Here is a 72,089-nt window from a genome sequence, read left to right as displayed (position 1 = left end):
AACAACTAAGGTTTGTCAAAACGCCAACTAGCAGCAACATAAACATTAAGAATAAAAAAGTAGTGTGTAAACTTCCTCTCAAGGCGGCTTAATTTTGTGAACAGGCTATAGTCAAAGATATTGGAGTTTCTCTACGTCTCTGTCACATGGGTTGAGCCAATAAAGTACTACAAAATGAACCAAACTGATTAGTGACACCACCAGGACGTAAACACTGGACATTGCTGCCCCTAATTTGTACAACTGGTCGCACTGCCGGCTGAGACAACATATTGACAAAAGGACCTTAAATCAAAACAAAACCAAACATTGCTTTGGTGTTTTTGAGTATAATTTTGAAATAAAAAAAAATTGTGGCTATCAAGGAAATAAAATTCAACAATAGGTATATAAAATGCAACTTTAATAAAAATAAACAGTATCAGCAATCTGACACATTCTTTCTCCGACTAGCTTGTCAACAACCCTTATGGCACATGGGTAAGTGGTGAGAGTAACTTTGATAATTTATGGGGAAAATCACAAAAGTTGTAATAACTTTAAAGCCGTAATTTTTACAGCAATAGGGGTAGCCATTTTGTTTGGAGTTAAAAGGAACATACAAAATTTTAATCAAAATCAGTCAAGTTACTTTTTCTGACAATCCGATTTTCTGTTATTTATAACCGTAATTTTTACAGCAATGTGGGTTTGTTTGGAGTCAAAATAACAATAAAATACAACATTTTTGTCAAAATCATTCAGGACATTTTTGACAAAATTCAATTTTTCTGGGAAAATCACCATTACAAATCAAATTTTCAAGTAAATAAAAACCTGGAGACACCATAGATAAGTCCCCAAATATGAAATATCATCAAATCAGACCACGGGTGTGGTCTGTGTCATCACCCAAAACTCAAATTCAACAATTTTGGCAAAAAAACAATAATTTCTTCATATACATCGTATAGGAAAGAAAGTATTGAAAGTAAGAAAATGGAATTTTTACATGAAGATTTTGAATTCTGCCCTGTGTCTAATGGGAGATTGATTCTAAGCTGGGGTTTCTAGGCGCGGAAGCGGAGAGCGGAATAGAGATTAACATGGTGATCCGCTCCGCTTCTAGGAAAACAGTAACATTAAATTACCTAAGACAAGTGGAGTCCGCTCTCCGTGTTCCTCTCTCCGCTCTCCACTTCCGCGCCTAGGAAAACCCGGCTTTATAAAGGGTTAGCACTCATTCATAAAACTTAGACTTTAAAATCCATTGTAGCTTTTGAATTGAAGAACACTAATAATAATATGGCACTTTTATAGTGAGTGGTTTATATTATCTGTACAACTGTCTAAAATGATCCTTTGTAGTTTACGACTACAGCTGTTTCATGCTTCGGACGGAGCAAACCTCAGGTCAGGATGTCAAGATGTGATTAAATATTCCTCATGATAGAGTTTGTCAAAAGTTCAGTACGGTACTATATAAATGACATGGTACATAACTTGGTTGATACACGAAACGAAACATTAAATGATTAATTACTGGTCAACTAGACGGTAACAATTCTCATGATACAGCACCAGCAGAAATATTATACTACAAAATATGGAACAATACAAATATATTGTTGATGAAACAAAATCATTGATCGTTTGAAAAAAAACTTGACATATTGTTCAAAGATATACAAGCTAAAGTACAATGTTACATTTTTACATAGCATAGTATGAAGTATTTCATAAAATAAACTACAAAAACCAAGTAATTACAGTGCCTACATTACAAAGCCCACTACTCATAATATTAAACTTAATTCAAATGTACAAGAAATCAATATATTATTCTAGTAAAAAGTTTTTGTCTTTTTCCTAGCAGCTTACATCCTTTCGAGAAATGATGCATTTTATGGTAAAAAATTACAAAAATACTCTGCTATAAAAATAAGTATATTTTTGTTTGTTTTAACCACTTGAGGTCCAAAGGTCAAAATACTATACATCAAATGCTAGATTGTATATGTGAGCACAACTCAATAATTAAAACATGGGAAACATGGGTGTCTGACATGAGTTTGTGGCATGAGAAGCAACCTCAAACTTCTTCCGTCGGACTTGTGTTTACCAGTATTGCAATTACGTCTTATCAGTTCTAATCATGGTTGACTGATAACACATCTTCATGGACCAGCTGTAGCCTATATTATTAAAAAGGAACATAGTTTAACAAGCCACTACTGAAATTCTATTTTCACCCTTAGATTTTGATAGTGATGGTTTCATGTGATGTAAATATATTCAGTTTACTATCATTCATTTCAGATTCGTTGAGCAGTAAAATTTGGAGCATTTGAAAGAAATCAGTAATTGAAGTGGTATACTACTAAACTACCCATAGATTTTGTTCCTGATAGTGTATGTTATATAACAATGCCAGTTAAAAACTAATAAGTCATTTCAGATTGGCTCAATAAAAATTTGGCAAAGTAATATATCAATTGGCATCAAAGCACTTTGTTGGTTAAACTCAATTATGTTAATTTTTATTCTACTGGCTATAACTTATCATGGGATGGAATGTCTATTCCTAGCCTATCCATAGTATGTCTAGTTCAAATTTAGTTGTTGTCTGGTGTGCAACTCATGAGTTCACCAGTTGACTAAGGCCGTCGACACACGGGAAGACTGTTTTCCAACTGAAATCGGCAACTAGTTGGACAAACTAGTTGCCTGCGTCCCGACCAATGTAGTTAGGTGGGACAGTGCACACGGTGCGACTGCGATGCGACCAGTTGAGGACCAGTCGGCGATCAGTCGTTAAGCAACCGGACCTGCCGGTTGCTAGGTGATTTCAGTCGCCTGGTTTGAACAACTTTTCCAGTATTTTTGTGAATATTGTAAGTATTGACATCCTGTACATAGACTGAAATTATGCATCCGTTTCTTGTAATGCAGCAGCAGCTACAAACAGCCTACAATGAATATTTGTTTCAACATAAGGAATGACCCAATATCTTCTGCGTCCTCTAAGCTTTCTTGATTGTCTATAAAACACCAGGGCTTTATCACCACTACACATTTTAAACACCATACACAGTGCACAGTATCGTTATAACAAAATTTGAACTCATTCACTGTCTCAACTCAACTACAATTATTTCAGTCGCGCCCGTGTGCAGATTTAACCAACGCAACTGCAATCGTAATCGCGTCAAAAAATAGTTGGTTCAACTATAGTTGGGTTTCAGTCTTCCCGTGTGTCGACCGCCTTAATGAACTATTCCTGGAGCCCAAAGAGTCAACCATAGTCTTCCTCTTATGTCTGTATGAGGCCATTTATTATTTTGTCACATATCACACCGCAGAGAAGGCGAACCTTGAGAGTTGCGGCAGCGTGGTCGCCACCTCCGGCTCTTGCTCTTCCTGACTATTTCCGCTGCTCAGGTTTATCTCACTGGAGGCTATCGATTCCTCGTAATCTTCAGAATCAGAAGATTCCAACTCCATGTTATGATTCTGACCCGTCTTCAACACCACATATGTATACATCTGAAATCAACATTTTGGATTGAGAGAGTGATATGACTAAGATGACTAAGTTTTTTCAAAATAGTACAAGTTACAAAAGTCATAGGAAGGTTTAACATATTTTTTAAAACATTGATACATAAAGGTTTATGTTACCAGTCAAATCTCCTTGGGGGCACTCTATAATGCCCCAGCAGATACTAATTGCTGCAGCACAAAACAGCTGCAGTTGATTTCTAATCCAATAGATAGTTACATCAGAAACGAAAGTAACCTAACCTAAATGGTAGTACGCTTTCAATCCCACAAAATAGGTCCAGTTGAAAATCTTGCTTATTATTTCTTATTTGATATAGTTATGATTTGTTTTATATTTTCATTAAAGGAAGGATTTGCATGAACATACTTTACTATTTAAAATACAGTCAAACCTTGTTAGTATGAACCTCCCCGTGAAACTTTCATAAAGGTCAATGCTAAAAAAACCTCCATACAACGTAGTAATTAGGTTAAAAACCACCTAAGGCGAAATCATTTGTGACATGAGCTAGGACTGATTGACCTCTATACAACATATAGCACAAAACCTCTACAAAAAGAATGCGACCTCTATAAGACGAATTTCTCATGATCTTAACCTCGATAGTACGTAGTTTTCAAAACAAACAGAAGCAAGTCTCAACATGAAACCCCTACCCATCCCTCTTCCTTCCTCAGCCATTATTTGGCACGTGCCTTGGGTTTTGAGAAACCTCTATAAGACAAATAATGGCAGTATTAAACCTCGATAAAACGAACCTCTTTATTAAGAATACCTCGATAATATGAATTTTTCCCATGCCCCTTGAAATTTGTCTTAGAGATTCAACTGTTTATAAATAGATGGTAATATTAAAATGAAATGTTTATTGAAAAAAATGTCTACATCTGGTTTTAGACTTATGGTGACAAATAGTCCTGAGCGAAGACTTTTGGCAAGTGAACACTTTCTTGCCTCTACATAATTAACCCATAATTTGCGTTTACACGAGTCCAGTAGTAGAGTAGGCAGGTTATTTGCCTCTGGTGTATTTCAAGTTACTTGAGGCAGGTAAGCTGCTTGTTAACTGGCTTTGTGTAAACATAAACACAGCTCTAGAGAAACTCCATTAGCCACAAGGAGTGAAAAGTGAACATATGCATGATGTACCGTCAAGCAGACTTCGATCGGTGTGATTATAGTTAGTACGCTCAATGTATTCCTTTTTGAACTTAATTTTTTATTTAGATGGTGAATGTGGTCGGATCAACTTAATTTTAAATCTAAATTAAAACAAGGAGTGAACATATGCATGATATACCGTCAAGCAGACTTCGATCGGTGTGATTATAGTTAGTACGCTCAATGTATTCCTTGCTGAACTTAGTTTTTTATTTAGATGGTGAATGTGGTCGGATCAACTTAATTTTAAATATAATTTAAAACCCAAAAACTTTAGATAAAAAACTTGGTATTGTGTTTGTCTCAATGTTAAATTTATTAATATCATGGAGTTTACCTTGCGGTTTATATCTGTTGTCACTGGGTTACCTCGAAGGTCCAAACGTTTCAGATGTTTCAGCTGCTGCAGCATGACTTCACTAACGGCTGCTATGAGGTTGCTGCACATGAAGCAAAACTGAAGACCCTTGAAACAAAGAATGGCTGTAAAACATACCAACGACTATGTTTTTGGAGAATTTTTGTTTAATGCATTTGACATATTTATAGTCGGGGCAGTTTTTTAAACTAGGTCAAGAAAGTGGAACTCAGAACAAATATTTGACTGAGGGAGGGCGAGTTCTAAACTCTTTAAATGACACTTCAGTAATACTTACTAACGAAACCATGATAATGAAACACATGGAAACTAAAACAATTATGGAACCGAACACATTGGTTACCTTAATCCATATTATAATTATAAATAGTTTAAGACTGAACCATAATTTTAAACAAATGAAGAGAATAGTTTCAGCACCCAGATAAGCTCAGATAATAAAGATTATCTGAGCTTATCTGGGTGCCTAGCAAAGGCTAGGCCCTAGTTCAAAACAATACCTTAATATGCACCAAGACTGGTGGTATTTCTTCAAACAAGTTCATGGATAAATTCAAATGTTTGAGGCTCTTGAGATTTTGAAACTCTTCAGGTAACTGTCTCAGTTGGTTTCTCTCTAATGTCAGCCACCTGAAACAAGGGGAACAATGTCAATGTAGTACACATTATAGATAAGCATCTAGACTGCCAGTGCAACTCCTAGGATCGTAGGATCGTGGATCAGATCGAAAAACCCCCCACCACCGCTCAGTGCCGATGGCGTGACGTCAACCATTACTGCAACGATACGGAACTGAGTCATGAGCCTTTGTGGTGTAGTGGATAGCGTGTAGGGCTGATAATCTGAAGGAGCCGGATGCCGGGTTCGAATCCCACCGGGAGCACTAACTTTTTGTCAACAATTTTTTTCATATCAGCAAGTTTGGTTGGTTTGGTTAGGTTATGACAGTTTAATTTTATAATTAAAAGATTGTAAAATTGAATTTGAGACATTTATAATTTTATTTTTAGAACAGAGCTATTTTTCGATTAGTAAACCTTCATTCGAGTTAATCATTATCAGCAAGTTTGGTTAGTTTGGTTAGGTTATGATAGTTTAATTATATTTAATTCAAATTTAATCTACAAATTATACGTTTTGACAGCGACAGTGATACAGATAACAATTTTCCGCGAACAGTTAGATAAGCTATGCTGATGCGCCGGTATGATTCGGAAGCGTACGACATGGTGCGGTGGTGGGGGGTGATCTACTGATCTGATCCACGATCCTCGGGCTCGGAGTTGCACTGGCAGTCTAGACGCTAGTCACATTATAGGGGTGGGAAAATATAGCATTAATTATTGATAAATCACATGTAATAGTTAATAAACATTCACTGGTTAGAAACAGAACATATCAATGTGACCCATATTAACACTAAAAAAGTGTTCTACAGCTATAAAACCATGGATGTTGCCATGATTTGACAAATATTGTCAAACAATGAAACAGGCAAATGAATGAAATAAATGTCTCTAATAATAATGAGTGGTAAACAATTCTTTTTAACCCTAGATTACTAACCACTTGTAAATTTTACGAGAACTGACAAACAATATGGCAAATCGGACAAACCAAGCATGCCCCTCCTCCCTTGTCAGCCTACCCTCAACGTCACTGTAATCAGTGATGGTCAGGCAAGCCGGGAGTGAACATATGTGTGTCTGTGCAGTTACTAGTACCATCGTGAAAAATACAAATGGTTATTAACTGTAATTAAAACTGCTCAAGCACACACCGTGTATATTGGATACCGTGTAATGTACAGTACCTTATACTGAACTAGTGTACACGTTTTGTACATTATTAAGTGTACTGTACTGTATTTGCGATTTACAATTTTTAACTTAGTATATAGTAGTATTTTACTTATATATTTAGTAACTTTATTTAAATTATGTTTTTTTTACCTACATGCACCGCGGATAACCTGCAAAGCGGATAAACCGCCCGTGGAAAGTAGAGAGTTTACTGTTCATGATTTTTTGATAACAACTACCAATATTTTTTTAACTTGATTTATTTTTTATCCTCTTACTAACTGAGTTGGAAACCTCAAATACGCATTTAATTCAATCATGATTATCAAGTACAGTAGTTTGACAAATAATTTTACTAAACACTTATGACCAGACAACCTGTAAATATAAATGTCTACATACCTCAAGTTTACGAAGGAGCAGAGCTGTGCTGGGTAGTTGGAGATGGCGTTTCCTCTTGCTCCTAATGTTGTCAAGTTCTTGAGGCTCTGAAGACTGCTGGGAAGTTCTTTCAGCTCGGTAGTGTTAAGCCAAAGGGAATCTAGACTCTCCAGGGTGGATATATGAGCGGGGACGGATCCCAGAGGGTTGTGGCTCACATTCAAGTGGAGCAGGTTCCGCATCACACCCAAGCACGTAGGTAGACTCTTCAGATGGTTGTGATCAACTGTGAGCACATGAAGGTTATCCAGATTGGACAAACAATCTGGCAATTCGTGCAGATGGTTTTCATCAAGATAAAGTTTTTTCAAAACCGTCATGTCAAACACAGCACTTGGCACTGTCTCGACGTGGTAGCAGCTGAGGTTGAGCGTTGTGCTCTGGTTTTCCTGCGCTGTCTCGATGGTAGCAATAAGATTTTGATCACGCAGGAAATCTAGGCAGTATGAATGGATTTTGGCCATCCCTGGAATCCTGTGAAACAATAAAACAACTAAAGAAGCAAGGAGAATTTGAGGTAAGTAAGTAGTTCACACAAAAGAGCCTCACATAGTTAAAATTAAAATGTTATCATTGAGAGGCATGGTGGAAGGAAAAAACATAGGTGTGCTATTCCCATCATATTCTGACGTCACTCGAATTGCAAACAAAAGATCACTAATTGTAACTGTCAAATTAGTATGTATTTGTTTTGATTCGATTGTTATTGTTTTTTTTTATAAAAACACACATTATAAAAACAATAGCAACCAAATCAAAACAAATATATATACTAATTTACAGTCACACTGACAGTTACAGTCAGGTGATCTTTTGTTTGCAATCCGAGTGACGTCAGAATATGATGGGAATAGCACACCTATTCAGTAACGAAACTATAAAACAAACGTTTCTTATTTTACCCCTGCATAATGATAAGAATAAACCCCCAAAATTTCAAGTCTCTAGGGATTAAAGTTGAATTAGTGTGGTAATCCACATAGGCTGTTCGTCGATCAGTCAGTCAGGGAACATCCCCCTTTATATATTTAGATAAGCAAAAGTTATTGTAAAATATTTAGGTAGAAGCCATTCAAGGAAAATAAGTTGTAGTTTGAAAGACAAAGATTTACCTATGTTTTGTTTTCTATAAAAGAAAAGAGTTTTCTTAATATTTTTATTTATTAAGTTTAAGGCCAGAGGTTGTCAGAGGAACTGAAGGTGTGCAGCAACCTGTTATTGAACTTCAAGTTTTATCTATTCATGTTAAAAACAATTCTGAAGCTTCAAAACAAGTCGGCATCAGCCATAACGTTCAATGTGAACAAATATTAAGAGAATACAAAGATAGTAGAAGGTCTGAAAGATGATTATTCGTTTTAAGACCATAGTTTGGGAACGAGATTAGTCATAAAACAAAGTAAATAAGGCTTATAATAGCCTAAATTAGTTTTAAGCTAGAAAGAGGCAATACTAGACACTTAGATGACCAACTAATGGGGATTATAATGTATGTAGTTGACGTATGGATAATAATTCAATACCTGAATTTAATAGGCTACATGAAAACAGGAGTAAAAACTACATCAGAAATCTTTATAATGTAAAATGTATGCAGCCACTGGGGGTGGGGGGCATTTCCCTATGAGTAAACAATCAATAGAAAAATTAATTAAGGTTTTAATTAAGGTATAAGGTTTATACAACTTAATGGGTTTGGTTCAAAATATATCCCTTAGTTGCCATTAGTTGTAAGGGCTATTAATTAACAGCTGTGTCTAAGGAACATGTTGGCCTTAGTCACTAACAAGACTACAAGATCGCTCCACTCATACTAGACTCATATTTGGGTTAAAATACGCACATAGTGGCGTTCCCATCTTAAATAATTAATATTGATTGATATATCTGTGTTTCACATACGTAAATTAAGTATGCTACAAAAAAAAACAAAGATGGCCTTTTCCCCAAGGCACCAATAGCAAAAAAGGCCATGCTGCAGCGCAAAATCTGACAAAAAGCCAGCTTATTTACCTAAAACATATGCGATATGGCAGTGAATCTATGCACAAGTGTGATGTCATGGTTCCTGCAGAATGGCCTGTTTTTCTAGTGGGGCCTTGCTTTTTGCGGTCAAGATAACAGTCTGTCCCCTTAAACAAGTTTCTAGGGCGAGTGCACTTGTAGAAATAAAAAACAAATTACTTACAGCACAGCTTACTAAATGTATTTTTATGACATTAAATCCAATTGTATTGAATTTGTATTGTTTTTGTATTGCACACCACAATAATAAAACAAAAACAAAAACACTCACTGACCAACTCATTATTGTGTGTTTTGACATAAATCCATGAAATTTCAAAGAGGTTTACTCACCAGGGTAAGCAAACTATCTTATATGCAAATAAATGCTAATATGCAAACACAAAGACCATGGCGTTACAGCCACAAAAGAAGTGTTTTAACTGACTCACAAGTGAATGAAAACTGCCAAACCTAAAGATGGCAAATTGCCAAGTCTCTTTGCCAGCTTGTCGCTACATTTAGCGTTCAAAAATTCAAAATCTACAGCTTTGTGCAAAATTTGGCACTTGTGAATTGTTGTGCAGGCAAAATCAAACTAAAATAATTACAAAAACTTTCAATGTTTTGAAAAATGAAACATGCAGGTCTACTTGTTACAGCTGTAATGAGAACACATCTCATTGTTTTCATAATACCTTCTAGTTCATAATCCTCAAGTGATGTTAGACACCAATTGTTTTCTTAATCTCCTTGGATTTCACATCTCACATACCAGTGTCGGGTGACACATTACAGTCACTTTGCAATCAATCAATCAATTATTTAAGATGGGGATGCCACTATGTGCGTATTACAGATGTTGAAAAAACGCTGCCCTATCCTGGAAGTAAACAAAACGTCTTCCTTATACTTGACCACTCACCTGACACTAATTGACTTAGTGGGGCCGTGTGCATAGGAAGTTAAGGTCAGGGGTGTAAGGGGGATCTCAGGTAGCTAGCGACTTAGTGACAAACCAATGTTTTTGGAAAGACATAATTTCCCGCCATTATCGACCCTTTCCTCTATCACCAGGCACAAGTACCTTCTTAGGGTTGTTTGACTGTGGCTATTGTGCTTACTCAATTGAACCATTGAATCCGGTAGACTCAGAGAGAGGGACGCCCTAGATAGAACGAAACGCACAAACATATTTCCCTACACCATCTACTGGGATCATCGGGTATTCCTGGTAAAGGGATTAACCTTTCACGGACGGGTGACAGATATATCTGCCTAAGTCTTTGGCGATAAAGGACGGGTGGCGGATATATTTGCTTATGGTTTTTGATGTTTCGGACGGGAAGCGGATATATCCGCCTTCTCTTCAGACAGACAGTGGTGCTTGAGCAGTAACCAGATGTTTCACGGTACCAAGGCGCCACTTTCCTGCTCTCTCCATAGCTGCGCTCTCTCACGCACTCCCCCTTCTCTCCCATGCCTACCTCTCTCCTGCGCCTCCCCCTCTCCTGCGCACCACCCACCTCTCCTACGCTCCTCCCTCGACGTTTCGCGCTCAACAATACGTTGTCTGTATTTATTGTTTAAATATTGTTCTTTATTAATTATTGCCTAACGTTGTCATGGTCATATCTTCAAAAACGGGTGGCGGATATATCCACGGCTTTTCTACTCATCCGCGGACGGGTAGCAGATAATATATCCCATCCGCATAGTTTAAAACAAGTAAAAAATTATTTTGAAAGTATGAAGTGTCCGATTGTGTTTATTTTATGTATACTTGTATAACAAAACACAAATAAGGAAAATTAATTTAAATTTTTTTCTATAATCTTTTCCCGTTCTATGTCACGATTTCGCCTGTCCGAGAAGGGTTAAATCTTTATTACTTACCGTGGTATAAAAACGGCCGTAATTTAAGCTACAAAACACTGAGCTAAATATACAAAGGTAAAAACCTATTATTTAATTATATCGCAGCCCAGGGGCTAAAACATTGATTTTAATTTAAGTGCTTCTTTAAAACAATTGATGACTTTGGAATACCCTTCTTCTGGTATAGGATATATTGCTAAAAAAAAACCTGTCACAGTAGAATTCTATAGTTAATTTAAAAGGTTGGTGGTATGTCAACCCAAAAGGTATAACTAAATAAAAGTGAACTAATAATGTCCATGTTCCTAAATGTTTTCACAATCAGGCTTGCAGTTTTCATATGCGACTTGCTATGGACTCGAGAGATAATTACGCCCCACACCACCAATCTTGAGGGGGAATTTTTCTTTTTGTTGCGTCCCCAACAGACATGAAACCCCTTGCGCCCATGGGCCCGGGCTCAGGGGGCCCATTTATTAAAGAGGCCCTGATCACAATAATACATGTTCTGTGTATTGATTCCACTTGCGCTCACTGTATTTAGATTAGAAACATTTATTTTTACCGATAAGCATATAAAAAGAATACTACTAGCATAACAGTTACAAGAATTGTATGAACATGATGTAAGTGTAACAGACCAGACAAGACTATGACACTGTAAGGTAATTTTCAACTACAATATTTAAAACAACAAAACCTTCAACAAAAATACATGCCCTTTTACATTAGGAACCATTAAAAAAAAGTGTCTCCAAACCAATACACTAGTCTATCTAGTCTATTTGTTCACTGAAACAAAAACTATACTTTCCTTAACATTTTATATCTAAAGAAACTGACCATTGATTGGAAAATCACCTTTATTATCAAGAAGGGGATAAGTGATGTCAGAGTGAACGCCTGGGTAGTCCTTAAAACACGAGTAGCCACATCACCAACTCAACCAGCTTATCAGCAAACTTGCTACTCAGACGGACCACACCTGCAAACCAGTGACTCATCTGCAAGCTCAGCAATCCTGACATAGGCACTCTTAGCCTATACAAAACATCTTCTTACATTGAGTCTCAGTCATCTAGCGCTACTAATTACGTTTGAGGTTTAAAAAATAACTTGTTCAACCTGAGAAAGAAAAATGTAAATACTATAAGCCTGTAACAAATAAATAGGTCTATGAATGTAAACAGTTTATAATTTTAATTTAATTTAGAATTGGAACATTTAGGATTTAGAAAGAGCTCAATAGACAAAAAAGATAAAAAATCAGCCACGTTTAGCCACTTTTTTACTATATTAGTATATTTTTGATTTCTTTTTTAATTGTTTGCTATCTCAGTTTTAAGAAATTAAATTAGGCTCTTTATTAGATTTACCTTTGTTGTTGTTGCCTAAATTCTTGTAGGCAAGATGATTGTATCACTCTATGCATTTTACCAGCCTTTTGTAGCATCTTCAGGGACCTTCTTGTGATTTCATCTTTCTCAATAACCCTATATATTTATGTATATATACAGTGTGATCCACACAGTTGTACATCCATAGGTTGGAATTCCCCAGAATAGAATTACCGAGTACAGGCTTCAGTCTCCCATACAACACAAACCCTGCTACATATTGGATGTAAAAGTAATAAATGCACTGCCAAACAACCAGAAGAATGAAACAGGGAACTTACTGTAACATTACTTGGCCTGGCGGGTCGAATGACCCTCTTTTTGACCAACTATAAAGATTTTTACCTTTTTAAAGCAATAATCCATGGTGGAAGGAAAAAACATAGGTGTGCTATTCCCACATATTCTGACGTCACTCGGATTGCAAACAAAAGATCATCTGATTGTAACTGTCAAATTTAGTATGTATTTGTTTTTATTTGATTGTTATTGTTTTCATAATAATAAAAACAATAACAGCCAAATCAAAACAAATACATATACTGATTTGACAGTTATAATCAGATGATCTTTTGTTTGCAATCCGAGTGACGTCAGAATATGTGGGAATAGCACACCTATGTTTTTTCCTTCCACCATGGCAATAATCCCCTATAATTTTGTGACACCAATGTAGCTGTATTCCTTTAAGAAATGACAAAAATACAGCTGATTGTCTATAACACCTCATTTTACAAAAGCAAATTTCACAAAGGAAATTTCTAAAAAGGTTAATTCAATAACTAGGGCATAGCATTATGAATACAAAACCCTTTCATAAGTGAAATGCTTATGGAGAATAGTCAGAATGGAATTTTGATGCCGAAATGAGCTTCGTGCAGCCGCCACTAGGATCGCCTGCGCTACTCTATGTCTCACTATCTCTCTCTCCCTCTAAGCCGACTTCTTTGTCTCACTCTCTCTCACTTGGTTGTCAGCTGTCTTGGCCAGGCGCTCGGGATAGTCTACCTAGCGGCCACCGCGGGTACTAATTATTAAACTAACCAATTATTACCAACCAATTATTACTAACCAAAATTCAATGGCGGACTGAATTTTTAACAAAGGCTTTTTAACAAGGGCTTCTAAAAGGGTTTGTACACATTGATACCGGTAAGATACTAGGGTGTGATAAACTGTGAATAAAATGAAATGCATTCTAAAAAAGTGAAATCAAGAGCTTTCTTTAGTTTTAACGAATATTGTCTAAGCCAATAAAATTCTCTACGATGTTGACATTGAGTAATTGCTGGATGCAGATATCATCTTAGAATATATCTGTAATCTTTTAAGAACATCCAAATGTTTAACCCCATTACAAAATGTCAAACCAATTAAATTTGGCTTTTAACCTTCTGTTTAACATTGAATAAGCATGCCTATTAAGTTTTGATATTCAATTATTCATCTTGTTTGGTTTACCAACACTATTCTATTATAGCTTTTAAACTCAACTAGAAAAAGGAAACTGAAAGATAGAACATACACTTGCCTCAATTAATCATACTTTATTTAACAACGTGTGCCTCATTCAGTAGGATCTCAAACAATACACAACACATAACAAAATAACCGTCTTTGAGCTCAGAGTTATTGCGCCTTTGAATCATTAATGTAAAAAAAGAAAAACATACCTGGAAGAAGACATCTTTTGCCAATCTAAAAGCCGACATCACCCTAAACGAGAGCTACACTACACTATACAACTATACGAGATAACAATTATGACTTTTGTTGTCCTTGCATTCGCTGCATAAAGTCTGCATCCTTCATAGAGAGCTCGGTAAGTTTCTTGCCGACACGTTCATGGACGTCCATGTACTTGGCCACACAGCGGTCTATACACACTGCTTCACCCTTGGCGAGTTCACCCTCCCGGTACTGAGGAGGGATGCACTTCTTATGACATGCAGCTGTCATCCGGTTGTACATATCTGCCATCATCTCCAACTCCAACTCTTGGACCAGCTGTAGACTCGCCAACTCTGCTTGTTGCATTGACATTGTGGCAATGTTATTTCCCTCGTATATTAAAATGCTTCCTCCAAATCTATTCTTTCTTCTTCAGCTCAGGAACTTCAGGTAATTTAAAATTCCTCTCAGGTATATAATCTGCTTGATTTGCTAACCTCAACTTCTCTCTAATTTTCATACTTTCATATCTTGTTTTGTCTATTTGTTGCTTAGACAGGTAAAATCCGTAGAGTCCTCCAGTTATAGCTACAAACCTGGAATCAAAACAATGAAATCATTTTTTAGACAAAAGGGGGGAGTACTCTAAAAGGAAAACTTACTGAACATAATTCTTCGCTACAGTATTTAAAAACATAAAAAAACACAGGAAAAGATATTTAAAAATATGATTAACTTGCATGAAAAATAATTCAATGTGAGTATGTTTTAATTTAACACCTGACAGATCGGTTCTTTGGAAAATGCTTTTGTGTGAACAATTACATAGCCTAGCTTAGGTCTAACCTAAATTTAAATTCAGCCTTCATTTCCCCCATTATCATCATTATTAAAAGTGTTGTAAAATAAAGGGTAATCTTGAGCTACAAGGGACAAAATAGCAGAGCTACACAAACAATCAACAAGCACAAGCAAGTGCGAGCATCTGCTCAATGTGCGGTGCACCCGTTAAAAATGTGCATTACAAAATCAGCGGCGATTCACCTGCACCTTGCCTTGTCCCAATATGTGAGTTGGCATTAGGCCTACTTCTTGGACACGTCCAAACCACCATCAGAACCACTCTTATTTTGACATTGAATTTATTAAATTTGCTTTTATTCATACACTTAGGGCATAATAAAACAGACTCCCTTAGCATAGGCCTATTTGTTATTTTTATGGAACAGCTGAAGCCAATTTTATTGTTAGTTCTGTACGTCCAATTGTGTTTTGTTTACAATTTGTTTCTTGTTATTTCAGTCATTTAAAACCTCATTTAAAAATCACAAAGCATGAAAATAACCCTAAAATAATAAAAACAAAATTTTGTCCACCCCAGCCATCCAGTGGCGTAACGTAACAGAAGGGCCCGCAGGGCCTGCAATGCGGGGGGGGGGGGGGGGGCCGGGAGCTTAGGGGGCCCACGAACCAGTGAGCAGGAAACGGTGAGCAGAGGGGCTTGTGAGACGAGTGGGGCCGAAAAATTGGAACTCATTCTTATTTAAATGTATTATCAATCATTCAATAATTGCATTGAACAAGTAATTACATTAGCCTAATGTCATTAATAATATGTTGTTATCAGTTATCATTTAATTTCGTTAGGCCTCTTCAGTGATAACGAACTAGGGTAACAAATTTAACGTGTTATAACGTGGGTCTTTGATTATTATGCAATCTTACTTTCGTCACCGAGAAAATTTTACTTCTCGGTGATTTTGTACACTGCTGCTTAAAATGTCGTCTGCAAATATTTTGTTACTTTGGATCCGGGAGTCATGAACGTTGGCTGGGGCTTTTAATATTGTATTTTTTTATATTTTAGTTTTGCCCTAATATTGAATGTATTTGGTCAAATACAATATACTGCTACTCTACTGGCTGTGCTTGGCCCATATCTTATTTTACCTCACAATTAACCAATACTAAAGACATTTGTTTTAAGTTAAACACATGAAATCCATACAAAGATAAAATTAAAAAATGAAATAGGCTATTTTAGCCTGTGATAAAAGTATGTCAACGTCAACCTATTAAATCAACCAACTTTTAGTGTATGAGTTCATTTATAACCAAAGGTTAAACTAACCTAATAAATTAATACTTTAATACTTTATTTTGAAATGGTGACCATACCAATGTAGGTATTTTAAGCCAAGAATTAATGGAGATGAGTGTAGGATGAGTGGCCCAACCTTTTAGTTTTGAAAGGGACTAAGGCCGACTATTCCTTAGACACAGCTGTTAATTAATTGCCAACTAGTTAAACGCCCGTGCTCCGCCACGGGAATATTGTCAGCAATAACAGACATAATAATTAACAAATACTGTTTATCTTTGTTTTTATTTAGGCCTAGGGGCAGCTTGTTTTTTTTATACGAAATAGAACTAATAGTTGGCCTGTATAAACTATTTATAAATACAATATTTATTAATAAAACCCATTTATTACTTTTAACCAAATGAATGTTTCATATTAACTCCAGTTTCATTTGAAAAATTAATAATGTACGAACTGCGCAATGCTGATAACCTTATAAGCTGCTTTATTCTATGGAGATAATTTGTTCATGTATACATTATTCCTACATTCGTAGGCCTACTATTTAAAAAATGCAAGCATTTTTGAAAAAATAATTTGAAGTGTTTTTCTCAGGATTTTAATTTTACAAAAACAGTCTGCAGGCAACATAAACTAACAACTCGATACATTATAACCTAAACTTTAACTGGCTGCACTTTACTTGACGTCCTACACTCATTCGAATGAAAATATCGATCGATATATCGATTAATCGATTGCTTCATTCGATATATCGTTTGGTTAGTTAAAAAAACCAATCGAATGAGTGTAGGACGTCAAGTAAAGTGCAGCCCTTTACCTTCCTAATCTAACCTAACTTCAAAACACTTAATGCAGCCACCAATTCACATAGGCCTACAGCACGCGACCTACCACCCTGACATGCCTAAATAAGAACTAGGCCTAAGTTACATGTAACTTAATTAGTCCACCAGTCCATCTATATCTCAATAATGTGAGGAAATTCCTATTATAGAGAACATTAAGTTATTTGACTACAGAATCACTTGAAATGTTATCCATCCTATCTTGTTTATTGTAATGTTAAGTATGTTTTTACGACGATATCTTGAGAAATATTCATCAGCGGTGAAAAATAATGGTATAGCCTATTTGGATTCAGGAGGTAAAAAACTATAGGCCTAAAGTAAGATATCAAAATTAAAAATTCGTTTGGAGGCACCTATACGGAATAAATACCAAACGATATATCGAATGAAACAATTGAACAAACGATATTTTCATTCGAATGAGTGTAGGACCTAAAGTAAAGTGCAGCCTTTTTTAACCCTCCAAAGGTCCAGGTCCAAAGGTTAGTTTAGGCCTTAATGTCCACCTATTTTTGGCGCATTTGCAAGGTTTTATTAAAACGGATCTGAGAAGCTTAAACAATGTTAATTCTAATGTTCTATACCTATACCATTTTGTTTGGAAAATCATGGGCTTCAATATTATATATAAAACATAAGGAACATTTTTTCAAAAAAAAATTTTTAGGTAAAAAAAATATAATTTCGAAAATTTTCAAAAAAAAAAAAATAAGTTCGCGCTCAATGAAATTGTATAAATTATAGGCCTATAAATATTTGAAAATAGCCACTTTGTTCTAAATTTAATGAGGATTACAAATATATAATCATATAGCGAGGTAAGTTATCAAATAAATAAGTTGATAAATAAGTGAGCGAAAAACGGATTTCAGTACATAGCGTTTAGCTAAGAATGCATAGCCTAACCATAGCTAGGAATCTGGCTGATAATTTACATCAATATCACTACCTACTTCTTCAGGATCATCAACCAGCACTTCAAAACCACTTAAATCTTCTTATAATGCACCACGTATATCACTACTTTTGATTTTTAACACTAAAACAATGATAAACATAATAAAACACATCAGTCATCGGTCCGAGTTTACCTGTTTACTGTTTACTAATATGCACGTCAGCTGTCTGCTACAAAATTACGATCGGCTCAGAGAACAAACAGCGCTTAGAAACAGACCTTTAGAAAGCTTAGAATCTAATGAAAAGAACGATACCTAACTCGATCCAGTTCAATCCGATTCAGTCAGTCATAGAGCCTTCGCCGTAAACGATGTTTGTGCGTCTAAAAATAGACGCGTGACACTACACAAAGTGTGTTGTGCGTCTATTTTTAGAAGCGTGACCTTCGGAGGGTTAAATGTAGGCCTAGCCTATATTGACTTAGCCAATGCATTAATGGGCTGTTAGGTCCTACACTCATTCGAATGAAAATATTGATTTCTTGATTGTTTCGTTCGATATAGGCCTATCATTAGGTTAGTTAGGTTAGGTTAGCCTTACGATAACCAAACGATATATCGAATGAAACATTCGATTAATCGATATTTCAATTGATATTTTCATTCGAATGAGTGTAGGACCTAAAGTAAAGTGCAGCCCATTAATGTAAATCTGGCCAAATAAATGAAAAGAAAAGAAATCCCTATCTTATAGGCATTCCAGTCAGTAAGTTAGCCTAAGCTAGCCAGCCTTGTCAGTCAAACACTACCTAGAAAATACTTAGCTTACCAACCAATTCCAATTTTCACAGTGGTAGGTAATTTTGATAGTTGCATACTCTGTAACACACTGCTTCTTACTTAAATAAACAAACTTTTTGTTTAGGTACCGGTTTCAAGCAACTTACGACATACCATGCATAAAATAATTCGTCTCATTGAGTTGAGTTGAGTTGAGGTTAAATTATAAAATCCATCCATATCTCAGAGAAAAAAAAGAAAAGGGATTAGAATGATCACATGTCTTGGTCCACAGAAGAAAAGAAACTAAGAAAATCGTTACTCCTTGTACTACGTACCAATGAATATGGACACGGCCGTCGGCCACGGCCACCTTAAAAAAAAAAGGAGACACACAGAGGAATAACAGGATTTGAACCGGCTTGGTTGCCTGGTAACCAATCTGACAATGTAAACATCGTGGTATATGGTGTGGGCTGTCTTTGGTTAAAATGAGATTTAAAATATCATTTGCCAAAGAAGTGGATCATAAAGACGTAGTTAGTTGCGTTTGCTGGAATACCCCTGAAGAAATAATTTCTTGTGGGTAAGTTCCAATAAAATTAAAAGTTATTAAGTAGGCCTAACTTAATCCAGTTTTTGAGCCTAAGAGGCTAAAGACTTACAAGTTAAATTGATACAAAGGAGTTTTCAAAGCCCACAACATGATAATGTACCTACTATTTTTATAAATAAGTTAGATAAAACAAAGTGGTGAAAGTTGTTTACATCTGCCTAATTTTGAATTGAACAATATCAATAAGATCAATACATAACCAGACTTATAGGGCTACAGTGACCAAAACCCAAACTTTCCATATCAAATATCGATAGATTAATTTTTGTTATATTTGTAATGTCAGGTTAAGTGTAAGAAAGGGCCATGTGGCCCTTACATTTGCCTGAAAAAATAAAGGATTTTTCATTTCATTTCATTAATGAGTAACTTAGACCACTCTTTAATATGTGATCAAATGTAACAATCTACAATAGGTACTATAGAGTCTGATATCAAAGTTTTAGGTAACTTAATAAAGTTTTTAAAGCTGTTTTATAGCGAATTTTGCTAACTTACCGTACTTATTTTACGGTAGGCCTAGGCCTAATAGCTACTTCCCTAGGTGGTAGGGCTAGGTACCTACCTAGGTGGCAGGGTAAGACCTAGGCCCAGGACCGATTTACTTTTTCATTTTGATGTCACATCCCTGCCGCAGCAAACCTGCCGACTAAGTGAATTTCCATTTGTATGAATTTATTTTCAACTAAGCTATTTAAATAACATTAGGTTTAACGAGTACCGAGGTTTGCTGCTACAAGGAAACTAATAAAGTGTGTTTTTTAGTAAAATGTTAATAGCTTAGTATAAAATAAATAAATTTGCCAAGTTTAATAAAAAATATCCATAAACAAGCAAACCAACTTACAACATTATTTTACAATATTCTAAAAAAAACATGGGAATTTAAAATTTTTTGAATTTTCTCCGTTACAAATAATCGTGTGTCGTGTGAGGGTAAAAAATGAGAAAACACATTTTTTACCCCATAAAACCCTGTTCCCATGGTCCAATCATACTGGTTCGCAAACTCGTTCAAGTTTATCCCGCCTTACACACCTTTAAACCAAATTTCATAAAAAACGGACAAAAATTACTCTAATGTTATCGCGTTCATAGACGTATATTTAGGAAAATTTGAACAAATTGTGTTTTTGGCCCCTTGGAACATCAAAATGGAAAAGTCAATTTGTTCCCAGGCCTAGGTCTTACCGTGCCACCTACAGCTATTTCCCTATAGGGAAATTCGCTAAAACACACTTTATTAGCCTCCTTTAGCAGCATACCTAGGACCGATTTACTTTTTCGTATTGAGGTCCATAGAGGCCAAAAACACCATCTATTCAAATTCATACCAGCCGTATACCCGCGCTTCGCTACGGAAACATTCAAATTGGTTGAAATTTTTAAAAATTGAAAAAAGATTAGTAGGCTAGTAATTATAAGTTAAAAGGCAGTAGGGTACCTGTACTTTACCACCCACATTCCCGGTAATTCTTATTTCCATTTTAAGGCCTCGCAGTTCTTACATTTTGAACGCTATGGTCCCTATGGCCACCGAGCTATCTCCTTCATAGTCTATTTTCGGATTATATTTCATTGCTGATAGATTTTTCACCATCCATTGAATCTTTGGTGAATGTCTTTCAAGATGAGTTTATTCATACTTTTTGCCTGTGTTCTTCACCTGCTTTTCCTTTGTTTGTCTGTGCACCTGCTGTGCCGTTTACGCCTTGATGTATTTTGTTGAGATTCCGCAGTTAGTGTGTGTATGTGTGTAAGGTGAATTATGAATGAGAGTGAAGTAAATAAACACACACCATCTCCTCTGTTTTGAATGGTATTTGCGAACTCAATGACATGTGTGGAACGAGCTCGCCATAAAATTTAAAACCTCAGTGTCCATACTAAGAAACGGTTTCAAAAACAACTACACAAATATTTACAGAACTATATCATAAGTTCTTAACAATTAAAATGCAATAAAAACTAGTTTCAGTTCTATACTTTCTTCAACACTAATCACTCATATTAGAAGTTGATAAACCAATAGTCAATGATAAAACTAAAAAGCCACAATAAATTAGGTTAATTTCAATGACACACTATGTTGTTTATATGGTCCGAAATTAGCCTTAGTAAACTTAATTGTTATTCTAACAGCTGATGATTAAATAAATGCAAACTCAGACAAATGTAAACAAAAACCCAAAACAAATTATTCTTCCTATACAAACTCCATGCTAACTTTGACCTTCTGTGGAGCAGGGCCCATTGGGAATTTTGTAAAATCGCTTTTTATTGTCTGCCTACGCTATGATAGGAATATGTATATGCAAAATCTCATGCTTCTGGGTGCTATGGTTTGGCGTGTGCGTTGATCGGAATTTCACATTTATATATAGAGATATATATTTATCATATATAACTTATGTGTCCGTTAGCACAATCAAGCAAAAATTGGATTTTCTCGTTTTTGACCCTAAAACATAAAATTTCTTAATTTCTCTCTAGACCATTTTGAAGAGCTTAAAAAAACAAATAATTTAGTATATTTTTTTAGTCTTTTTGTACGGTTATTGGTTAGAGAGAAACCACAAAAAATAGTAAAATTTAAAATTTCCATGTTATTTTTATGGAGAATAAGTTAACTGTTGTAGTTTGCTTAAAGGATATGTTTAGATCAAACTTGGCAAATATATTAATTTTTTACTAAGCTATTAATTTTTTACTAAGCTATTAATTTTTTACAAAATAAAAAAAAACACACTTTATTGCCCCTGTCGTTAAACCTAATGTAATTGAAATAGATTTAATTGAAAATCAAATCCCAGGCAAATGGAAATTCGCTTAGTCTGCAGGTTTGCTGGGGGGGGGGGGGTATATGTGTTCCTGGAACCCTTTCTTGAAGTTAAGACTTGTTTGGCCAATGTAGGTGTATCACAGTCTGAACATTCTATTTGATAAATGCCTGATCTGTTTAAATGTCCTTATGGGCGACATGAACAGGACTTATTTTTCAAATTTGAATTTTGAAATGTTATCTTGTTGCTTTGTTTTTTACTGTCTTGTATGGGATGCAAATATATTTGTTTGAACTGTTTTCTTCAATCGATCTTTGTGTTTTAAAATTCTACTTAATTTTCTTTTGAATCATATTTTCAATCCTACACACTGTTTTCCCAATCCTTCAATTTTTCTTGAAAGCATCAGGAAATGATAGACAAATTAATGAGAAATGGCAACTAAGACAAGAATCTAACCTTAAATATCTTCAAAATTTTAACTTTCCTATTACAATGAATCTGAATACGAACCCTTTAACCTCTCATCCGGTCAAGAGTTTTAAAGCTTTAGAAGACAATCGGTGCCATGTTCTAAACTTTTAAATTTAATATAAATTTTCTAATCAGTTGAAAGCATACATATTTATGTTTATTTTGTCCAGGGATGATCATGTATTATTCAAGTATAACCTGATAACTGGTGAAGCTTCTAAAATATGTGAGCTGCCAGCAGATATCTATCCAACAGATCTCCATTCCTTTTCAAAGAGCCAATCAAGCGGAAAACGCCATGGTCAGGAACTTTTCCTTATTACATCCACTGATGGTGAGTAACACATGGGAACGGCGTTCCCACTCCGCTTTTTCCTAAGTACATACAAATATTATTATATTGGATATTATGGTTAGTATTTTTCAGCGACGACGATGAGCATTTTCACACTGAAAAATATACGACTACACCCCTGAAATATATAGGTTTAAATCTCTACTCTACACCTATAGCTAGCTAGATTTCAATGTAGAATACCATGTGTGTGTACTAAGTGTCAAAAGGCAACCCTATTGGCCTATTGTTCCTCTTAAAACCCTCTCGGACTACATCCATGGACATCCAAAGTTTTAAAGTGGAGCTTGTGAAAGTAAATATTGATCAATCTCACTACAGGTAACCTAAAGTAAAGAGAATGTTGGTACGGTAACTAAATTTAGTCATCATATCATTGGTAGGCCTACATTATGGTTCAGTTTGAGTTTTGTTCTTATGGTCAAAATGGTGTACCGGTATGGCTGTTTTTTTACAGATTGGTGTAAAAAACCACTCTTCTATGTCCTCATCTTGTTGTGAAGCATGCATAAACTAGCATTTAATATTTTCTTCAATGGAATAGAGCTTATAGTTCAACTTAGCGCCATATTTCCAGGAAGGTTTCATTTAGTTGGACGTAATGGCCGCATTGAGAAGAGTGTAGAAGCTCACAAAGGTGCGGCACTAGTGGGGCGATGGAGCTACGATGGCACAGGACTGCTTACTGGTAATAACAAAGTTCTTGATGTTATTATACAAAACAAAAATTTTTCTATTAACCTTAGTAAACTTTCAAAAAAGTACCTAATTTAACCTAAAACATGTTTTTCATCTTACAAAATTAAGGCCACTTTCCTTCTACTGGTGCCCTGTAAATGAATATAAACCCTTTAAGAAGCAAAATGCTTATGAAGAATAGTCAGACTGGAACTTTGCCGCCAAAATGAGCTACGTGAAGCCGCCGCTACGATCGTTCGTACTGTGGCCGCGCTACTCTATCTCTCTCTCTCTTTCTTTTTAAGCCGATTCTTTGACTCACTCCCTCTCACTTAGTCAGCTGACTTGGCCGCATGCTCGCAATATTCTACCTAGCGGCTGCCGCAGGAACCATCGAAAGTTCAAATATTTCCAGGGACTGATCATTTTACAAAGGCATTGCGCTTCTTAAAGGACTTGTTTTCATTGGGTTTGGTAAAAGTTATTGATTTGTGTGTGTTTATTGTATCATGTGTTGTTTTTTGTGTAGAGTAAATCTCCTGACGAACTCCACCATCAGGGATTATTAGCTAGACATTTTAACTTGAAGATATGCTTTTATTCCAGCAGATTGAAACAGCTGTAGTTATATTAGACTAGCAGAGTTAGAGTACCCGTCCTTTGTACGGGGTTGGCGTATAAGTATAAAATGCTTTTTGCAGTTATACCTTGTGCTTTGCGTTTGCAATGGGAGAGGACATGGTTTAATAAAATTTGATTCTTATAATTTATGGTATGCTATAGTATAGCACATCTACCATAGCCATAATGTTCTAACCACTGCACCTAAACAATGAAAAAATGTGGAATTCTCATTTTTCACAGGTTTTGTCGCTAGGTGGATCAAATTAGATATTGTCATAAATGAAAAAAAAAAATAAATAGTGCTGCACCCTGTTGATTTTTGCAATAATATTAGTAGTATAGTGTAGGATTACTTTTTTGTTGTTGTTGTTTGTGTTCTTGAGCAAGATGTTTAAGTATCACCCTCTGCACATTATGCTAGCTTGTGTGGCATCTTAAGAGTGTATGCTTTAGCTTCTTATCCCTAACACTATCGTCTATATATTTACACTCGACATTATGCTGCTGTGTACAACGGTTAATTTTGACAAATCCTTTTTATTAGTTAAACAATTTTGAAAAATAAAACTATTCTATTTAAATTGGAACTGAGTTCAAACTGAAGTCCTGCCCAATAGCATTGAGTATATAGAGTCAATAGTGGACTGTCAACGTACTGAGTCGATGATTTTATTTGGTGCTAGACAGTAAGTTGATCTTGTGCATTGGCTCCATAAACCAACTTCTGTTGAAGGTGTTGTATGCCACACATGTGTTTGGTTCTAATTGCGTTCCTCTGTGCGTAACGTGTTGCAATTAGTTCTAATTGCAGAATTGTACATATGTAACAGGTGGAGAGGATGGTCAAGTGAAGATATGGTCTCGTAGTGGCATGTTGAGGTCTACAGTGATGCAGACCAATACACCAGTCTACAGTGCTGCCTGGAGCCCTGATTGTCAACAGGTGCTGCTCTCTAGCGGGAAAACCCTTATAATCAAGCCTCTCACCCCCAATACGAAGGCTAACAGGGTCAGTAATTGTAATTTAAATCCATGATCAAATTTAAAAAATCACAAATTTATTGTTTTGTTTACATACCATACCATACTAAAAAACTCCTCTACTTTGTTGGTCACAGACCTGGAATTGTTTTCCACATTTCTTCAGGTCATGTCAAAATTCATCATATATTGCACCCAGGGCTCACACCATCTCTGGCATTCAGTTCTTTTATGACCTAGACCGGTTTTACAATCCAGGTCGAGATTCTTGGCTCGAAGAAAACTCTCACAAACTGTCACCCACAGTTCCAATAGTCTTTACTCTCCGTCATAATTGAGACAGCAGTCTTACACGGTGTTGAATCTGCAAGTGGTGTTTTTCTCAATGCAGGCAGGGAAGAAAAGGTGTTCTGCGTCGCCAGGAGTGCCCGGGTGGTAGATACAAACAGGTAACACACCTTTTTCCATCCTAAAGAGGTACAGCTTGAAAAATTGTCGTGACATCTACATGTTAGTAAAAAATATGATTACGCCTACTACTGGAACAGACCTGTCAGCACTATTTAACAACAAAAAGCAAAATTAGGTTTTTGTTTTTTTTTATTACTGGGTGAGGTAATAATCTACCTCTTCGAATCGCTGATCAACCCAAGACTGGATCTGCTTAATAAACCGCTCGGTATAGCATTCCCTTGTTCCCTATTCCCAGCTCTTCTGCCAGAGCGGGTAGGCATTGGTTTGCTCCTCTGTACTTGCCTGATTTTCCTCATTCCTCTAGTAAATTTCCTTCCTCATTCCTCTCCAGCTCCAAAAGTTTAATGGGGATGACTCTAGTCTATAGCGACCACCATGGAGGCGGGATTGGACACAGTTTGCTATAGGCGGATGCTATCCTGAAAACTGGCTGATTCTGCTTATGGGTGAGCCACATCCTGTTTGCCTCCTTATTTGGCACGTCTGCCCACACTTCCACACTGTACAGGAATACAGACTGAACTGCAAACATCAACAGCCTTCTATGACTGGACCTCCGACATCGGGCATTTTCCGACTAAAGGAAGAATTCATCTTCGAGGCCTTGTCCACCATATGGAAGATTTGGCTCTGCCAGCCAAGCTTACTGTTGTATCCGCTAGTGGGTGGGGTGTCCAGAATAAATACTCGGGCGTGATGTTAATTGGGTTCATTTATTAAGCGGATAAGCAATAAAATACAAGTTATAATATCTTACTAATACATGACTACGCTAATATCACAGAGAATCCCCATTATTAAAAGGGTAGAATTTAGAGAGAGGGCTACCTACTACTGAACCAAGGGTCGGGCAATGTAAATCTCCTATTAGCCTATCACCACATACCTGCTAATATCAGCGGGAGAATCATGACCAGCTAGTGGCCGCGCCTAGGCTGACTCTGACTGTAAGTTGGTGGTTCACAAGGACCGACCATATCTAACCTCAAGGTGGTGGGGGTTGTGACGCAAATGCTGGTTTCCAGAATTACCTCAAACCACATTTGGTACTGGATATAATGTTGCAAAATCTCAAAGTTAAAAACTACTTTTGGCTGAGCTCCCTGCTCCAAATATAAACGGAATCAAACTGTAAACTAATAAATTAACCCATGTGAATACACAACATTCGCCCCTTCTTTCTAAAAGTGAGACCACACTCAAGTGGTCTAACTTTTACCAAAAATAAAGAATTTTGAAAGAACTATGTGTTTTGTTTATGTTAAATGATCCTTGGCCCTTACAATTATAGGAGATACTCTAAGGGGAATTCTCTGCTTGTCTAAGCATTAAAGCTACACCATAGCAATGTCAAAACAAATATCTAAAATATTCTATGGTTAAAGTATATTCATATTTGATACGAAATTACAACAACAAAGTCACAACAGAGATACAGGCTTATCATTGACCGGCTTCCCGCAGTGATAACGCCTGCGGTGGCACACGCCGCCTCAGTGAAACAGTTGGACATCTATGACTGTATGCACAGTGAAATGATGAATCATAATTTTGATTTAAATTTAAATTGTCCAATCCAATATGATCAAATAGAAATAATTAATACTTTGCTTGATCTCATAAGCGACTATCTCTGCTACATGATGCTACATGTGCTCTTTAAATTTAAATTGTCCAATCCAATATGATCAAATAGAAATAATTAATACTTTGCTTGATCTCATAAGCGACTATCTCTGCTAAATATTACCTAAACATCCTAACATATACACAATAAACCACACGACAATGTTATTAATTATGTTATTAAAATTGGCAAATGATTAAGCAAAATGCAATATATTTTTTTAACATAAAACAATACGAATACCAGTTAACACACTATAACACACTAATAAACTTTTCCATCTACAAAATGCATCTCTTCTCTTCCCCGCTTAACATAGCGCATCCCTATCTGAACTACAATACACCCTGACTAATTAGCCAATACTCCATCTCTATTAAATCAAACTCCCAAAATAAACACAAAGAAATACAATACATCAATTTAAATCACAAAGTAAACGCAAGACTATAATTGATTAATTCAAACAACACAACCCATCAATGTTACCACAAATATTTTTATTTTATTTTATACTTTTACTATTTTTATTTTTTTTTTTTTTATTTTATATCTATATTCTTTCCTTTCATATATATATACCTTATACTTTTACACACACACACACCAAACAACTACCCTACTTATTACATCATATCATTATATCTTTGGCGAGACATTTCATATTTCCAAAATTTAACACCACTTTCTGCTTCTATACCCCGACTACCTTTATGCATATTTGAAATTGATTTTAACTATCTTTATGTATCAAAACTCATACAGCAGCCGTCACTGGCTACGTTGACTATGTTCACACCATCAGACACAATCAGGAATGTTGTGGGCAACTAGTTATCTGAAATATTTGCCTCAAGGACAAGTAAATAAACAATCCTGGAGTTGGAGTTCTGTTATCTGTATTGGCGACAACAGCTGTTTGGCACAGACCACACTACTGGCCTTCAAAGATAACACTTCTGCATACCAGGTCCATTTAATGAATGACCAACAATGGCGAGGGGGTAAAAACCTCCACTCACCCCGCAGACTACAGCTGTCTCCGTAGTACTGTCACCATGTGTAAATGCTTACTTTTGCCCAATTGTGACAATCCCTTGACGTATCCACATTAATGTGTGACTAAACCAATTACCACGTGATTCCCGAATTGTGCTTAATGGCTGTTCACAAAATAAATAAACTACCAATTAACAACAAAGGGTATATCCACAGTTAATGGAACATCCTAACGTTATGCATTCACACTCCATAATCCATTCATACAGACATTTTGCCTATTTTAACACTTTTTTTTTTTTACACTATATATACTTCATTACACATTTAACATTCCACAATTAATTCATAAACACCAAAATATCTAAGATAGCACCCTCAAACTTAAATTCTAAATAATACAACCTTCACTTAAACACTTAAGGAACACACAACCCGTTGCATTAATACTGCTTACAACCTGAGGTAGACAAAAGGACAAATAACCCTGAGGACGGTATAACATGACTAAGGGACCGCTTGAGCCTCAATTGGCAGGGTGCGGTTACCCAAAACGAACAGGCAATCTTTTAGGGCCTGTCCGGTCACTGGGGTGGCTCTTAACGCCTCGAATGGCATGTGGCTATTACGTGACAATTTTGAATTTTAATTACAATGAATTTCAATAGATTCGGAAAGACACATGCTTAGAGACCCGCCGTCATCATCAATTGACTATTAATGCCAACATCAATACATTTCTCATATCACCGCAGCATTACTTCATATTTATTAACTGGGATTCGGTAAATGCACATGCTATATGTACACTTAGCGAACCCGGTACGCGTACATACCACACGTATGTACCGCACCCGCGTCAACATTAACGCGTTTAGCACTGATCTTAGTGCTTACCATTTTGCTGCGGCTACAACATAATACATTACTTAAATACTACAATACCATAATGCACGCAAAATAACACAAATAATGCCCTTCACTCACTACACTTGCACTTTCACACGAATTCACTGATTTGGCGATACTTCTGGGGTTACAAATTGGTTTCTTCTTGAGCTGAGGACTCCGCCAGGTGGACTTCTGCTGCTTGTGAACGGTCGAGGGTGGATATGAGATTGATTCCTGCGTGGCTGCTCCATCGGACCCCTGCACTTGGAATGATTGCTCTCCGGTACATGGTTGGAGTCGGGCTAGGCACCTCGCTGTCTACAGTTGATGATGGTGGTCCCGTCTGGGCTCCTTGACAGTGGCTGATCACCCAAAATAGCTGGACGACCTTTCCCAATGGCTTTTGACAGTAGCAGGTCAAACAAGCGACGACGCACAAAATGATTACTGTGCCAGCTCCCCACTTTCTTGAAATTTTCATGATTCTTGGATTTCATAATAATGCATGTTCATAATTCATCCATTTTAGGAAATTCTTGAATTCTGATCGTTGTTTGCCTCACTTCATTTCTGCATTCAAAAGTCAATGTTATTGCTGTTGTTGTGCTGTACACCCACAGCCCTTGCGACGGCACCTGGTGAAACACAGTGCCCATTGGTCCGTGATGCACCCTCCTCTGACAGACTCCTGGGATCATTGTTCCCCGCTCGGCTAGCAGTTGAGCTTCACAGCTGGATTCACACGTAGGTACACTGGGAATAGTGGTTGACACAGTGCCTGTTGTCCCTGGGTACAGAGCTGGAGTTGTTCCCCGCTCAGAGTGGCATACCGCTGTCGATCCGGTGTAATAGCTTAGATATGGGGACAGACTATGGAAACTTACATATGCCCTTAATTTCTGATCATATACAGGGAGGTTAAAGACTCTAAACAACTCAAAGGATCCATCTGGGGATTTTAACGAAACAATAAATATTACTCTAATCCCATCAACTCAATACTTCTGACTAATAAATACAACCCATTTTGTAAATTTACAATATAATTTAATTGTGAGACTTGCAACTCCACTGATTGTGTACGCATTGTAAACTGACTAACTTTATTTTCAAAAAGTCTTGCAAGCCCTATAATATCCGAATGTGTGACTTTCAACCCATCCTGTAATGTTTTTACATGAGTTACTTGTTCCTGACTAGCATGAACTATCTCCTCCTGAATGATCGCCAATTTTCCAATTTTATCATTTAAATTATGAAAATCTTCCAAGTCTAACGTTCCAAATACTTGACGCATACCTGTCCCTATAGAATCAAATATAGCCCTTTTTCCCCTTATATTGTCCCTATCATCCTCCCCATCTAACAAAAGTTTCAGTTGGTCCGTTATCACCCGTAAATGAATTACTCCTACCCTTATCGCCCGTAAATGAATTACTCCTACCTTAATTCTTCAACCCATGAGAAGTACCGCCTTATCATTTAAACAATTAGTGCAATACGTTGTTAAATTTCCTCATTCTCTCCTACATTTATACAATACACATTTCACACATTTACTCCTATATGCATTTATACAACCACAACAAAAATTAATAATATCAGGACAAAGTCGCATACCTACAAACAATATCGTCTCGCGTTTCAGCCAGGAAGTGCATCCAAGTTTCATTTGTTAAAATACAAAATTAATTTCTTTCATTTAATTCAATGACCTAAATTTTACTCAAGGACTGGTTGCTGATTGATTTCTGGACTTGTGCCTAGTATTGTACGGATGAGTCGTTACTCTCGTATCTGGCGCGTCATCTTTATTTTTGGACGGTGCCCAGTCAACATCCCTCGGATCATCAATCATAGTTAAATTACCAGTATCCTCCACACGGCTTGAGCTTTCCGAGCCTAATGACTCAGTCACAGAACATGGACTACCCCAACCTCGGAAAGTACTTTGGTCCGAGCTACTACTTGTGTTTGCCATATTCATATCGCCCGTGTCATCTTCTATTTCTGGTACTTCCGGCGCCTCGGTTCGCCGCTTCTCCGGGACGTGTGCCAGGCCACTTCCGCCGTACTCCGGCCTAATTCCGACAATCCTTGGTTTTGCAAAAACCATGGCATCCGGCCGCAAATTTTGATCGATCCTGTCAATCACCGGACGTTCATCCGCCTTATCACTTACCACAACCGTATCGTCCTTATTGCTAAAATCATTACCAATAATTTCTTTGAATTTATCATATTCCAACACTATCTCATTTCGCAAACTTTCCCCGTTTATACAGTATTTAATTTATTTATACATAAATTCATTTTACGTTCTCCTAATTATACCTCATAAACTAAATCTGATAACTTGGATAGAATGGTATGAGGCCCTGTCCAGTAGGCTACTTAACAAACTTCTGCCCCGGTGCATTTTTAATTTTCGGGTGAAAAATATATATATTGTATCTCCCACATTACATTCTATCAATACTTATTTTTATCATAATACAATTTACTCTTTTCCTTAAATACATTTATATTTACCTTAACTGATTTTAACGCTTAACTCACTGCATCTACTGAATTACCTACCGTATTTAAAAATTATTGGTTGTGTCGAGAGCGCATTTGTCAGTGAATTTAAACACTTCCCACTGACTCTCACCCCAACCAAACTTAATATCAAATATGTGTGAACTCAGTCAACGGTTTTGCCATTTCCCCAAAGACTAAGTATTTGTTTAGCATTTACTAAAATAAAATATGCGCGAACAGCTTCAACTTTCCTTGGATCTATCTTCACGCCTTCACCACTGATAATATGTCCGAGATAACTAACTTCCGACTTAAATCTGAAAATAGCCCGAATGTAGGCCAAGTGTAGTAAATAATTGGCAACCTGACAGAAAATCAAGTATTATTTAATTTAATGGCAACAAATAGTTAAATTGTATAGTCAACTAATTAACCTGACAAAAATCAATTGCAACACAATATGACACATGATCCTCCTTTAAATCTTTATCGTCATCTATTAAATCCACGGGTCGTTTTTTTTTTTTTTTTTTTTTTTTTTTTTTTACCATCATAAAACACTCCCTTTTATTTAGCTAGTACTGGCCTCATAACCTTTCTATCCTCTGAGACTAAATGTTCCAATTTTAAATCACTTACACGATCAATATTAATTTTGCCTTCCATAACAAACATTTTATCCCATTACTCGAAAACATCAGACAGAACTATCATTTTCCTCTTTTATTTCCCCCCATACATTACTACAAACAATACCTTTAAATTTTACACAATTTTCCTGTTTATTTACTGAATGGTAGGCATTACTCACACTAGCTACACAACTGTACTTACGTTTTACTTCTAACACGTCTATTTCATAACTATTTAACCCATTTTCAAATCATTAACCCCTTCGGCCCTCACGACCGGTACTTTACGAGACAAAATAACAATCAAATAATCAATCATAATCAATCAAATTTACTATACAACACTGGACGTACGACTTCTTATCACCTTTTTCAACCACTTAACTTACGGACCTTTTAACCACTTGACTTACGGACCTTTTAACCACTTGACTTACGGACCTTACTACAACCACATTACTTCAATGGCCACAAATACCCTCATATATAACAACGTAGGTACCACGACCTTAACAACAACAATACTACCACCAGTATTACAACGCTTACTACTTTTTATTTTTCATTTCACCGGCTTTACCCTAGCCACAAACACTTATTACTCATATTTCTCATTTCACCGGCTTTACCCTAGCCAAAAACACAACTTCCGTACTCGCCCGGGCCACGATGTCTTCGACTAGGAAAACGTTCCATAACCTACGAACATACAGGTGCAATTGCACGTCTCTACCCCTAATTTCCGATCTTCCCCCGGTTCCAGAACTGAGTCGTCACCCAGCTCCTTCCCCCCTTGATTTCTCCCGGATTGGCCGATTTCCGGCAGATTTAGGTTTACAGATTTAGTCTTCTAGACGACAGCCATCGAAAAATTGAGTACATTTAACCGCCTCGACATCTCGAAGCGAGCCCTCCCACGGACTCATAATTTACCACGGCTTCGACCTCTCGACCCGTGTCCATCCCCAAGGATGCCTTCATAAGAAAACCCAGTAAGGTCCGCAACATAAAACCGCAACTTGTATAACTTACGTTGCACGATTACCTCCATATTCGCCTCCCCGAATATTTTTAATCGTTCTCCTGTTATTCCCGCTGCTCTCATATCTGTCTTAACCAATTTCCCTTGGAAGACCCCTTTATGAATCAGCGAGATATTTCATTTTCCCTTTTTTTTTTTTTACCTCAAAACCCACACGAAATTTACCGCTCTACCATTCACTATTACACATATAATTAAATCATCCCTATAATATATTCTTACACTTGGGATTACTTCTGGTGCCACTTCCTTGCTGAATACGCTCAGTCCAACAGCCTGTTTTATTTCCCTGCTGGATGCGCGAAGTTTAATTACCAATTCCGAACTACTACCCTACAGTCCCTCTGCAGGTGTCCTAAGTTACCGCACCTACAACAAATTATCCTTGTAACCAAACAATCTATATTCGTCGTACCCAGGGTTTTCCGTTATTAAATGGGACATAGTGTTGCATGCCCCGCGCGCTTACGCCACGCCCTCTCTAAGGGACACCTCGGCTTCGCGAGCTGCCTCCCAATGCCGCCATGGTCGCATGACCTGACCAAATTGCCCTGCGATTAATTCCGGCATATTGGCTACTATTAAGGACGTTCCAAAAATTTCTACCAATAAATATCCCATCTCCAGTACAACAAAAAAAACAAACTATCGACGTGGGTCCCACTTTTACATTTCAATTAACAATTACTATCACTTAACCACATTAAATACCCACGCACCAAATAAGACATCAGTTTAATATCACTATACACCAAAACATTCCGATCAACCCACACAAAATCATTATGCCTCTAACAAGAAAAATCCCTCTAACCAGGACCGAACTCTCATTTTCAATTTAATTCAATACAACAATAAAATGTTTTTAATGATAATATTACTTAATTACTTTAAAATAACATTTGTCAAGTCAATTTGTTTAATTTACTCAATTACTAAAAACATTTTCCAATCAACAACGCAATTTTACAAATTACTTAAAACAACCATTTTATTTACTTAAAAAAAGTATCCATAATATATATTTTATTTTTCCTTTAATTTCAAAACAAAATTAACTTCTTATAAAAATTTACTCTCTCCCACTATGTTTAACTATTCCCTGAAGCTGTGCCAAACGGCCTCTGATGTTCCAACACCGAGGGCACGCTAATTTTAGTAAATTTATTGCCCAGCGTTAAGCCCACTATTTTAGATTCCGGCCCAACACTACCAATATAACACCAATAGTACCAAAGTACCGCCAAGATCATCACCAAGGCAATTTTAAAAATCCCCTATCGTCGACATACATACTGACATATACATAACCCATCACTAACGTTCCCACAATAGAATGCTAGCATAATTAGTGCGTACCTGTACCGCACGGATACCCACACCCGGAGTGCCACTACAAACCCTTATAATTCCCGGTAACACGGCTCCAATATCCCTTACCTCATCTATCACCTCTACAGACATCAATCGAAATTTCCTAAAAAAATTATGCGTCAATCTCTCGCACAAAATATATGTCTTTGAATCAGACACATAGACAGATACTAATTCAGCTATTTTATTTTCAGTAAATAGGTGACCTAGGCAATCGTAGTAAAACTGGGTACGAAAGAGATCAAATTCCCTATCTTGAATCCCCGTCATTTTTGCCTTATAATTTACATACAACCACAAACTCCAATTTTCTACTTAACAACCCCCTTTATTTAATCCCCACAAGAAAAATAAAAATCCATCCCTCCATATGAACTTGAATCCTTAAACTATAATAACATACCCCTTGAAAAAGGACATTCCCCCAAAAGAATTAAACCCACTTAAAAAAAAGAACAATCCCCCTTTCAAAAAAAGGACACTTCTGACACCAAATGTTGTATCCGCTAGTGGGTGGGGTGTCCAGAATAAATACTCGGGCGTGATGTTAATTGGGTTCATTTATTAAGCGGATAAGCAATAAAATACAAGTTATAATATCTTACTAATACATGACTACGCTAATATCACAGAGAATCCCCATTATTAAAAGGGTAGAATTTAGAGAGAGGGCTACCTACTACTGAACCAAGGGTCGGGCAATGTAAATCTCCTATTAGCCTATCACCACATACCTGCTAATATCAGCGGGAGAATCATGACCAGCTAGTGGCCGCGCCTAGGCTGACTCTGACTGTAAGTTGGTGGTTCACAAGGACCGACCATATCTAACCTCAAGGTGGTGGGGGTTGTGACGCAAATGCTGGTTTCCAGAATTACCTCAAACCACATTTGGTACTGGATATAATGTTGCAAAATCTCAAAGTTAAAAACTACTTTTGGCTGAGCTCCCTGCTCCAAATATAAACGGAATCAAACTGTAAACTAATAAATTAACCCATGTGAATACACAACATTACCATCCACCATTACACCGAGTTACTTGGAAGTACAAACAGTTAACAGTACGATGGTATCAAGCCGGTGCGGTGGTACAATAAGTAAGTAAGTAAGTGGTGTGGTGGTGGTAAGTTGGTGCGGTACCATTAGTTCTAGGTCCGAATTGGCTTAGCTGGTTGGTTCATCCGCTTGATTGGTGTATAATTTGGTTTATCTAGGCCAGCTAAAAATTCAAAGCCGCATTATCATTTGTGTAGCTAACATAAACTGTTTCCTCGGGCATCTCAGACCTCAGAAGGCTGTATTAGGCTAATTTCTAGAGATCCCAGGTCAATTTAATCATTCAATTTTCTTTATTGAGATTTCTTTAAGAAATACAGTAGTTATAGTGACATATACATAGATTGTAATTTGAATTTTCACCTTGCTTAACAAATTTTGATGGAAGAATTCCTTTAGTGAGTAGAATGGTTGATCCATTAGCCAGTCTTATGGCAAAAAGAGGTGTCATTGACTAAGTCATAAGATACAACTGTGCCAGGTCAGGGGCGGATCCAGGAATTTGTTGAGGGGGGGGCGCACTTAAGAATTTAAGGAATTTATGAATGGACTTTTTCCGTATACAAATCAAAGATAACGACCGTACAGTGGTTTAAGAACAAAGAAGTAGCCTAGGCCTGCAAAAATGCAGTTAAGTTCAACTTCGGAACCAATTATTTAAACCACAGGTAAGGAAATCTGGTTTCACCAACGAAAACACGTCAAAACTAACGCTGGTTTTATAAACGAAAGTTTAGAGTAAAATCCAGGTGGCGGTGGCAGTGAACTGTCATAATACCGGGCTGTATCGGGAGCAAGTAAACATAACCTAGAAATCAGTGTTTATGAGGTAGTGAAAACAAAACTGAAGACAGCAAGCAGCAAGCTTACAGGAATACAATAGATTCTGATCAATATAACAACAGAAAGCAAGAATAAATACCAAAACAATTAACATAAGTAAATAAAGGCAAAGCGAGGTGATAAAACATATTCGAGATTTCGAGGAACAAATTGGTTGAGTTTTGCGGTCGAGTCAAGACTCAAAATCCAACTTTTTACAGGGATGTTCAATATTCTGTTTGTTCATTAACCAGTTTGGTACATTTGAAGTAGTGAAAAAAAACTGAAATCAAAACTGTGGTAACATTATATATATGTAACAAAAAGAATTACAAGAACCGAGACACAATAAAGATAACACCAAAATAATTATTTTCTATAATATAAACTTTAAACTTAAAGCCAGCTAATATTTACTTAACGAAGGATTAAAGAATTTAACCGGGCAAAATTGGGCAGTTAATTATCTAACGACGGTTTAGTCTAAACTAGCGCCAACGGCGGGTGGTGAAATCCGATTTCGTCAGTTAAGAGTTAACTGCAGTTAGAGCATGGTTTAACGGCGGTTTAAGTGTTTGGTGAAATCGGGCCTTAAGATTAACCGGAAGTTGAAGTTTGACCTCTAATCGAGCAATCAATGTCAACAACAATCGTGTATGTGTGATAGACATCTATAAAGCCAAAAGTACCCATGAACTTTTGAGAAAACTACAAGTCACACCCCCATAAACCATATACTTAAAATGTTCGTCATGACGAGGAACCTTGCGCAATATTATCCATTATTTCAAAAATTGCCCTATAAGGTCGTAATTGCTTTCCAAAGGGAACTTTCCATTTACCTAATGTTAGAAAGGCCTCAGCTGTTATTATTTGTTCGTATTACCATTACTGTATTCTGTTTTGTTTATTTTATCTTAACTGAAACAAATCAATAGTTTTATTAATACTAATGTAGTAAAACGGGGTGGAGCAGCCCGTCGTGGGTAACAGCTAGTTGGAATAAAGCTCAGAGTCTCTATTCCCAGTCACGCCGAATTCAATCCAGTTTCAATTCAGTCCAATGCGACTGGTGATGTTTCGGTCAGTACTGTAGTGATTTCAGAATTTGGTGAAATGACTTTTACGCTTCAAAATGACACTGCTTGCTCACTCAAAACTAAAACCACTGAATTCAGTTCAGTTTTCAGTTAGTTGAATACCCTTTGCAGGGCTAGGCTAAGGCTAGGTCAGTTAAAAGAGCTTAAACAAGGACGTGGACGTGGAACTTGCCTTAGTTTGATCATCACTGTTCCAACTAACGAAAATAATCAAGTTGTTTGTCAAACTCGATTATTTTTGTGAGTTACTATACACGGCAAAATGGACATCGTGGTTAAGCTATGTGGGAAAAAAGCAAATCTTTGCCCAAGGGGGGGGCGCGCGCCCCCCGCGCCCCCTGGCTGGATCCGCCACTGTGCCAGGTCATACACAGTTTTTTCTGTCAAAGTCTTTCTTTCAAAGTCTTTCTGGGTTATCTACTAATAAGTCTAATAATAAGTAGGTAGGCCTAGATAATTTATTAGTAGAATAATAGTATTATAAGGCAACACTAATATGCGTATCAAATATCAAAAGAAAAAATTGTACTCATGATCAATTTTACTTAAATTAACAAAAATACATTTTTGCTTTCTTGTGATGTTAGTCTTGATTGAAATTGATTACATCTTCCATAAATGACGTTTGTTGTAGTGGAAAGCACACGAAGGGCTGATTTTAAAAGTGGACTGGAGTCCAAACAGTGGATACATTATCTCAGGTGGAGAAGATTGCAGATATAAGGTAAAGTAAACAGAATCAGCTGTCTGACACATTCTCACACTTCACACTTTCTTAAAATTCATTGTGTAGCCCCTGAACTGTTGATTAGACTATAATTTAAGGTACATACCTTCACGTCCACAGTTCATAAATAAATGGTCAAACCCACTACATGTTTCGCCTATACATAGGCATTGTCAAGTGGTCCTTCAAGAACGTTTCGTCCATTGTAGACTCGTCAAAAAACATTTTAATAAATACACAAAACACGATACATTGTACGAAACATTTAACACTTAGTAGGCCTACTATTTACCGGTCGCGGTACGGAGGCAGACTGGCTGGAATTACGTAACCCCGACCCCTTCTCCGTTATCAGTCATACTGCAAAGGTCAAACTGTTCCTGTCTATTGTTGTGAGCTATTATGGCGTTAAAAATTGAATGAGATTTGAAGTTTAGCTGGTCATTTAAAATATGGTTTTTATTACGGATGTCTTGGAAACTTTTATAGATTTTGAATTGTTCTAGAGAGTCTAATTTGTTACGTTTGTTACAAATGTGAAGGATTTCCAGGCTATTGTCAATTACATCTACGGTGTGATTATTATCCAATAAATGTTGGGCAAAATAGCCCAGTCAATAAATGTTTTTTGTTCGCATGGCTCATTCACGTCCTGGTTGAAGTTTGTTCGCTACGCTCACTCACCTTTAGGTTGGAGCTCGTTCGCTACGCTCACTCACCTTTAGGTTGGAGCTCGTTCGCTACGCTCACTCACCTTTAGGTTGGAGCTCGTTCGCTGCGCTCACTTGCCTTCAGGTTAGCTCGTTCGCTACGCTAACTCGCCTCCAGGTTGAAGTTCGTTCGCTACGCTCACTCACCTTTTGGTTGCAAATTAGCTGTTGTCATAAATGTAAAAGAAATAATAGTGCTGCACCCTGTTGGTAATCCTTGTAACTTTAATGCTATTGAACATCATAGAACAGAACCAACTTGTTTAATTGAAACAGCTGTTAAGATTCAATAATTCCATTTCTCATAAGGTTAACATGGGAAACTACAGAGCCACTGGGGCGGAGCCCGAAAGGATTTTTGAAATAAGAATATGCCTATATGTTAATCGGGAATGTGAGCTATCATCATGCCAAATTTCAGCCCAATCCGACCAGTATTTTTCGAGTTTACTTTTCCCATACACACATACACACATACAGCAACCACCTCTTTTTTATAATAGTACTAGCTGTTGTACCCGTGCTTTGCAACGGGAAGAGGACACAAAATAGAAACATTTTAATCTTTACATCTGTTGCATATAATAGTTACACATCCGCCAACGCTTTTAGAAACAAAATTCAACTTTTATAGCCTTAATAGAAACGTTTAAGTTATATGACTTTTAAATCTGGTAAGTAGGGGATACCACTATTTTGGTTTTGATTAATTTTAAATCTTGTGTAGGCTGATATGAGAAAAAAATTACCAAATCTTCGAATAAAACATTGACATAGGCCTACACGATTTACCTTCATCTACCTTCACATATCTTTTGAATTATTATTGCCATTATAAATTTCAATTTTGAAGTTGCAAAAATACTAATTATTAAATTTAAATGAACATTTTTTTTTTATTTCACTCCAAATCATAAATCCTTCCATCTTCAGTTTCTTCACTCACAATAAATCATTAGCAAAACTAAGTCAGCTGTTATAAACTTTAGAAATATTGCTGTGCCTTATCAATACTGTTTTTTTTTTGAAATATTAAAGTGACTATATCTATAGGTAATATACAAAAATTTAAACAAATAATTTAGCATTAAAGACAGCAGACAAAACTAATATGATTATCAAAGCATCAAGGACTAAAAAATGTAATAGCAAATACAGTATATGTTTCATTGCATCTCCTGATTCTACTCTACAAAAATATCAACAAACAACTTAATATACAAACTCGTTCTTTTAATCAGTTCCATCGTCCATTGCCTTTACATTTTCACAATTACCATTAAGTAAACATAGTATCAGATATTTCATTGATTTTAGAAACAAAAGAACACTGTGTACTGATTAGTTTTATGATATTTTCCTTGGTTTTATTTAGTCAGTGGTTTGGCAAAACACAAATAAAAAATGTATCAAATAAAGTAAATGTGAACTGAAAGCTGTGATAAGATAAAATAAGAGTATTTTGTATTAGCATTTGATAATTAAATATAGTTACATATATACAACAGATTTTAGAAAACAAAAATCAACGTACAATTTAGTTATTGATGATATTCTTTAGATTAGTTTAAGCATAGGTTTAGCAAAACACAATAACTTAATTTACCTAAATATACATATAAAAAACAATGTGATGTGCAAGTTATGTTAAGTTAATCTAACACATGTTAAGCAGTTTCAATTTATTTAAAGTAGCCTCCAAATTCATACAAACCATCTATACATTGTAATTTTCATAATGTTTCCATGAAAACATATCAATAACATTATTTTCATAACTTAGACGCTTTGAGTGGGGCCTTGAGTTGATACAGCAACGGTTATAGAATCTCTTTTTCTATAATCATTGACATAGTTTTAGAATAAATAATCCACGATAAAAAGTTAGATTAAAATAAACCTACCTCATAGTTATGGAAAATATTATATTTAATTTCTTTGTATCAGCTGTCTAAAATTGTGAAATATGCAGTTTAGCAGTTCTTCTTGTTTACATTTAAATGTCAAAGCAAATGTAAACAAACATTGTTAGTGTTCTCATCACAGCCATGGAGACCAATCAATATTTACTTTAAAAATGTTCACCTCAGAATTTGTAAAGCCAAAGGGGCAAAGCCTACGGTCAGAATCGAAATGTGAATAATCCTATAATGGTCCTTGGTATGGTAGTAGTGATGGGCGATACGGACGCGTATCGCGATACAGCGATACGATACGTATCGGAAAAAAATATCGTATCGCCATATTGAATCGGGCGTCTGTATCGCGATACGCGAATCGTATCGTCAAAAATATCGAAAAACGATACGTATCGTATCGTTTTCCCCCTCCCCTACCTAACCTAGAAACGGCAAATTTATATAAGTACCTGGGGACCAAGCTTTGCTCGGGGAAAATCATTTGTTTACTCTGAAAACAGTCACAGTATTCCAGATTCATTAATCCATTTCCACACTCCACACTGCTCGCCTTTACTACTTCCTTCACAACTCCCTACGTCTTGGACCTGTTTCCCTATCCTTCCCATAGCATTTTAGGATTGCAGATACATTAATGTAATTGCCACAGACAGTTCCCACACTCTGCAATGCTAGTGCTAGATAGCAGCAGCAGCACGCTAGTGGAAATGGACTGGACTGGGATGGGACTGGTACATTATCAATATCAAGTAAAAACCAAAAATACTACTGAGCTAAAATTATAACTGGAGGTAGCACTGCCATGGCAGAAGTCTGTCAAAAGCGTGTCACTGATTTTGTTAGGTTGGTATAGCAGTGAGGTTTCTTATCCAATAACATGGCTTCTACAACTAGGTTAGTATAGCAGTGAGTTTTCTTATCCAATAACATGGCTTCTTATAACCTCACGCAAACATGGCGGCTGGCGACACGCATCTTTGACATTCAGTGCTACCTCCAGTTAGAATTATAGCTCAGTGAAAAATACAGACGTCAAAAACTCCTATTTCAAACTACACATCCACAGATTACAGATTTTGCAGTTTGCTCGGCCTGCGCAAAAAAGCTTAAAAATATCGTTTTGACATGAATCGTATCGCTCTATGTGCCGATATAAATACAAATATCGTTTTAGGCGATACGATACGTATCGTTTTTCAAATATCGTATCGAAATATCGTATCGTCCCTCGCGTATCGCGATATTCCGATACGATACGATACGTATCGCACATCACTATATGGTAGCTATATTTTTGTATAATTTAAGCCCAGTTGGTTCAGTAGTTTTTGCACCTATTAGTAATACACATACAGACACCATTAGATTTTTATATAATAGTATAGATAATCCATGATAAAAAGTTAGATTAAAATAAACCTACCTCATAGTTATGGAAAATATTATATTTAATTTCTTTGTATCAGCTGTCTAAAATTGTGAAATATGCAGTTTAGCAGTTCTTCTTCTTTACATTTAAATGTCAAAGCAAATGTAAACAAACATTGTTAGTGTTCTCATCACAGCCATGGAGACCAATCAATATTTACTTTAAAAATGTTCACCTCAGAATTTGTAAAGCCAAAGGGGCAAAGCCTACGGTCAGAATCGAAATGTGAATAATCCTATAATGGTCCTTGGTATGGTAGCTATATTTTTGTATAATTTAAGCCCAGTTGGTTCAGTAGTTTTTGCACCTATTAGTAATACACATACAGACACCATTAGATTTTTATATAATAGTATAGATAGATAATTAGTTTATCTACAAATCTTTTACCAAAAGTTTTCTTAAAAAACTATATCCAAAGAGATATAACATTTTTACTTTTTTTGATAATGTTTACGCTTAGTACACAATTTTGTTTTACCCTTTATATATTTTTTCCAAATAAAATACGCAAAATTTGTCTGAAACAAAATGGTAGTATGTTTCTTAAGGTTTATAAATATATATCTGGTTAGTCATCTGAAAAAACTGATGTAGTGTGGAGCATCCGCAAAGACAGCGCGTGCAGGCTTCTTCAAAGCATCCGCGCAGCGCCGCCCGTCGATGCATAATAAAAACCGGCACTGCTAAGTTCTGTTTCATACAAATCCTAAGACTTCCTAATTTGTAGCCTACTTTACTACCAAAACAATCTGTTTCCAAGCTAAACCGTGACTAAATGAAGCATCTCGCGGCTCGCGGTCAGTTAAAAGTTTTCGTTGACCCACTAATTTTTGATACAAACTGCTTCCTATCATTGATATGTCTCTATCTTCACGCTTCCCGCTAGCAAGGGTTAGCTTTCTGCTCTGCCATGAGTTGTAAGCCTGTGTTAAAATAATATCAGAAACGACGTATAAAACCGTCGGTAATATTTATAAGCCATTTTTAATCATGGTAAGGAATACAAATTAAAACCGGTCAATGTTAAATAAAACTAACTTTTTTATTAGGCCTATAAAGAGGAGATTTTAAAACACTTAATAAGCGCCTTCATCTTTATTAGCGATGTTAAACGTTTGCATAATGTCTACCACAAATCAAGAAAGAACTATTATGCTGAATCATTTTTAAGATAACATGAAACAATCGAACATTAGAGAACAGAACTTCACCAAGACTCACAGTATAGAGTCTCTAAAAATGATTGATCTCGACCACGTATTAGTGCCGTAAAGCAGATTCGTAATACATTGTTGTCAATTTTTACGAAAAAAAGCCCAATTTGATTGACACATCTACACAATATGTTAAGAAAGGAAATTCGAATAATCTGCCTGTACGTATCTCGTAAATAGTCTAGCCTGCATGTATGGGGCCACAAATATAGTTTTTCACTTACTTATTTATAACTTTTGGATATATGCCTTATTACATTAATTAATTGGAAAGTAAATAAAAGAAACTACGTCTAATAGCATAACACTTAAAACATAAATTTACACTTATAATGTTACTCATAATACTCTAAATATACATAAAAGATGGTAAGTGGTGGTAGATTTTGATCCGACACTCCAATCATCCTCGCACCCATAGGCGAATTGGGTCATCTCATCATTGGGTTCAGTATGTTTCTTACCCAGCTTTATGTAATGTAATATATGTATCCATGTATATTATTGTCAATAGGTGTAGCCGTTGACAGAAATAATTAACCTAATTATGATTTCAAATGAGAAACTTAGTTAAAACTAACAACAAATTTAAGAAATGTACAAATGATTAGGATTTATCTAATTAGTATTTTTATGTAGTTTACAGATCTTTACTGACCTCGAGGCGCAGTTAGTATAAATAAATCTTGTGGAACAAAGCGAGTCCCATTGGTGGTAGGTAATGAAAAGCACATTGTAACGTAAGGAAGAGCAAAGAGTATGTTTACAGTGATTTTTAAAGTGTTTATTAGGCCTAGTGTTCTATACCTCAACCTATCAAACTTCCGTTGGTCAAAGATGAAGAAATCAAGTATTACAAGTATTGCAATTATAACAAGTAAGTAGGTAGAGATGAATTTACCTGAACCAAAACTGGTTATAAAAATGTAAATTATTGGGTTCCTTCTAAATAATAATTGTTTTGCTGTTCACGGTTAAGCTTGGATACAGATTGTTTTGGTAGTAAAGTAGGCTAAAAATTAGGAAGTCTTAGGATTTGTATGAAACAGAACTTAGCAGTGCCGGTCCTTATTATGCATCGACGGGCGGCGCTGCGCGGATGCTTTGAAGAAGCCTGCACGCGCTGTCTTTGCGGATGCTCCACACTACATCAGTTTTGTCAGATGACCAACCAGATATATATTTATAAACCTTAAGAAACATACTACCATTTTGTTTCAGACACATTTTGCGTATTTTATTTGGAAAAAATATATAGAGGGTAAAACAAAATTGTGTACTCTAAAACATACGCGTAAACATTATCAAAAAGAGTAAAAATGTTATATCTCTTTGGATATAGTTTTATAAGAAAGTCTTTAGTAAAAAGGCTGTAGATAAACTAATTATAAATAATACAAATCAAATTACACCGATGGCATGCGTAGAATTTGAATTATATCCAGTAAAGTGAACGAATGTAGTTTCCAGGTTTGGAGGAGGTTGGTGGTTGGGGGGTTGAGGGGGGGGGGGAGAATCGGGAACTTTTTTAAAATACACGTCTTAAGTAGTTCCATCACATATAAAAAACTCAGCTTTCCACTATTTATAGCTACGAAAAAAGGCAGTTTGTGCGTTTATTGGCTGGGCTAGATGCGATGACGCAGCGCAAAGGTGTTCAGCTAGCCCGCACGCGCTCTCTTTGCCGACGCCCAGCTCTTCACCCGGTCGCCTAGATGACTAACCAATAATATAATTGTAAACCTTGAAAAACGTACTAAAACTTTTGTCTGAACCAAATTTGCGTTTTATTTCTATTTAAAAGTATACATAGAGAAAAACAAAATTTTGCACTCTGAAACAGAGCTTTTGACGAAGTTTAAATTTTATATCTCCCTAAGTATTGGTTTTAGAAAAATGTTATAAATACAAAAGTTGTAGGAAAACTAATCATAAATAAAACAACACAAATTGCAGCTCGATATCTTACATAGCATTCGAATTATGATCAATTAAGTAAAACACTGCAATTTCTGTGTTTGGAGGGTGGTGGGGGGGAAAGCTCAAGGGCTAGAAGTGGGGACTTTTGGGAAAATACACCTCTCATGTGGTTCTATCAAATATAAAAAATCCAGCTTTCCACCATTTAGTTGCGAAAAAGGGGGTTTTATTGCATTCATTGACTGGGCTAAAAGTGGATTTTTGTTTGTCTGCTCTGGGGTCGGGGCGATGTTCTTTGTGCCGTTGGGTGAAGGTCCTGCCAGTTTGACCAATATAAAAATCAGGATAATCCATGCATTTTAGTTTGTAGACCCCAGATTTTTCAAGCTTATTTTCATCGGTAACTTTATTTGACAGAGATTTTATAGTCTTATTTGTGGTCCTGAAGTTTAATTGAAGCCCACGATTCTTTAAAACTTTGTTGAGCCCATTGTGAGCTATGTGGCTGTATTCTATACAAATGTATTTCTTCTCGGGTTCATCTGATACGGGTTCATTTGGTTTGTTCTTTAATTTCGTTACTATTTTATCTATGATGCTTGGTTTGTATCCATTGGAGGTAGCAATATGTTTAATTAGGTTCAGTTCTTTGTTGTAGTCGTCAGGTGAAAGCGGAAATATGTACAGTATAGGCGAAACATGTAGTGGGTTTGACCATTCATTTATTAACTGTGGACGTGAAGGTATGTAGGTACCTTAAATTATAGTCACACTTTCTCTCATTAGCTTGTCAAAAATCCATATATAACGAGGAATTAACATTACTTTACAGGATGGCAAATATCTAGTGGTAAAAAAGGTGTTATAATAATAGCTTGATCAATTCCAACCAATCACCAAGCCCAATCAAACACCATAATTTTGATGGCAATTAACTTTTATTGCAACCATTCATTTTTCTATCATAACTTCTGAAGGTTCAGACAACTTTAAGTTGAAATTTAGGTCCCCAGGAAGTGGGTATACAAAACGAGCAAGAGTCTACCATACTATGTTAAGTTATTATGTATGTTTAATACATCTTAAACTAGTTGCAAACACAAGTTTCTAAGCTACTACAGTTGTAGTGGACAATGTTACAACACTTTTTTATGTAGGTGTGGGACATGTACGGCAGACAGATGTACTGCAGCCTACTTCATGAGTTCCCTATCACATCTTTGTCCTGGGCTCCAGCTGGGGATATGTTTGCTGCTGCAGGGTTCAACACTCTCAGACTTTGTGATAAAGCAGGGGTACGTATGATCTGGGGTACATGTGTCCTGGAGTACATATTTTCTGTGGTATATATGTTCTGGGATTCATATGGTTTCTGAAGAACGTATAATCTGGGGTACATATGTTCTAGGGTACATATGTTCTAAGGTACATATGTTATAGGGTACATATGTTCTGGTGTACATATGTTCTGGGGCACATTATGTTCTGGATTAATTATGTTCTGGAGTACCAACATTTTTATGTATATATTCTGCAATTATAAAACACACCATTAAATTTGACTGAAATAAAAATATATACAGTAAGTGCAAGAAAAAAATCTATACCTCTAAAGCAACAAGAATGGAAGATGCTTAAGAAGATTGCAGTTGCTTGATTATCAAAATTATAATGATTCAATTTAATATATGATTCAGTTGGCTAGGTTTCTTTTTCTTAGCGGGTTATCATCGGAGCTGTATCAACTAAAAAGTACAACTGAATTCATAGGTTAACTTTGACTCATAACATGCTATAATTTCCTAATTTGGTTTAATTTTTAGCTTTGGCTACAAACACTTAATTAAGAAACAAATGGTATTTCCCATGAGCATGAGTATGGGATACAAAATTTGATTATGATCGTATGTGTTTATAAATTGTATTTCTCATTCAGTTAAATTAATTATATTGCATGTGTATTGTCGGTGTGTAAGATTGATTGATTATCTGCATGTTCAGTGGTCGCAGTCGCTGGAGAAGCCTGCTACAGGCAGTATCTACGCGCTGGCGTGGTCCAGTGACGGCACACAGCTAGCAGCAGCCTGCGCCAACCACCAGCTGATGGTGGCTCATGTCATCGACAGGTAAAATATTGCTTACCTTAGAAGAGTAGTATTGTAAAAAATTGTTTCTTGATCAGCATTGAACAAGTTGGTGCTATTATACAAATATATCCGCCAATACTTTTACCATAATCATTACCCTATCAATTTAAATGGGGACGCCACCTATGTGTGTATTACAATCTAAATATGAGTGAAGGTTGAGTGTAGGTAGAATAGAGTGAGATGATCTGAGTAGCTTTGTTACTGACTAAGATCAGCTGTTTCATTAGTCAGGATCATTTACAGTATTTAAATTCCAATGATCGGACTGGGCCCAGTTTCGAACCTTCAAAAAGTCCCTGACTTTTTCAGGATCGATCTAGCAACAACACCCCTCGACATATGTACATTTATCTAAAAACACTCAAAAGTCAACAAACTCACATAAGACATTATTATGGTGATAATTTTCAACTTGTCACATCGGTTATCGTCAAGCTGAATTGGAGACTGCTCAGTCTCTAATTACTGTTAGTCTTTTATTGTATAGTTTATTACTATTCTAGATATATACCAAGACAGTTCTCGAATTGTTATTTTTTTACAGACGGCTGGAGTGGCAACATCTAGAGGCTGTACAGGGCAGTCGCAAGAGTGTCACTGTGCGAGACGTCTCCACCGAGGCCAAAGATAAACTAGAGTTTCCAGAGAGAGTCATCCAACTGTCACTGGGCTATAGACATTTGGTACATACATCGTAACATCTTGTAGTGCAATTTGATTAGATTGTTTTGTGGGCTAAAGGTTTTTTTCCAAGACTTTTAAAGAATAGCATACCAAAAACAAAAACATATCTAAATATTAATTTGATAGTGTCAAATAAAAAATGTATAACCTATAGTCCCTTTTTCATATTTCAAATATTTTTTTATTTAAACTAATATATATTGTTGTTTGACATTTTTTAAGAAATGTAGTAAAACCTACCCATATATACGCTTGGAAGTAGAATGAAACCGGTAGGCCATGAAACACACATAAATCACGCAAAATTTCAACCCATGGGGGCGTTTTTAACTGTAGTCAGAGAGTTTAGAGAATGGTTGCTGTCATTGCTAAATATATTTTGCTGTCATGAGGGAAAATAAAGATAGTTTATACAAACTTTATTTTTAGGTGGTGGTAACATCAACACAGTGCTACATTTACAAAGTCACAAATTTCAACACGCCAATCATTATAGATCTTCGGGAAGGGGCAGTCACTATGGTTCTTCTAGCTGATAGGTAAGTGACTGCTTAAGCTTTTTTCTCTACTTTAAAGCGGAAACTTTTGTATGTTTGATGCATTTGAAAAATAAATAATTATTTTTCAGACATTTCCTACTCGTAGAGAAGACGTCCATGAGCCTTTACAGCTACGAGGGAAGACTGTTGGCGTCTCCCAAGTGGCCCGGTCTTCAGACAAGTAATCTCAACAGATGTCATGTGTCTCTGTCTCCCGACACCATCGCTCTTAGAGACCAGGCGGACGAGAAATGTGAGAACACTACAAGATTAATTTGTTATCATTCCTGGGCAAGCCTGAGTTTAGGAAGAATAGCGCCCCAGGCTGCAAACAGCTCTTGCACCCACCCCTTACTGAGGGGGATTCTGTTGGCTCTTCTCAGAATATTTTTCAAATTGAAATTAGCTGAATTTGGGTTCTAACGCTATTTGAAAATTAATTACTTATTGAAATTTGGGGTTTTGCATATGGCTTTAGCAAATTAATTAACAAAGAATATTGTTTGTAAACAAAATGTTTTGACGATTTGGTGCCTCTAAAAATTTGGCGCTTTAGGACTTATTCCAGAAAATGCAAAGTAGGGCCTGCTTTTGGGTTCGCATTGGTTTTAAATGAAAATTTCAATTTTGTAAATTCATGTAGAAAGTTAAAATATTCTCACAACAGTAATTCGATTTATGTACTTAAAACTCATCGGATTTTTTTTTACCGAATTTCCCTATAGGGAAGTAGCTATTACCATAGGTCTCATGGTAAGACCTAAGCCCGGGACCGATTTACTTTTTCATTTTGATGTCCCCAGAGGCCAAAAACACCATTCGTTCAAATTTTTATATATCTATATATAGATATATATATATATATAGATATATATATATATATATATATATATATATATATATATATATACAGGGTGTCCATAAAAAACGTTTCAGGACTTTGGGAAATGAATCCCCATACTAAAAGGAAGAAAAAAGTTTATGGGAAGGTATGTCCGAAAATGCATATTAACCCAGATATCCGCCATTTTGTTTTTTATACAAAAATATTTTTATCTGTGAAGTTTTTTATTCGACGATTATGAAATTTGGTATACATGTTAATATACACAAGACCTATAATAGAAAAAATAATAAAGTTGTTCCGATTGTAAATTTCAAAATGGCGGCCGTTTGAATTTTTCTAACTTAAATAACTCAAAAACGGCTAATTTTATGAAGAAACGTCAAGAATACTTTTTTTTAGCATTTTTAATTTCCTATCAAACGATACCAAGATCAAAAAGATTGGACAAAAGATAACTGAAATATAACGTTTTTTTGTGTAAAAATAAGGCAAAAATTAAGGGTTCCTCTACTAACTTTGCCTTATTTTAACACAAAAAACGTTATATTTCAGTTATCTTTTGTCCGATCTTTTTGATCTTGGTATCGTTTGATAGGAAATTAAAAATGCTAAAAAAAGTATTCTTGACATTTTTTCATAGAATTAGCCGTTTTTGAGTTATTTAAGTTAGAAAAATTCAAACGGCCGCCATTTTGAAATTTACAATTTGGGGAACTTTATTATTTTTTCTATTATAGGTCTTGTGTATATTAACATGTATACCAAATTTCATAATCGTCGAATAAAAAACTTCACAGATAAAAATATTTTTGTATAAAAAACAAAATGGCGGATATCTGGGTTAATATGCATTTTCGGACATACCTTCCCATAAACTTTTTTCTTCCTTTTAGTATGGGGATTCATTTCCCAAAGTCCTGAAACGTTTTTTATGGACACCCTGTATATATGTGTCCATCCGCACGATAACTCAAGTAATTTTTGTCCGATTTTGATAAAATTTGGTTTGAAGGTGTAAGGCGGGATAAACTTGAATGAGTTCGCGAACCAGCATGATCGGACTATGGGAACGGGGGTTTATGGGGTAAAAATAGGGTTTTCCCATTTTTTACCCTAAAAACACAAAAATTTCACAATTTCTTTTGAAACCATTTTGTAGAGCTTAAAAAAACAAATAATTTAGTATATTGAAGCGTTATTATGCGCCTAATTGTTATGGAGAAAATTAAAAAAAATTGTAATTTTAAAATTCCCATGTTATTCTTATGGAGAATAAGTCAACTGTTGTAGTTTGCTTGTTTATGAACATATTTTGATCGATTTTGGAAAATATTTTTATTTCTTACTAAACTATTATCATTTTATTAAAAAAATCTTTTTTACCCTCCCTGTTGCAGCAAACCTAAGTACTCGTTAAACTAATTCTATTTAAATAGGAAATAAATGTGCTATTTTTATTTTTATGGAGGCATTTTAGTGTAAATCCAATCAGGTTAATGGAAATTCGCTTAGTCTGCAGGTTTGCTGCGGCGGGAGTATTTTTAAATAACCTGGACAATCTAAGAGTGAATTACAATAGAATCATGGTCTTCTGGTGCTGACCCAAATAAACTCGACAGAACACTATTCTTCACCAATGTTTTGGGCTCAATGTTGAGTGTGTACATCAGGATAACTGGACTATACCCCACATATGACAAATCAAATCAATGAAGAATAGTTTTTTGTTGAGTTTGTTATGGTTGTTGCCAGAAGCTCCGTGGAGGACTATCCAGGAAGAGTGAATTATAATGTTTGTTACAGTGGTACACCTAGTTCAGGTGGGAGGTGAAGGTGGTCCTCCACTGTCCCACTCCACAGGTGTGGCTGAGGTGGCACTCAACCAGGCAGGTGCTGCGACCGATCGTCTGTTGGCTCTTGTAGACAAAAATAGAGATCTTTACTTGGCAGCTGCCACAACACTGCAGCGTGGACTTAGTGTGACGAGACGAATAGAAAAGCTTGGTGAGTTATAGTTTTTAAAAGTCAATTTATAGCAATGCAATTATAAACACGTCATCATACTTCATGTTCCATAGAGTTGGCCACAATATTGAGCTCTGTGTCACAAAACATCAGGGAGCCTTATCCTGTCTCCAGCAGCATCTTCCTATTTTTGAAATACTGATGCATCATGCGGTGTAGGTATACTTTAAGTGCTTTTGACTTACTATCAAGAATTTTCCGCCAGGAAGCACTGGTAAAAGCATGGCAAATGTTAAAGGTACTTACCTCATTACTATTTAACTTTATTACACCACATAGGCTTCAGTGTTCTGGACATCCTTGTTGAAAAGTCATTAGCCTCACCTTGTAATCAGGTTGCCTGTTGCAGGGCCGGACTTAGGACTTCAGGGGCCCCGGGCAAATTTTCCAATGGGGCCCTAGGATTTTAGTGTGGGGGGTCCTCTGGGGGATTGGGGGGTATGGAATACCCCAAAAAGCCAAAGGGGGGTCCGGGAAAAATTTCTAAATTTAGGCTTCAAATAGAGCAATTTAAGGCCAAATAAGCAATAAGTTCTATATCAAAAATCGTTACTATTTTAACATATTTTTATATACAGCATCTTTTAATTTTATACACAAAAAATAAAAATGTTTGAAACCTAATCTCTTGCATTCACTATTTAAACTAACTCTGACCAAATGTTTCCATTGCTTTGTAGTACCAGTGACGGCATATTTGGTATGGTAGCATGGTAGGTTACCATAATATATTTGGATTAGAAGCATTGATATATTTTCGTTTATTACGTATTTAAATTATCGATTATTGCCGTCGATTTGAATGATTTTTCAATATTACTACAATATAGGTGTGATTATTTTATTTTCATAATGGTTTTGGTACCTATGGTATTCTCGTTTTTATAATATGTTAAAGTCCTAGCATGAAAAGTACCATTGAGGACTTTCAAGTTTGAGTTTTTTATTGACAAGCAAAATCTTGCGATGTCTAATAAACACTCGCAAGCTAACTATTTATTTGAGTAACTGAAAGATGTTTAAATGGATCCAATATCGATTAATACAACACAAACATAGCATTAAATACAACATTACCTACTCACTTCAGCTTTGTTTTTGTACTGTTAGTTTGCAGAATTACAATAAAATAACTCAAAGACAATTTCAACCAACTTGACGTGACCACTAGTCTCAAAGGACAAACTATGGGAGTAAAGTGATTTAATTGTTTTGGATAGGCGATAAGGCATTTTATGTGTGTGTATGTGCGTGCGTGAGACAGACAGGACTAGACAGGATCCCTTATCAGCTCATTATCATTGATTGTTGCAGCTGCTTCTGCTTATCGCTTGTTTACGATTTCAGTCGACAACACTCGCCCACTCCCAATAAATGTAATTTTTGTTAACATCAGACGACTCTAGTTGTTTTAAAGTGTCTATATAGATTTAAAAAATCTTACTGGCGCTGTATGATTTTGACTCCAAAGACTAAATTAATGGAGATCAACATTTCGACGCATAACTTAATTAATTACTATTTTACAAAACCTTTTAATTTAACGGATAATATACTTCTACCCCAAATCCTGATTGGTATATACTTAGAGGTAAAAGAAGAGAATAACATTTAATAAAACATAAACGGAGCAATGTTATTATTTTTAAAAGTAGCCTATTTTAACTCCAGTGAATCTCCATTTAACACAACACAATTTTACAAGTTACGTTCTACGTTGGGACAAGAGTTTTCATATTTATTGTATTTTTGCCCCAAGCGCGGGGCCCCCTTCAACTCATTCGCCGCGGCCGTACGTTCGGGCGAGCGGCTTCATTTGAAACTGACACTGGTCCATCACAGCCTAGCACATATGCTCGTGTAAACCAGGCCTAAGCGTGGGGCCCAGTGCAACTCTGAGGAAAAGTCCCTTAGGGTCAAGAATTTCGTCCCTAGTAATGTCTTAAAATTTACCTAACAATAACCTTAAATATAGGATGACGAAAATAAAAATAAAGCTGTTACAAAAGAAGGCCATTTGGTAAGTGTCTGATCAATTTTCGAAGTTATTAATAAAAACTACTGTGCAAGGGGGCCCCTGTCGGGGCCCCCCTTGGCCCGGGGGCCCCGGGCGATCGCCCCCTCCGCCCATAGGTAAGTCCGGCCCTGGCCTGTTGGATCCTGAGACTAAGTTAGAAGCATTTTGATAGTTCAAAGCTCAGTCATTGGTTTATTAACAAAATACGCCTGGCAAGAGAACCAAATAAGACCAAAGAAAATTAAGCTCACAGAAAATTCATTACTGAAACACAAAAAAGTATTTGTAAATCCAATGTTTTACTTATTGCCATGGCCAATTGCACCTCAGTCGGTTCTTGGCTTCAGCAACACAGCGCCATCCGTCTCTGTTGTCAGAATGTTCTTGTTGAATTCCCAAAAATCCAAATCTCATGTCTTGCTGGACCTGATCCCACCATCTAGTTCTTGGTCTTCACCTGGGTCTTCTTTCTTCTACCGCTCCCTTATACATAAACAGCAAAATTTAGTAAACATTCAGTTAAAATAAATTAGTGGTTTATTGCTACATTTCATGAAATGTTTCATGGATTGCTGTCACACTGATGTTGCAGGTGTAATGGTACAATCGGTGTGTTGGAACAGTCGTCTCAACATTCTGTCTGGCATGCAAGACACATCTCTCACAGTCTGGTACTACCCCAACGTGTTGTTTATTGACCCTAGACTGACTCGTAGAACTATCGTCATCAAAGATGCAAGGTACATGTGGTGATAACATTGGGTACTCTGTATTTTTAGTTACAAAATTCAAGTTAGTTTGCATTAGTTGAAGGAGAAATTTGAACATCCAAGGTTTTACAGTTGCAGAGTTGACTTTCTGAAACAACCTTTGAAACTAAGTACAGTAGACTCCCTCTTATACGGGCACCTTTTAACTGGACATCAGTTTAACCGGACTACACTCAGCGGAAATGACATCTCTTTAACCGGACAATTTTTATCAGCACATTGGTTTAACCGGACTAGATCGGCAGGCAGTGGGCAGTACTGAAACGACTGTTCTTGTGGGAACGAATTGAGACCAGTGATCATGTGTCTAAATACAATGCTCTCTTAAATTTAAGTCGAATATCACAGTAAACAGTCCGTTTTAACGTGGGACGTCGGTTTAACCGGAAAACCCGTTATCTGGAATGGCCTCGGTCCCGAGGAGTCCGGATAAGAGGGAGTCTACTGTACACATTTATGCTCGACTTACTTATTGGGGATTACTTATCAATTACAGTGTTTACTGTAGTTTTTTACACATAAAAACACATAGAAAAGTGAACGAACTCAATGTGAATATGTGTTGTGTTGTAATTTTGTAAGATGGATACAACAGTTTAATGTCCTTTTAACAAATACTATTCAAACTAAAATAAAGTCAAATCCATTGTAAGTTTGCTTTGAAGCATCAACACCACTCCCAGCCGCTTCTTAAATGGTTTGTTTCTGTATGTTTTATAAAATAATTTAAAGAATATTTGTGCACAGAGGAGAAAGAAGTGCAGAAATACAACAATAAAAAAAGCCTACACATGAAAAGTTAATTGCTTGTTGAACCTACTTGTTCAACTATATTCTTCATTTGGATAATGAGGTTAGAAATTGTGCCTAGCTGTTCTTGATCATTGGATTTTTAATGAATAATCCTGGATAAAACAAGAGCTTAACCAATAACGAAGTTACATTAGGCATTTTACTCCACTTTACTCACCCTTCATTTCAATTTGAAATTATATTTGCCCAATCACATTCGAATCTTAATTGTAAAATAAAAATGAAGAGAGCTCAATTATAGTGGGTGTGTAGAGGTTAGTTGGGGAAGCTGGCAGGCTGTATTTAGAATCTATGAAGCCTCCGGCCGCTCACACCCAAGAAGTCCCTCTAATCTGATTATACTCACTGGAGCTTCGGTTTTTTTTTTTTAGAAATAGATGTAGTATTGATTCAACCACTAAAAACTAAATACCGAAATACCGTAACTAGGGAAAAGACCTAAGAGGCTAGCTAATAAATAATTCAATTAAAAAATAATAATATATTGGGGATAAAAATGTCGACATTCAGATCTTGGACCAAAATCAGATTAGGTCAATATATAGTTGCTTCAGACAGTATTCATAAAAAAAATGAATTGTTGTAAATTACCACCTTCCACTAGTTGGTTCAAACCACTTCTGCAACTGAGGTGAAATCGTAAACATGAAACAAATTGAAAATAAACAAAATTGTCTTCAGTTACAACAAATAGTGAGCGTCCCCTGAGGTCGAATCAAAATCGTTGACATCTTCCACAATCAAAAAGATTGTGAATGTCTATTGCAATCATTGAGACTTCCTGCAAGAATCCTGAAAAAATCTTGATTTTCAAATGGACAATCTTCTCAAACTCTTTTGGTGGATTGCTAAAATGGAGCCTCAATCAACTCAAAAATCGAATCCCCTAATAGATTATTGGTAAAATTAATTTCTCAAGAAAAAATCCCTTTTAAGCCCAGAGGCTCCCTCCCAGGCAGAGGCCCCAGCAACCGTGCCGTTAGGGAAATATGGCCCTGGAAGCTGCACTATCATTACTCTCTGAATCTGTTTTTCACAAAGCCTGGATACTAGTTAGGACCTAACCTCTTGGTTTACAGTGAGTTTGGCAAGAGTCCAATGGTGGTGAGTTTTGAGGGTAACCACGTAGGAGTGCGGAGGTCGGATGGAGCATTGGTAAGCAGCATCATCTCTCCCCACGTCTCCGTGTTGCATGACTACGCAGAAGAGCGGATGTGGAGAGACGCTCTACGACTATGCCGATCACTTGGGGTACGTCAAATAAAAATTATTTTACTATTTATTTATGTTTGAAAGGTGCTATAAATCCCGAACAGTATAATATATCAGCTAGCAATTGGAAAATTATTGTGTGCATCATTTTTTATTTGACTTGTTTTGTTGAGGGGTATTTCAATCACTAATGCAGTGTTTGTATCAATACATTTTAATACAGAGTATTTGTTTGGATTTCAATGGGAGAAGTTATCCATTACTGAGCAAGTTATTCTTGCCTACGATACCTACTTTTTTATTGAGTTGATATGTGAACAGCTTGAGAAGGCTCTAAACTACTGGGCTACAGCATTATCACATAGGTGATGGTCAAGATTTGTTGCTTTGAAACTTCACCCATAGCTGTACTTGGTCATCGAACTTCTAATACAATACATGGTCCCCTGGTTTATGCAACAGCTGTTTCAAGTTAGTAATAAAACTAGTAATCTACATAGAGCATCTCACTCCAATGTCACTCTCCCCGAATTTATATTCAGCTTAAAATTTACATCAAGATGTCCTAAAGAATTATTAATACATTGAACCCATGCTTCCTCGATTAAGTCTCACGTTCTAACTAATGGACCGGCTGCTCACCAATGAACCCGAAAAAAAAAATAAGAGAGAGAGAGAGAGAGAGGGGGAATGGTTGCCATTCAAGAGTGAATTCTAAAGAAAATCTAAATAAAACATAACATTTGTTGTTGACTCCGCTTGTTGTTGAGTCAGGCTTCCAAGTCGTTCGCCTGGGTGCAGGTACGGGGGCGCGGTTCAATACATGGATATTTAATAGGATAGATGTTTTCAAGATAAGGCGCTGACCTAGATGTTCTTTCTGATAAAATCTAGGATGAGACAGTGTGGGCTTGCCTGGCAGCCATGGCGGCACACGCCAGAGACCTGGACACTGCCGAGGAAGCCTACGCAGCTATCAACCAGGTGGACAAGGTTGTCTTCATACAACACATCAAGGTAGAGTCTCCAACATCCGTGGATGGTTGGGGTTTCAAAAGATTTGAGACAATAATCTAGCCTTAGAATGAGTGTTTGTAATTATATTTTGGACATGCTTTGGCTGCTATGTTAGTAGTTCGGGGGATTTAATGAAAATGTTTTAATGAATTTAATTAAAAGTAGACACTTTAACCTGAATATTTTGACGGATAGCGAGGTTGAATTTTGTACATCATTGCAAATCTAGTGGCTTACAATCCACCTAAACTTTAACAAAAAATAAACGACATACAAGAAAAACAAGATACAACATCCAAGTTACCTATGAACATAAGAATATTATTTAAGGTACTTAAGAATTCTATTAACTTACATAACAACCTTAATGTTTTATATGTTGGAATACAGCTGGGAAAGGATGAGAGGCTGATATCCTTATATATAATACGTGAAGGCGATTTCTACAAAACACTACTCCTCCGTTAATAATGGACAGATTTTTACAAACGACGTGTCAAAATTAAGTATTTTTTGTGTAGATGCCACCTTTCACCAATTCCTGTAATAAAAATCCTCGGGCTTTGCCCCACAGGCCATCAAAGTTGGATTTTCTCCCTTAAGATTAACATGGGGGAATTTAAATATTTAATTGGAAACTTTGTCCCCACTAATTTGAGAGAACGGCTGGGCGTAGAAACTTAGTAGAGGTGTCCAAAGAAAGGTCTTGGTCTGAACATGAGTTATCAAAAGAAAAACTAAGCAAAATCCCTTAGGACTCTGCCCCAGAAGCCTTTAAAGATCCCTCCACAGAGTTGTTTACATTTTGGCCATGTGAATAATACTTTTTAATAAAACAGCTGTTCATTTTAAATTGTATTTCACACTAGCTGTTTGCCCGTTCTACGTACGGGAATCTTGTTTAAATGAATACTTGTTCAATATAAACATGAGGATTCCTAAACTTTTATAAAAAATGTTACTTGCTCATGTAAAGTCCCAAACTTAAACTCATAAAAAAAAAAAAAAAAAAAAAAAAAAAATAAGGAACTACAACAATACTTAAGTCTAAATGAAATATTCAATAGATTACAAGTTGCGAATTAACACTTTTTTTTTAAAGTAATTTACACCTAAAAGGAGTGTAAATAACATTTTTTTACAGTTTTATCCCAAAACCACGAACCAACCACAATTGTTTACCACTTGTTGTCTGGTGTAGAGCTTGCCAGTGCGAGGGGCTCAGCTAGCAGAGATGGCTCTGTTGGGAGGAAATGTGGCTGATGCTGAAAGTATCCTACTGCAGAACGGGCTTGTGTTCAGAGCCATCATGGTCAACCTACATACTCACAACTGGTCAAGGCAAGTGATCCTACTGAGCTTGTAGTCACAGTTGGCTACATTGTAGAGCTGCGAGCATACAGTAATTTTGATAACTCATCATTATTGATCTCTAAAATACATTTTGCTAGGGCTCTTATGGGCCAACTCTGGATTCAAAAGTATAGTTAAATAATGCTCTTTTATCAACTCAAGCTTATTTATAAAGGTAACACTCCAGAATCATAAAAATGTAGTATCCGAGGGAAGGTTGAGGTCTTGTGTATTTTTCATCCATTGTACTTAGGATCACCATCCTTATATATAATACGTGAAGGCGATTTGTACGAAACTCCTCCGTTATTAGTGGACGGATTTTTTCAAATGAGGTGTCATAATTAAGTATTTGTTGTGTAGACCGCCCTTTCAACAATTCCTGTAATAAAAGTCCTCGGGCTTTGCCCCACAGGCCATCAAAATCCCAATGTATTTCTTATGAAGGAAAGATTTTGTTTAGACGAATAATTTGCATTAATTGCAGCTGTTCATAATACACACAAGAGCGTTCGTTTTCAGAGTGAGTTAGTTTTTAGTTTCAATAACTGGAGTAGAGTGAGCATTTGTTTTCATAGTGAGTTCGTTTTCAGTTTCGATTACTAGAGTGGAGGGATTGATAACATTATCTTTTAGTAGACTTATTTAATTCATCGAAAAATTATGACTGTTACTGGTTTTGAAATAACGTCTTTAATATTTTGCAATTGCTCGAATTCGAGCAACAGGTGCATTAGTTAATATTATTATTGGTTTGGATTACCATTATTGGTGTTAGAGTAACCATGCAGTCAGTCACCTGAGGAAATCCAGGTTGTTCTAATGTTCCGATGATTATTTGCTACACAGAGCTCTAGAGCTGGCTGTCAAACACAAGACTCATGTGGACACAGTGCTGCTGCATCGCAAACGCTATCTCGAGGCATTTGACAAAACTGAAACCAACGAGAAGTTCCTTCAGTTTAAGGACCAGGTATGAGAAAATCAAATTTATGTATCCATCTCACTTACCAATGATGAGATAATGTAGCCTAATGTGTAGCGGTAGCGCATTAGTATTATTGAGAAGGAAACTGGAGTCAGGATTCTGATGATCGGGTGTACAGAATCTGCACAAATAAGATTGTTGACTTATTATGCCAATTTGCTATTATTCTAACCTGGGCTTTGTAGCCCTTGATCATAGAGCTTTTAATAAATAGTTCTGGCTTAAGAAAGAGCTGGTCTTAGTCAGTAACAAGGCTACAATGATCACACTCCCTTCACATATACTCACCCTTCATTCAAATCCAGCTTTAAATACCAATTGAAGGTGGAAAGGGCTTCTAACTCCTTGCTTCTAGCACTTCACATCAAACTGGTTACACATTTGGGAGATAATACAAAAATCTATCTTTTTCAATGTCTGTGTTTTCTGCTTTGGACGTAAACAGCAACACCCTCAATTATTTTCCTTCCGTTCTGTGAAGGGATTTTGATAAAAGGGTGGCTTACTTTCCAAGCAGAAACTTTCATACCCTATTCACTCTCGATATTGGCCGCACTATGAAGGCTACGTCTCCAATTTCCTGTAATTCCAAGTAGGTATGCTGGCAAACCTGTCTTTGAGTTATTTAACTGGAGTGATGCCTTCATAGATGCTGATAGCCTAAAACTTGCTTATTTTCAGCAGCAAGATCTCAATGTCAGATTGAGTAAGAGAGTGCAATATTGGGTCAACCATATTTTGAATTCGCTTTCACTCCAGACAAAATGTTTTTGACAATATTGTTTTGTTTAGTTATATTGGTAATTTTACTTTAAAGGCAAATGTTTTATGTTAATGGCAAATGTGTTAGGCAAATGTAGGATTACTGCTACTTAATATGAGCTGATGCTTTTTTCAGGTTGATCTAGATGAAGAGAAAATACAAGAGAAAATTTCATTTGAGTACGAGAAAGAAAAAGCTTCTACTTAATTACTCATCTAAAGTCATGCTACTTTATTTTGTTGTTATTTATAGGTATGTACTATTTAATTTTAAACTATAATTATTTATTAATGAAATATATTTGAATTGTAAGAGATTTTCCTATTTTTTTTAGTTAAGGTTCCTTTCAAGGACCCCCATGGCGACAGCTACAGTACCTCTTAATTTGATATTATATCAGAGTAAAAGGTTTCTTTAATAATGTATTTTTATCATACAAAAAAACAAAAATGTTTTATTTAATACCTTAAAGCTTATAAAAAGAGTACCACTACTACTAAAAAAACCAGTACCATTACCAGTACTAATAGTACCAGTACTATTATAAAAGAGTACCAGAACTTTTTATCGTAGTGTAAGTACTTTACAAACACTATTTCAAAGATTATTGTAGTATTTTAGGTCCTATATTCTCATCACCTTATATTTGTATTTACAGTATTACAATAGAAATTCTACCATTTCCTGCATCTTGAAACATTGTGATAGACATAAAGCACGAGATAGCATGTTTCTCATTTATTATTACTGGAGTATCTTGTTGCCCCTTGAACGTCTGTTGAATATAAACCAAACACTAATTGAATCTGCCTGTTTAGACAGCTCTAGATACTAGGTACAGCCTAACTCTAGAGATCAAACTTTGATGATTATCATACAAATTAAACTTTGATTGAATTAAAATACTAAATATAACAAACATCTAATATTTTAAGCTTTGCAGTTTTGTTACTTTTTCCCTTTACAGCTGAATAAACGAGTACAAATACAATGTTATTATTACATTTCCATTTAATTGTATGAATATTTTTTATTCTTGGACTAAGAATGAGTAAATATTTGTAACACATAGCATTTCTTCAGAGTACAGTGTATAAACACATCACATGTAAGTAATACCCCAATTGCAGCAAACCTGCAGACTAAGCACATTTCCATTTGCCAGATTTGATTTTCACTGAAATATTTCCTGGAGATGTTAGGGAATTTTAGGGAACCAACCTACCTTACCCTTAACCAGCAGCTGTGGTAGAATGTAAATTCGTAATTACACCAAATTAAATTCGTAATATACACGTACCTGTCACAGCTGCAATTCCATCCCAGGCTGAGGACATAGTACTTAAACAGCCACAGTAGGTATTCAGCCAACAGGAACTTCAGGACCACTGCACTGTAGCACTGCAATAGACGACGTAACACCATTTTAACCAGTGGCGTTATTTCACCAAATCCTTGGGGGGTGGGGGCAAACACCAGGGGGTATGGGGGGAATGGAATACCCCCCAGCAAACAAGTGGGGTCCGGGGGTCCTCCCCCGGAAAATTGTGCAGTTTTGAAACAAAATACCCCCGCCGCAGCAAACCTGCCGTCTAAGTGAATTTCCATTTGGCCGAATTGATTTTCAATTGATCTATTTAAATAACATTAGGTTTAACGAGTACCTAGGTTTGCTGCTACAAGGAAACTAATAAAGTAGTGTGTTTTTAGTAAAATATTGATAGCTTACTATAAAATAAATAAATTTGCCAAGTTTGATCAAAATATATCCATAAAGAAGCAAACTACAACATTTTACAATATTCTCCATAAGAATAACATGGGAATTTTAAATTTACCATTTTTTTAGTTTTCTCCGTAACCAATAACCGTACAAAAACACTTTGATATACTGAATTTTTTGTTTTTTTAAGCTCTTTAAGAAGGTTTAGAGAAAAATTGGGAAATTTTGTGTTTTGAGGGTAAGAAGTGAGAAAACCCAATTTTTACCCCTTAAAACCCCCCATAAAACCCTGTTCCCATAGTCCGATCATGCTGGATCGCGAACTCATTCAAGTTTATCCCGCCTTACACCTTCAAACCAAATTTCATCAAAATCGGATAAAAATTAATCAAGTTATCGTGTTCACGGACACATATATATATATATAAATATATATATATACATATATAAAAATTTGAACGAATGGTGTTTTTGGCCTCTGGGGACATTAAAATGAAAAAGTAAATCGGTTCCGGGCCTAAGTCTTACCATGAGACCTACGGTAATAGCTACTTCCCTATAGGGAAATTCGCTAAAAAGAGGGGTTTAAGCTTATTTTAATAATTGTCAAAAGCACTTCAAATAAAAAAAAATTACAAGTAAAATTTATTGAAATTTAGTTAGAAAATTAATGATACTAAGAATTATTGACAACAGACAGAAACAAAATAATTTTATGTTGGTAAGTTAGTCATCTAAGAAACGTGATCAATAGTTCCATGATGTATTAATATTATGTTTGTTATTAGATTCATGACCAATTTTTCTTGTACAACATTTAGCAATGAATGCGGTTGTTCATAGCCTATAGTTTATAACAGTTTATTTTGGTTTTTAAATAAAATACAGGTATTTAAGAACTTAAAAGTAAATCAAATTTTATCACCAATAAAATAATTTGACACAAAAGGTTCTATTTAACTATATTAAATTGGTAGTCTACAATGTTCAAAAAAAAAATTACGTAAAATTTATACACATGTATAATTTTAATGCTTGAATAATTCATAAAAGTAAAATGACAAAGCAATGCTTCTAAAAAATCTGAATTTTTATGTATATATATAAACTAGAAGTACCCTAAGTGGTTTATCGTACAGCACCAAACAGAAAAAGTAAATGAATAACAAAACTACTAATTTATCTAAACTCAAAATGTGCTATCTAAGACAATAAAACAATAATAATTTTTGATTCAAATTACTGTACAAGAATATACAGATTTTTGTCTGCTGTGCTTTTTAGGATTTGACAGGTGAAAATATTTGTATATTGGCTAGTACAGCATATTTTTTTCTCTTGCCCAGGATCCATCAGGGGGGGGGGCAAATGCCCCCAAATGATTTTAACATCCAATTTGTGCGCAAAAAGTTTTAATTAAATTAAAAATTTTTTGCATGGCTCTGTACAAAACTATTTTCAAAATAGAACAGAGAAAAAATATGTATAATATCAAACATAAAGAAATGAATTGATTGGGGGAGCGGCGGTGGACCGTTATCGATTACCAGCCGAGACTAGTCTAGACTATATAGGCTACATTGATTGTCAATTTGTACCGGGAGATAGAATTTTCTAACTTTATGGGAGCCCCAAAATACTATTGAAAGTTACTTGTTATAACTTCATTGTGGATGTAGCCTCCGGATTGCCAAATAATATTAAAAAGGTTTAAATACCTGCTATTAAGCAATCCATTTAATTGCAGTTGCAACTAGTTTCGACTCCTATGTTGAGTCATCATCAGGCGGTACAAGGACTTCTTCTCTTCTTTCTTCATATGAAGAGCGTCATATTTAACAAGTAAAAAAAAAAAACATTTACACACGACACAAAACACGTTACGGACACGAAACATTTACTGATCAGTTACGACAACAGACGACGCTAACCCGACGGAGTTTAAGTCCAGACTTGCGGGTGGTCATTGCAGTGGTGTACGTCCAATACAATTCATCATTAGCGGACGTACACCACTGCAATGACCACCCGCAAGTCTGGACTTAAACTCCGTCGGGTTAGCGTCGTCTGTTGTCGTAACTGTTTCAGTAAATGTTCAGTAAATGATCAGTAAATGTTTCGTGTCCGTAACGTGTTTTGTGTCGTGTGTAAATGTTTATTTTTTTTTACTTGTTAAATATGACGCTCTTCATATGAAGAAAGAAGAAGTCCTTGTACCGCCTGATGATGACTCCACATAGGAGTCGAAACTAGTTGCAACTGCAATTAAATGGATTGCTTAATAGCAGGTATTTAAACCTTTTTAATACTTGTTATACGTTTTTAATTACTTGTAAACCTGTTTAAAGACAGTAAATTTTCTCGGGAGACACTTGGGCAGGATTGCTCGGTGAAACTTTCTCCATTGATTTCACAGCAGAAAAGAAAAGGTTTTAATTAACAGTGAAAGTATCAAAAGTTACAAAAGTGTGACACCTCAACACACAAATACCTAAACTTAAAATGTTTTATCATTTTATTTTAGATCTTGTGTTTACATCGTACCAATGATATAGTGTAACTGGTTTCTTTAAAGCTTTACAAGGCTGAACAAAAATAAACTCAAATATCCATGTTAAAATCACTATTATCTTGTTATGACCTTCAATAGGATGGTTAAAAAATATAGCAACTACAAATACAATAGTGGTGTAATATACAAGAGAGGGTTTAGTGGAACTTGGTAAAAATAATATGTTTCAGATTATTATTATCGTATCGTTGTTGTTTGTATCACTATTACATCATTTATTGTTATCGTTAATATGTGTGAAATGAGTTCAATAAGATTTTTTAGGATAACAAAACCACACAAATTCACACTTTTCATGATTAACAGTTTCATGATAAACAGTTCCTGTACACATGACAACTTCCTCTTTATGTTTTGCTATCTGTAAAGTTTATTGTTTACTTGTTCTGGATAAATTGCAAAGTTTCTTCTGTGATATTGGCCGTACTTTGGGACACAGAATTAATTATTGTTATTTTTATATTAACTGCAGGTTTTGCAGTTCTTTTTTATATTATAGATAGTTATGGTTAGTTATACACTTTTGTAGAATTCGCTGAAACAAAATGCAGTAAAAAAATATTTTTTTACAACTGATCATAAAACAATAACAATTATTTTAATTACAAATAACAATTTGAATTAACTAGGGAAATTAAAAATGTTTACAATACAAAGCATTCAAATACTAAATCTATTTATATTATTGGAATGAAGGTTCATGAAAAGGTTGGCGAAAACCTTGTTATAAATCAAAGTTCAAAGTATAAATTCTTAATTTAAAGTTTGAAAATTATTTTCTTCCAAAAGTTGGTTGAGAAAGGTCTTTGAATCACGGGTGTTTGGTGTTTGTTAGTTTAAATCTAAGCATGCCTGAAATGCGTCTGAATCAGGTTTCCAAAGAATATAGGTTGCGTGCAAATTTAAGTGTGCATAGTTTTATTTGCAGCTACAAATCCTATTTGCCATTCAATGTACATCAAATACTTATAGAAAAGCAGATCTTAATATTCATCCATCACAAGTGAAAAACTGGATATAGTTCTAGAGTGAGAATATAAAGGTTACCTTTTGGATTGAAAAGTCAGTATTTTGATAATCAAAACTGCCTTGATCGTTGGGTTTTAAAATTTACATTCCTGACTAAAGAAGCAGTTTTTACTCGTAGTAAAACTACAAAAGGCTCCTTACCGTACATTTTCATTTTACACTCTTTTTCACTAATTTTTCGTCTATCGTCTCTTGCTGCAATTAAGATAGTGATAGTTATTAATTAATTCATACATAGTTTCTGTCTGTGTTCCTTAATGTAATGATTATGATACTGAAAGTACATAATGTATGTGTAACGGACTTAGATGACTGTTGTCTTGCACTTTTTCCAGACGTTCAACAAAATGTAAAACTTCCAATAACTTACAACCTTATATACGGGGTTTCGAGAGAAGACATTGATTTTTTATTATTATATTCATTTTGGTTATGGTTGCTGTAGATGAATTAAAGCAGATATCTATTATCATAGATAAAGCATAATCTATTAGCATCCTATTTTAATTTATATGTTGTCCTAGAAAGCCTTGAAATTTTTTTTCTAGGAAAAATTAACGTCTTATTACTATTGTAATAGATAGTTAAAGGAGGCGTCATTTTATTTCACCACAAGGATAAAAATGTATTGTTAATGGGAATTTATTTGAAAGAATTTGAAAGACGAGGTTTTGTTTGTAATTCATTTCTTATTTGCATTAATAATGAAGCTGCAATAATTTTGCTTTGTTATTTCCTCAATAAAGTGAAAAATACCATTTTAATTACATTTCCATTATTTATAAGCCCTTCTTTAGGGATTCAATTCGATGACGAGAAAATGAGAATATGTCTTACTTTGACAAAATATAATGTTTATTGTTAGCTATTTAGATCATGAAAAAAACTCTCATTAAAACTCCTCAATATAAATGTTATTAAATTCCATTTTGTAGCCCATGAACATATACAGTGTGTAAATTAAGTACCTATTGAAATAATTCTGTATTTTTAAATCCGAAATAGATAGAAATATTCTGTTTGTGACAATAATTGTTAACAAGGTTCCGCAATTTGTTACTTCAAAAATATGTTTAACCCCCCCTAACATAGTAGGGGGTACGGGGTGACTTATTTGTTCAAATAGGAACCCCTATTGAATGACCCCTCATTTTGAAGGATTTGTCAAAAGAAACACAATGAAGCAAACCCGAGGTGAATATCTCACCCCTAGCCAAAACGGCAGGTATACCAAAATTTTATTTACTGTATGTGAAAAAGCACCAATTTTACAAATAATGGAAACATTCTGTTTAAGGAATTGATTGTTAACATAAGTTCCACGATTTTTTACATCAACAATAATTTTTCAACCCCTTTAACAGGGTAGGGGGTGGGGCTGACTTATTTTTTTAATAACAACCCCTATTGAGTGACCCCTCATTTTGAAGGGTTTGTTGGAAGAAAATCAATGACGAACTTTCGAGGTAGATATTTCACCCCTAGCCTAAATGGTGAGTACTCCAAAATTTAATTTATGTGAAAAAGCACCCATTTTGGAATACTCGCTATTTCGGCTAGGGGTGAGATAACCTCGGATTTGCGTCATCGTGTTTCTTTTGACAAACCCTTCAAATGAATGGGTAACTCAATAGGGGTTGCCATAAAAAAAATAAGTCACCCCCTACCCTCTACGCTGTTAGGGGGGGCAAAAAATATTTTTAATGTAAAAAATTGCGGAACCTTTGTTTAACAATTATTGCCACAAACAGAATATTTCTATCTATTTCGGTTTTAAAAATACAGATTTGTTTCAATGTTTTCAAATGTTTTGTTTTCAATACTTAATTTGTATAAGCTTATTTAACAGTAGTACTAATAATGTATTGCTGTTACATAAGCTTTGCAAAATACAAAATTTATATAATAATTATGATTCATTATTCTACGAGTAATATTGTTGATATGTTTTTATTTTCATTTATGTACTTTGTATAATATGCAAACGAAACTGGAAATAATTAATGGCTTATAATATGAGAAAAAGACGAGGTTATGTTTATTCATGTTTGTAACTATTACTTATCGAATTAAATTTTTTTACTCCATTTAAAAATCAAAACCGTCCATATGACTTGCCAAAAGCATTTTAAAATCATTTCATAAATCACTAATTTTCATGACCTGTGATAGAATTTAAGTTTGAATAGTAATTGAAATTGAAATCTAAATTATTCCTCTCTTTTAAGCGTGATATGTTTTACATTACCGTATATGTTATGTGCATTTTTTTCGGGCTTTGAAATTTATTTAAAGGTATCTGCAGATCGCCTATTATTAATTCCCAACACTAAATTTTGTTGATTTTTATTGAATTCGGTCCAAACAGTTTCTTTCTATGTCTGAGGTGATCCTAATCTGATTTTCTTTCTTACATAACCAGTTTTTATGAAATTACAAATGTATTAGTTTTTTTTTAATTTGAGACTTTGAAAAATAATTGAGTTGGAAAATAATAACGGGCAACCAGTAAATACAACAATGAAACTAAATTTATTTTCTCTATCCAACCAATGCTATGTACTTGGTCAATTAAAATACTAGGTTTCAGGCATTCAAAATATAAAAAATATTTTTATTTTTATGCGTGTTTATTTTTTTGGTAGGTAGTGTTAAATGAGGAAGCTACGTAACATATTTTACAAATAATTGTTGATAAATAAGATTATGTTCAATAACTGATATTTACTCTATGTTTAACATTCCGCGTTGAAAAGTGTTTAGTCTGGGTTTTTTGTCAATTAAAACACTATTATGTAATAAATAATACACCACATTGGTATAGGTAGTTGATATCATTATCAAATACTGTATAACTAAAGAGTTAAGTGGTTCTTAAGTTTAAATACATCTTTACTGATAGTTTACACCTTTTTTAAAAATCAACCTTTTGTCAAACTTTGTAGAAAGTTTCTTCAAAATATTTATTATCATATCCATATCAGCGGTCATAAAGTTAGAGATAAACCCTTGTAAATTTCAAGCTAAAACTCAAACTTGTCAACTAACCTTATCTCATCCTCTTTTTTCCTCTGGTTAGCTTTGCTAGTTCCAGCATAAAACCTTCATATATGTAGAATATGTTTTCAGAATCATTTCCCTGAGACAAGTTTGTCAATGTTAACAAACCCAGCCTAGCATTCTGAATGGATAATCGATTCACTTATGGCGCTTAGCTTCCTTGAAGTTTGAAAATTAACTTCCTGGAAATCTTCAATGACCCGAATGTAATAGTCTGCTATAAAAGTTTACATTGAAAGTTAGAAATCTAGATGCCATTTCAAAAATAACTGTCTAGCTTTGTGAACAAATATTTTTTTTTCAAACAAATCAACCAAAGGATTTGTATGATATATAACACTTTATTGCAAATTATATCTAAAACCTTAATAATCATGATTCATGTTGGTTTTTTAGTTGGAAATGAAATTAATAATTTAAATAAAAATTATTTAACAATCTCATAATGATAGGTGACTCAATGATTATTTAGGTTTATTGATTATTTTCACTTTCTAAATTTGATTTTAGTTAGTTTCGTAACTGTATAGGAGTAGACTCACATTTAAAATTAACTTAAATCTTACATGTTTTTGATTTTTTTTTTTTTTTTTTTTTTTTTGTCACATAACATCATATTCAGACAGGTGATTCGTCATTGTTACAATATTTTATAGTCTCTATTATACTAAAATTATTACTAAAATAAATTTCATTGCTGAGCCTTAACATCTACATAGCTTCCATATATTCCTCCAATGAGAAGAAGGCCTTCTCCAAAAGAAAGTTTTTTAACTTCTGTTTGAATTTAGGGAATGAATCAGTGTCCCTAATTGAAGAAGGTAATTTGTTATATATTTTTGGGCCCATGTACTGAGGAGATAAATGGAATACTTTAAGTCTGTGTTGAACTGGTTTTATATTGTTTTTAAATCTAGTGTTGTGAGGATGGGCATGTTGATCTTCCATGAATGTGTCAAAATCACTTTTAACCATTAAAGCTAGTTTAAAGATATAAGAACTATACAAAGTAAGAATTTTAAACTGAATGAAAAACTCTTTACTGTGAGTAATTCGAGACACTTTCGCTAAGACTCTAACTGCTCTTTTTTGGAGGATAAAAATTTGTTCGGCATGACTAGAAGAACCCCATACCGTTAAACCGTAATTCATAATGGAAGAAAAATAAGCGTGGTATACTGCTAATTGTGTGTCTAAATTTGTAGTATGTCGAATTACCCGAAGAACAAGTATAGCTGATCTGAGTCTCTTTGATAGATTCTTAATGTTTGTTTGCCAATTAAGTTGCCAATCTATATCAATTCCAAGGTAATTAACTGAGTTTTGAGAATATATTGATGTTTGGTTTGAATTTACAACAATGTCTCTATTCTCATTAGCAACTGAAAAGAGAATTAGTTGTGTCTTTGACACATTCATAGATAGACCATTTACTGTGAACCAGTCCCCGAGGAGTTGAAACTCATTAGTAATTAAGTCTTGCTTAAAATCCAATGTTTTTTGTTCGGTGCAGATTAAAGCAGTATCATCTGCATATTGAAAAGTATGCATTTTTGTAACATTACATAAATCATTTACATAAATTAAAAATAAACAAGGTCCAAGAATGGAACCTTGAGGAACTCCGTAGGGTGTGTAACCCCACTCTGACTTATATTTGGTTTGGCATTTCTGTAATATAATTCTTTGTTTACGGCTTTTTAAATATGAAATGAACCATTTTAATTCCACATTTTTTATTCCATGTCTACTTAATTTTTCTAGCAATATATCATGATCAACACAGTAAAAAGCCTTGGACAGGTCACACAGCACACCTATTGTGCGCTGCGACCCGTCCAAGGCCTCCGCAATGCAGTTAATCATCCTGGTAATAGCCTTTTCAGTACTGGATTTTGAGCGGAAACCAAACTGAGATGGATTTAGTAAATTATTTTGTTCCAAATAATCTGTAAGTTGAGTTTTCACAATTTTTTCAAAAACTTTGGAAAAACAGGGCAAAAGAGCAACTGGTCGGTAGTCAGAAGGATTGTTAACATCACCCTTTTTAAAAAGAGGTTTTATCTCTGCATATTTAAGTTTTTCAGGGAAAATTCCTTCCTCAAGGGACTGATTCACTAGTGTGCAGAGAGGTTGTTCAATAAGTTTAAAAACTCTACTAATAACAAAGAGGGGAATTTCGTCCCAACCTGAAGATTTAGTATTGCTAAGACTGTTAAAAACTTTTCTTAGATCCTGAACTGAAATTTTCCTAAATTTAAATTGTAAAGCAGAATTTTGAAGTCTAATTAAATGTTGACTATTGTTTAGTAGCTGAATGGATTTATCTTTATCTGTCATTTGGTTAGCAATTTGTGAAACATTTATAAAAAAATTGTTAAATTTATTTGCTATTGCCAATGCACTACCATATTGGTCGTTTCCATCATTCAATTGGATCTCAACCGGTGTGTCCGAGTTTTTTCTATTTAATCCAATTTCTTGTTTTACGACTGACCAAGATGCTTTACTTTTATTTTTGGACCTTTTAATAAAATCATCATTTGCCTTTAATTTAGCTAATGCAACGACTTTTTTGAAAGTTTTCCTGTAATTGTTGTAGTAAGTTAAAAATTGTGGGTTTCTATTCCATTTAGATT

At 35.5% G+C, this 72,089-nt stretch overlaps 3 protein-coding genes across 4 annotated transcripts; 1 reads left to right on the top strand and 2 right to left on the bottom strand.

The window, feature by feature from the left end:
• Positions 1-392: 392 nt before the first annotated feature.
• On the bottom strand, positions 393-9,736 carry LOC129001648 (leucine-rich repeat-containing protein 10). Its single transcript, XM_054429017.1, has 6 exons — positions 9,687-9,736; positions 7,290-7,802; positions 5,585-5,714; positions 5,043-5,171; positions 3,245-3,525; positions 393-2,636 (listed from the first exon to the last, which is right to left on the bottom strand). The coding sequence occupies exons 2-5, from the start codon at positions 7,790-7,792 to the stop codon at positions 3,331-3,333; spliced, it is 957 nt and encodes a 318-aa protein (XP_054284992.1). The 5' UTR covers positions 7,793-7,802; positions 9,687-9,736; the 3' UTR covers positions 393-2,636; positions 3,245-3,330.
• A 4,398-nt stretch (positions 9,737-14,134) lies between these two features.
• LOC129000791 (mitochondrial import inner membrane translocase subunit Tim10) lies at positions 14,135-19,150 on the bottom strand. The gene is made up of 2 exons (XM_054427793.1): positions 18,966-19,150; positions 14,135-14,874 (listed from the first exon to the last, which is right to left on the bottom strand). Exon 2 carries the CDS (start codon positions 14,648-14,650, stop codon positions 14,369-14,371), a length of 282 nt encoding a protein of 93 aa, XP_054283768.1. The 5' UTR covers positions 14,651-14,874; positions 18,966-19,150; the 3' UTR covers positions 14,135-14,368.
• Positions 19,151-19,403: 253 nt separating this feature from the next.
• Positions 19,404-61,327, top strand: LOC129000908 (intraflagellar transport protein 80 homolog). Of its 2 annotated transcripts, XM_054427987.1 has the most exons (17): positions 19,404-19,498; positions 22,956-23,119; positions 23,718-23,828; positions 25,273-25,451; positions 38,601-38,690; positions 47,046-47,183; positions 47,890-48,014; positions 48,583-48,721; positions 49,152-49,261; positions 49,351-49,514; positions 51,912-52,112; positions 54,743-54,890; positions 56,813-56,984; positions 57,840-57,962; positions 59,164-59,303; positions 60,165-60,288; positions 61,202-61,327. In XM_054427987.1, exons 1-17 carry the CDS (start codon positions 19,404-19,406, stop codon positions 61,271-61,273), a joined length of 2,295 nt encoding a protein of 764 aa, XP_054283962.1. In that variant the 3' UTR covers positions 61,274-61,327. The 2 variants fall into 2 exon arrangements, with proteins under 2 accessions (XP_054283962.1, XP_054283963.1); XM_054427988.1 differs by lacking the exon at positions 22,956-23,119 and having other exon boundaries at positions 19,429-19,498.
• Positions 61,328-72,089: the final 10,762 nt, after the last annotated feature.

The sequence above is a fragment of the Macrosteles quadrilineatus genome, unplaced genomic scaffold (assembly GCF_028750875.1).
Source record: "Macrosteles quadrilineatus isolate MER2022 unplaced genomic scaffold, UCM_ALF_1.0 Scaffold_8__2_contigs__length_117827958, whole genome shotgun sequence".
Lineage (NCBI taxonomy): Eukaryota > Metazoa > Arthropoda > Insecta > Hemiptera > Cicadellidae > Macrosteles > Macrosteles quadrilineatus.
Note: the sequence above shows the minus strand (reverse complement) of the source record. Positions and strands in the feature narration are given on the sequence as shown.

Coding starts and splice junctions, on each gene's coding strand:
- LOC129000908 (XM_054427987.1), top strand. CDS start 19,404: ATGAGATTTAAAATATCATTTGCCAAAGAAGTGGATCATAAAGACGTA. Junction 49,515..51,911: donor AGACCAGGCGGACGAGAAAT/GTGAGAACACTA, acceptor TGTTTGTTACAG/TGGTACACCTAGTTCAGGTG. Junction 54,891..56,812: donor ATCGTCATCAAAGATGCAAG/GTACATGTGGTG, acceptor CTTGGTTTACAG/TGAGTTTGGCAAGAGTCCAA.
- LOC129001648 (XM_054429017.1), bottom strand. CDS start 7,792: ATGGCCAAAATCCATTCATACTGCCTAGATTTCCTGCGTGATCAAAAT. Junction 5,715..7,289: donor TGCTCCTTCGTAAACTTGAG/GTATGTAGACAT, acceptor CCCTTGTTTCAG/GTGGCTGACATTAGAGAGAA. Junction 5,172..5,584: donor CAGTCTTGGTGCATATTAAG/GTATTGTTTTGA, acceptor CTTTGTTTCAAG/GGTCTTCAGTTTTGCTTCAT.
- LOC129000791 (XM_054427793.1), bottom strand. CDS start 14,650: ATGTCAATGCAACAAGCAGAGTTGGCGAGTCTACAGCTGGTCCAAGAG.